The sequence below is a fragment of the Melozone crissalis genome, unplaced genomic scaffold (genome assembly GCF_028551555.1).
Source record: "Melozone crissalis strain CALT ecotype California unplaced genomic scaffold, PUWL_Pcris_2 ptg000044l_1, whole genome shotgun sequence".
NCBI lineage: Eukaryota > Metazoa > Chordata > Aves > Passeriformes > Passerellidae > Melozone > Melozone crissalis.
Window position 1 is genome coordinate 1,525,176 of NW_026535822.1, and position 71,694 is coordinate 1,596,869.

Consider the following 71,694-nt stretch of genomic DNA (forward strand, 5'->3'; position numbering starts at 1 on the left):
TTTGTGAAGGCAGAACATGAGAAGGCCCATTGGGGCCTAGATTCGCTTTACCAATATTTGCAGACCAGAATAGCAGGACCAAAATTATTTACTACTATAAAACACGTTACGTCCCAGTGTGAACGGTGTCTGAAGAACAACCCAAACACAGGAACCAAAGTACACCTAGGAGCTATAAACCGAGGTAAATTCCCAGGTGAGATATGGCAAATTGATTTTTCTGAACTCCCAAGAAAAGGGGGGTTTCGGTACCTGTTGGTATTAACTGACACATTTTCTGGGTGGCCTGAAGCATTCCCCTGTAGGACAAATAAGGAAAGAGAGGTAACTAGAGTACTATTGAATGAAATTATTCCACGGTTTGGGGTACCGAAGAGCATTTCTTCAGATAGAGGTACACATTTCTGTGCAAAAGTAGTGAAAGCAATAAGCAAAGCATTACAAATCAATTGGCAATTGCACACGCCCTACCGTCCACAGGCCAGTGGGCAAGTGGAAAAGATGAATCATCTTATCAAACAGCAAATTGCTAAAATATGCCAAGAGACTAATTTGCAGTGGTATCAAGCTTTGCCTATTGCTCTGCTGAGATTGAGAGTCAAGCCAAGATCGAAGGAAAAGTTAAGTCCTTTTGAAATTCTATATGGTAGACCTTATGCTATGCAAGCTGTAAATGGGGATGTCATAGACCAGATTGGTAATCAATACATTTACGATTATGTAATTGCGGTGGGGAAACAGTTTGATAAGAATGCTGCTGTGATGATAGAGCACCAACCTAAGCAACCGGATTACAAATTGCATCCGTTTAACCCCGGGGATTGGGTGTATGTTAAGAATCTTTCAGGAAAACCCCTACAAGAAAAGTGGGAGGGACCTTTCCAAGTGCTGCTGACTACCTTCACCGCGGTTCGGATCAAGGAACGACCTACGTGGATCCACTATTCACGGGTCAAGAGAGCTCCGGAAAACCAACAAGAGGAGATTAAACCTGCCCTAGATGTACAGACTTCTGAGTCAGCTGTCTCCGCAGGATCACGTGAGAATCCAACATAAACTAACATTGACTTTGCCAAAACCTTTATCTCTCATAGCAGAATTTAATGCCGAAGCTAGAGCTGCATTGCGTAGCACGCCAATACAGTGGATAGGGTGGGTCGAAACGTACAGTCAACAAGGACCTGACCCACAGGGCCCTATTCACGATCGGCCGTGTTTTGGATGTGGGGAAAGAAATTGTGTGGGACTAATTGGATTTCTTTGTGGAGGTTGCGATAGAAAATTTTGGAACGTACAAAGTTGTTTACTGGACCTCCAATGTTATGAGTGTAGCTGCAAAGAAGCAAGGGAAAATGACGACTATTTGGCCTTAGAAAAATTCGCCAACAGACCCATTTTAGAGGCTAAGGAATTGTTTGAAGCTCCCGAACAAATTGTATTAGGGTGGTGCCATTGGAAAGTACACCGCTGGTTACAATATTGTTTGAAACTTAGTCGTTCTAAGGTTTTATCGACCCGTTGCTATTCTTCTGTCCCACGACATCCACTAACAAGTGACCAAATTGGACCCTTTAAAAAACAAAGGGATTTAGACACTGAACTAGAAAAGGCTATTTTACGAGTAGAACAAATTCACATCAAGCAACGAGAACGCCAAAAGAAACAAAATTGACAGCCAGACATTATGACCCCGACTCCACCCCAAACCTTTACAACTCTGATCATTGGACTCTCGATAAGTATAGCTCTTCCCCAAGACTCTTCCCCAATAGACCCATGGTCTCATGCACATCAGTGTATCCACCCGGAATTAGGAATAAGCGGACCCTACTTCGAGGTTTATGCCTTACGTAACAATCAGCCATATGCAAGTAAAGTATGGCATCAGCCCTCCATGATAGCATACAAGGGAGACCAAATCCAAATTGGGTGTCGAGAGCTTGACCCAACAGGAGAAAGAGGAGGAAAAACAAGGCGGCTGGTATTAACAATTCAACCCTCGATGCCAGCCTCTAAACAAAACCTAATTACCTTTAGTCTAGTGAAAATGGGCAAACCCATTGCCTGGACTCAACAAAAGGGCCCAATTTCATGTCAGTGGAGCGACTTCAGGGAAGATCCACCTGGATCACAACCCCGAAACTCGGTGATTTATAGAGCATCTAGTGGTCCTGAGGGAGGAGAAGCACTGTGTGAGATGGTATTTAGATTGGATCAGTCAATGACGTTCACATGTGAAAGGGAGTTAAAAACACTGGGACAGGGTTTTAGCTCCCTCGGGCGTGTTTTCGGGCGTGCTGCCGAATATAGGATACAATTACCAGAAGATGTGATCCCATTGTATCCAGATCTAGACTTGCCTCAAGAAACCACCCTACCAGTGGAGTGTAAAGCAGTACACAACCTAACCTTTATAGGGCCTCAGGTGATAAGAAAATCTAACGAACTAAAATTATTGTTGGACCCCACTTATTCCCTGAAAAAGGTGCAAATGAACATTCACACCGATATTACTTATTTGCAAAAGGATTGTCGACCATTTATACAGCAAAGCCTTAAGGGATGGAATGCATGGCTAGCGACAAGGTCTCATCACAGAAAAACAAAAAGAGATCTAAGTGGGTGGATTGGCACCGGATTTGGCATAGTAAACACAATAGATCAAGAGGTATTAGTAAACAAATTAAGTACCGTCACATCGAGCTTAGGAAAGCTTAAGGTGCCTCTCAGTACATCCATGCTTACATTAGCTGAAACACAATCGCTAGTGGTGAAATTACTAGCCATGGTAGCAAACCATACTGCAGAAGATTTTGTAAAGCTCACTGACTACACAGGGGAACTCAGCAGAGACGTTGCACTCGCTATCCAATGCTCTCAGACGCAACAATGGGTACAATCAGTAGCGGCAGGAATAATGAGAGAAGGAACGTCAGGTATATTACCTCAAGAAATAAGGGAAACAATATTAAAGGACAATCACACTACACAATTTGAGAGGGACCATCAGGCTTGGTGGCAACTAGTGAACTTCACCTATGAGCCTCAACAAGAACACATTGAAGCCTATGTCCTCACCATTAGTGCGGCAGAGGAAAGAGCTATCTTTCCCATCCTCACTCTAGGGACAATACACCAAAAAGTCGTTGTTAGGCCAATAAACCATAACGTCTGGGCCAGTTATGATTACACCAAAAATAGGTGGCAATCGGTTAGCACGGAAGCATGTATCCCTAGAGGACAATTAGGCTATGTTTGCGAAAATGCTGTGGTAGAAGCCGAAGATTTATGCTTAGATGCTGAAAATAGTGTATGTACCTTAGAAATGCTTCCGCATGATAAAACACAATCACAAGTTTACTATATAGGAAATGGGTGTGCTTGCGTAAGGACAGTTTGTGACAACATCACTATAGATAATTGCCTAGAAGAGACTAACAATACTAACTTTTGTGTATGCAACTTTACCAAGATCATAGGTTGTGATTTTCATTACACTGTCCCAATAACTACCCAACAGCTAATTAACACAAATTTCGACCTATATCAAGAGATACCGAAATTACAAATAGGGATGGACGTCAAAATCCTCAAAGCAATGTTTGCACACCCTGAAGTAAAGAAATTGGTGCAAAAAGTGAATCAAACAACTAAACGAATGGTATGGCAGATAGAACACAATTCAGAAAAGATAAAGAATGTCCTGACCGAAGTAGAACAAGTAGGCCAGCATCACTGGTGGGACATCCTTACAGGATACTCCCCAACAGCTACACAGGTCTTCCATTACCTGGTGCACCCAATGCTAGTAGTAATTGTAGCTTTGTTATTACTAACTCTTACAAACATCTGTTTGTGGTGGAAATTAAGGGGCATAATGAAGAGGACCCAAATGATTTGGGCAATGGTACGAGCCTATCAGCGTCCTGTGGGACCAGAACTTGACGAAAGAATTCGTAAGTTACTAGAAAAAGGGGGGAAATGAAGCCCTAAAGCAGATAGCCTTCCAGAAGTAATGGGTTAAAACATAGAATAAGAAGCATGTAAAGAAGGGCCTGGCACTAGAACACACGGAGAAAGCACAGCACCAGGAAAACAGAGCAATAAATTAGATAAAAGGTAGAGCATCATGACAGGGGAAGAGATAAGTATAGGAGAAACTAATAAGCTGAGCAGGTTTAGAGCCAGCAATGTCAAAACGACCCTATGGGTTTTGCCAAGCCACGGGATCCAAGCCAAATACACCGGGAATTGACCAAATTAGGAAAAGAGTTCAAAAGTTTAAAGAGGAAGACTCATCAGAAAGACCCCGTCTATGATGAAGGCAACAGGAACGACCACCTGAAAATTCCCCAAAAGAGATGTCTCCACCTACGCTCCGCCCACGCTCCGCCTACACCACGCCCCATATGAATATGCATGATTATGTACCTGATCTGATGTAATCCTATACCCAAAATTGTATATAAGACTTGCTTTGCTATGAGAACTTAGAAATCCATTTTGTGATTTCTCCGACGCGTCGCTAATAAAAATACCTCCTGCTTAATTGACTTAAGCTGAGTCTGATTAGGCAGTCACCCTGCCTGTTTGGGGCAAAATTTGGCATCAGAGTTTATGCCAAGCAATACCCAACCTTCCCTACAGCAAACACAAAAGAGCCTGGGAAGTTTTCCTCTGTCACAAAGCAGCACAAATTCCCCTCATGGGCCACACCCTGTTGTTCAGGGCATCCAAGAGAAACTCCAGGAGTGCCCCAAGCACCTACAGCCTGTACCCCAACTGAGCACTCAGATGGGACACCAGCAAAGGAAACCAGACCAAGAGAATGGCCCACTGTACCGCACATGTGAGAAATTACTCACATTTTTAACATATTAAAGGTATATTGAACAATAACAAAGGAATGAATAAGGAAAAAGTGCAGCATTGAGAGTCTCCATGAATAGCAGCCATGTGCTCATCTACAAAAAGGACGCTCAGCCTTTTATACCCTTAGCCCCTCCAAAAGTTTTGTCAGTCAACTTTTTCTCTGCTGTCCTTTGGTAGAGATTACTTTGTTGCACCTTGACTGGAGGTCAGGTCTTTTTTCCCCCTGCCTGCTGGTCACAAGCCAACCCTCCCCAAATGCCGTGACTACCAAGGCAATTACAAAGGGGAGGAGAAAGAGGACTGTGGGAGGATATATTACAATATCATCACTACACATTTGAACATCCACATAACATCTACTTCTTAATTGTCAGAGCCAACCCTTGCATTACTCATCTAGAACACACAGAACCAGGAGAGAAGGCACTGTTGACATCACAACTGAAATCTTTCCTAACAAATCTCCCCACCTATTTGCCCCTTTCTGGGACATGCCCAGGGCTCTGGTGCATGTACATCTCTGCATTCCTTCCCCTTTGGAAGCAGTCGAAGTGGCAGCATCTGCCCACCAGCAGCAGCTGCTCCAAGCTGGGAACGCCGCTGGCGGTGCTGATTTCCAGAGGCTTCTGTGTGCCAGGGGAAGCCAAGGCAGGAGTGGGTTGAACGGTGCTGGCGCTGCTGCTGCTGTGTGCCAGAGAGCCCCGGCTGGGCAGGGCACGGTGCCCACTGCACTGCGGGCTCCTTCTCCTGCCAGAGCTGGGCACACCTGGCAACAAGGCTTGACAACTGGTGGGCAAGCCGAGGGGTTTCTGGGGCTGCACTGCTCTGCACACACCCAGGACACCCGCAGCACAGAATCTTAACCCTCAAACAGGTGAACCAAAAGGAAACAGCTGGAAAAGTTTTCATTTGGACCATTCTTACCTGCTCAACAGAAGTCTTCAAAATGAACGTTACCAAGCAGGGCCTGATCCCTGCTGCTCAGGGTTAGAAGAGAGGCAATACTTGATCTGAGCACTGGGTGTGTGAGGAATCACTTCCCTGATACGTGCACACCCAGCAATCTCACTTACTAGTGTGTATCCATGGATCTAAGACATTTTCAATACTTTGCTAAAACTCACAGGCTAAATATTCCCCCAAATTATTTGATTTACTGATTGATACCTTTTGACTTACTGATACTTAAAGCACTTCTCAGAATTTACTGGCATGAGTATAGGAGTGTCCTGTAGGTCCCTGCTGGCCTTTGTCACAGGTTCAGGAGAAGCCCCATGCACAAAAGAACCCAGGACAAAATGGGGCTTGCAAAGCAAAGTCATTCTAATAATTGCAATAGCAAATAGTACCCAGCAACCCCTGGATTCCTAAAAATCTGCGGAGCAGGAGGTGGAGCATGGTGCTCGGCAGCAGAGGAAGGTAGGCAGTGCACTTTCAGGACATCCCCTGGATGAAAATGGTGTGCATCTCATCCTTCTCACCCTTCCAGCTCAGAACCAGGCCCTATATCTCCTGCTCAGGAGTGGAATTTCCCAGTTACGGCATCGGCTCACACATGGTTGGCATGTGAGATGAGGCCAATGAATGAAGGATTTGAAAGAACTGGAAGAGTTAAAATTTTAGCAAGGTTTAGTTAGGGGGAAAGAGTATAGCAAGAAGAGTAGAAATAAGAAGGGATAGTTACTTTTTTGCAGGTAAGGTAGTTAAGGCTAGGGTAATATATCCCTTGCCTGTCTTTACTATGTTTAAAGAGGCAGGATGGGATGCAGATTTCTTTGTGACAAAGAAGAGGACCAGAGCCTGCACCTGGGCCCCGAAACTTCAGCTATAGGCAAGGGGTGCAAAAGCCTGCCATCAGGTCATAAGTAAAGAGGTCAAATTGAGGAAGACGTCTTGGCCTTCATCAGAGGGACACCATTCCCCACTTTAAAATCCACCAACCCATTTGAAGTGAAAGACTGCAAAAATGTGAAGGAACTTTGGACTCAATTATAATACATTTTAGTGCAGAGGGGGGTACGCAGTGTTATCTAATGAATATCTGTTTGGTTTTTGGGGAATTATATGTATGTGTACTCATTTTAGATGAGTAGAGAACCAGTGATTCTTCACACATGTCTTTAAGAGACAACTCCTCTGGTGCCTGGCGCTGTAATAAACACACCACCTTCTAACTTCAGCTGTGGTGAGTTCTATTCCACACCTCATTTGGTGACCGAGGCAGGAACGCTTCTCTGCTCCAGCGAGAACAACCGTGCTGTGGTCGTCTCTGGGTGCTGCCAGGACATTCCTTTCCTGGAGGCACCTCTTCTCTCGGCTGTTCCTCGTGGGGGACAGACAAGACTGCTGGGACTGTGGAGAAAGGGAATGTTTAACTCTGTATAAAGTAACCCGTAAGGCAAACGCAGGGGAAGGGCTGTTCCTAAGTCACACAGAGATGTCCTGCGCACAACGTACGCCTGTACAGTTTGAGTTTGGGTCTGGCTGCCGGCAGAAAGGATTTGCTGTATCAAGAAGGACCTACTAGGAATTCTGGGGGTGAATTAAGCAAATGCTGTTTTATTCCTGCAATTTTTCCTGTGTGTCGTAATTGTGGTTGTGTTTTCAGTGTGTGAATGTTTGAGGCAGATGATGTGGGTGGATGCTGTTGTGATTTATGGTGTGTGCTTGTTGAGAAAAGCGAGCACTCTGTCCCCTCATAAAGAGATACTCCTTTCCCAGTGAGCTTGTGTGTATGCACTTTGTAATTGCAGGGGTTGGTACTCCCTGTGACACCTGCTGCCTGGGTATACAGGGGGTTGAGTGGTTTTTCTCCCTCATTGTGATCATTTGGGACTGTACGGTTGTGTTTGGGGAGATTTTAGGATTCTGTTTGCAACAAGTGCAGCAATTTATGCAGAAAACTACAGTGTGGTGATTTACATATGTTGACCTATGGTAGTTCCTTTCTACCGCCCTCCCTCCCCCAGGGTTTAAAATCTCCTGCCACGAGGTGGACGCTCTCTTTCCTCTCCTGGACATCCTCTTCCCTCTCCTGGATGCTCCCTTTCTCTCCTGGAGTTGTTCTCCATTAAAGCTGTGGGACTTTGGTCCCGAGAAGAAAGAGCCCCTCTCGTCTTTTGCTTTTGTCCTTGTCAGTGTCACTGGGGTCCAGAGCTCGCCAAACTGATCCCCCACGAGCCAAAAACTGACAAATGGCCCCACATGCAGAGCTCAAAAAGTGGCGAAATTTCTGATGGACTGGAATGTTTGCCACCCTTTTGGAATTCCCTATTCCCACACAGGTCAGGCAATTGTTGAAAGGATGCACCACACTCTAAAACCCATTCTAGGTCAACAAAAGGGGGAGTGGCCCAAGCAACACCTCTGATAAGGTAGAGCAAAGCTTTAGATGTCTTTATATTTTGAATAGATCTTTTGTAGGACCTAATTCTCCAATTTTGAGGCACTTTTCAAACAGCACACAGGCAAAACTGAAAGAAAATCCTCCAGTTTTGATTAGAAACCTTGGGTTAGGACAAATTGAAAGACCATTTGCACTAATCACTTGGGGCAAAGGGTGTGCTTGTATTTATTTGCACAGGTGCCAGACCTAAGTGAGTCCCCGCGAAGGACGTGAAACCATCTCATACACAAGAGCGCACCGACAATTCCACCAGCAGGGAAATGAGCACGCAGACGTGAGCCGCACCAAGAAACTACGGTTCGTGGCAGACGTTCCCTGTTCAACCTGTGAAAGCTACAAATCTTGAGTTTGATTGTTGATCTTTAGACTGTGAAAATGGTTTGTATCATAGAGCTCTTTCAGCAAAAGCATGGTGTCCGTTTTGTTCAAAAGAATTCTAAGATATCCAAATTTGTAAAAACTGAAGGTCAGAGGGACAGTTTAGTGCCCTATAGTTAGCCAGTCCCTGAACAAGTGCTAAAAGATTTGCTTGAGAACTGAAAGAGATGGGGAAGCTTTTGCCAAAAAGCAGCTGAACAGAAACATGGAGTTTGATCAAATGATATGCTGGTGCTTGTTGGTTTTGCTTGCTTGCTTTTGCAGTGCATATATGCCTGTAGATCAACCAAAAATGAATGGTTACCTTGCTTTAGACAAGTCAGCAGGCTCAGACACCATATGTTTGACCAATTGAGCCCAGACAAACCCTTGGTGATCTGTTTGGTCGGTGTGCCAGTGCCAGCCAAGGAATGGCCAATACCCAATCGTGACAAATATTGGTGTGAGGCTGCCAACGAGACCAATCCCATAACCAGCTGGCATCATTGGGCCCCTGATCTTCTTAGAGCACCTTCTGAACCTCAAGAATTGGAATTCTTGGTTCATTTCTAATGGAATTTTGTGCTGAGTTTCAGTACCAGGGAGATCCACAGTTAAATGTTACTCCCCATCATCCTGTGGACAGATACTCAAGTTTGTGGTGCAATTGTACTACCCCAGTGTCCCCTAAGGGTGAAACTGCTGACAAGTAGATGACCTAGATGAGTCCCCCTGACAATTAGTAACAGAACATTGGCTCATTGGTGGAGGTAGAGCCTGACAGGAAATTCCTCAAAAATTAAAGGCGGCCCGTGTAGCATCAGACAACTCACTGTGATAGCACCTATTGTTAAAAAAGCCTCAAGAGAAAACACAGAGAAAAAAGATTTGCCCATCATTATAAAAAAAAGTGTAATAGCAATTTCAGACCCTAGGGCCCTGCAAAATGAGTTACATCAAATTAATATTTACGTCCACTTGCCTCGGGTGAGGCATTGAAACCATTATAGCGATTGGGGTGTTGGCTGGAGAAAGAAGATAGTGCTACTTGCATTGCAATTAGTGACATGATGACTGATGTTAGTGTTGTCAGACATGCAACCTTACAGAACAGAGCAGCAATTGATTTTCTTTTACTGGCACAAGGACGTGGTTGTGTGGAATTTGAAGGATTGTGTTGCATGAACCTGTCTGATCCCTCTGAATCCATCCAGAGAAGCATACAAAAGCTGAAAGATTTGACAGCTCCAAAAAAAGAAGATGGTGGGTCGTGGTTAGATGATTTGTTCCAAGGATGGAGCTTTGCACCTTGGCTAAGGGGAACTTTGTAGAATAGGTCTCGATGGATTGGGTGTTTTGGTAGTGGTACTAGTAGTAATACCTTGCATACATTGGTGTGTGTGACAAATGATGGACAACATGATCAAAGATGTTTTAATCACACAAGAGAGAGAGGTAGGAAATGGATTCACAGAGAATTCTCAAAATCTCACACAGATTGTGGATGAAGGTATAGACATGGAGAGGGCTGTTGAATTAAGACCTTGGAAAGGCGAGACTTTTTTGGAACAATGACTTGTAATTGCTATCAGACATGACTTTTGCCCTTTGAACTGACTGGACTTTCAAAGCATTAAACGTGCTGTGTTGGAATATAGCAAGGCTTAATGCGAGCAAAAAGGATGCTTTAAGCAAGTAATAAGCAGGTATACTATAGTAAAGCTATAAAATGCAAGGTAGGTAATAAATGACACGGATACAAAGGTTTCTGTTTAGTTGTACTGAGAGGGGGAATTGTGGGAATCCTTCAAATCAGGGGGTTTTGGGAAAGCTACAAAAGGCAGACCTCAGAGAAAGCAGAACTGCGGTTGGAGCTAAGCACAGCCATAGGATTTGTCAGCACAAGAGTTATAGAAGTAGAAAAGTAAGGAGAAGTAGAAAAATGGCCTGTGTGTTAGTGCTTGGCTAGAATAACTCGCTAACCTTCAAAAAAGTATCTCAGGCAAGATATTAGGAACTTCTCAGCTTAATAATGGAGCTCAGTGCATTGTGTTTTAAGGCTTGCAAGTAGGTATTGTATTCAAAAGAAGCAAGCACTTTTTTAACAAAAGGTAGGTGTGCTTATAGTGGTTGGATAGAACTACTGTCAGTATGCTTCTGCGTTGTGTGATTGGTCAATAAATTTTTCAAGTAAGCTGTCCCATTGAGTTCTTTGCCTGCTGCCACAGATGTCAGCTGCTGGCATCTTCCCATAGTCATACCCAAGTAATGAGACTGATGCTGGAAACCAAACAGCTCGAGGCGCGTTCCTCAGCAGTCCCGTCCCGTTCGTGATTTGTGCAGAGACCCCCGGCCGGCAATTGTATATAGATGTTAAATTACATCCACGATAAATTAATAGGTATTGTTTCATTCATTTTGATATTTTTTCATTTCACATTAGATCTATATATTTTAATTTAATAAAGATTTGATTTCTTCCTCCAGCTTGGGAGAGTGAAGAATTACAACAGTGCAAAACCTTCTGCCCACACAGCAGTCAGCCCCCAGGCGTGTGCATGCACACCCACCCACTGCGCTTGCTCTTCTCAGCATCTCGGGGCTGCTGTTTGCACAAAATTGGGATGAATTTAACTCAACAGAGCCACGACTGGTGTGTCCAGCTTGTCATGAACACTCATGTGCCAACAAACAACATAGAGCTCTCAAATCACATGATCACAGGTCATTTCATTTTCACTGGGCACTGAGGAAGTCTTAAAACCACCAAAGACACAGAAAACGCAGTGGAAAACACTGGCAACATGTTACTGCTGGTATTCTCATGGAGGAAAATCTCTTGAATTTCTTAAGGTAGCTCTTGGATTTCTTAAGATGGGGGCTTTCAAAAAACTAGGAAAATTGCTTAGCACTGGCAGCCCAATTGTGAATGGTTTTCTTGACTTGGCAAAGCTGGGATGTTAACAATGGACTCCATCCTTGGTTCAAATCACCTGCCCTCACCTGCAGACAAAAGCACCACCACCAGCAGCAGAAGCTATTTCAGTCAATTTTCTCAAAAAGCTCTGTTAGATTTGGGAGAGGAAAAGAAAACACATCAGACACTGTGGAATAATGACAAGACTCTGAGGAACAGTTCCAAAGCAAAGGGCAGCAGCTTCTCTCTGGGCCACTCCTTGTGCTCCAAGGCAGCCGGGCTGCCCTGGCTGCCCAGGACCTTGCGCTCGGCGGGCTCTGCAGAGCTGCACAGCAGGGAGGCAGCTTTGGGCACCTCAGCCCCTGGGCAGGAGTGGCTGCTTGCTCTGCAGGGCTGCCTGTGGACAAAAGCAGGGTGGTGGCCTTCTGCTCTTGGCCCTAGCCTGGCCTTGCAGGGCTAATCCTGTTCCCTGTCTCAACTGTGCTAAAGACAGATTTGTTTGTTTCCAGCTCTACACAGCATTGATGTGCACCGCAAAATACCAAAGGACTAAGGCCTGAACACCAGACCCTGACTGAAGCCTCCACAACAGGACCTGAGCCAAAGCTGCCCGCTGGATGACCTTTCCAACCCAATGTTCTATGCATCTGCTCCTTAAACTAGTATTACTGTCAAAAATATTGTTGCCTCCATTCACTGGTGAAGCATGTCTGCATCTTTCTGCATGAGGAAAATGGACAAGGCCACACCTGGCCTTGGTTCCTCCTTCAGCCCTGGGCTGGCTTGAGGAGAAAACCAAGAGGAGAATGACACCAGCTGTGTCCCCAGCAGAAGCTCTGGCACATTGCTCGTCCAGCACGATCAGAGCCGGGCTACTCTCACAGTGCACTCGGGAGCCTCGTGGCCAGCAAAGGTGGAGGCACCGCAGCATTTCCCGGTTCCCGGCCGTGGCTCTGCAGGGCTTGGCTGGGACAGCTTCCCCCAGCTGATGTGCGGCACTGGATGAAGGGAAAAGTATTGGGGTACCTGGTGATGTATCTTCCTTAATCACCAGAGGCACCCTTTTGTAATAATGCTGAGGTTCATTGCTTAGCTTATCCTTTCCTGACTCTTTTTTGCACTTTTGCATTACAGTAAATTACACTGTTCCTTCAGCTGGTGTCTGTGTCTGCATCTCTGACCCTCCCCAATATCAAAACAAACACACAGCCAGTTTAGCACGAGACCTGCCTCTCTGCCAGCCCATCTCTTAGCAAACACCCCTGGCGGCCATCTCTGCAAATGAAATTCCCACTTTGCAACTTCCTTTTCTGCAGGCAGGTGAGAAAAGGAGCCACTCCCAATTCTGGACACCTCCAAAAACCAGCTGCTTTCAGCAGTCACAGCCCTGAAATATCAACCTCCTTCCTTAAGCTGCCACAGGGAGCTCCCACCAAGAGGCCTTTTGTCCAACGATACCCGCACAAGAGCTCGAGGAGGGAGCAGTTTGAAACACAACTGCTTCAGAGTTTAAACCTGCCTTTATCAAATGAGAACACAGCAACATGTCCCCAAGGGAAAGCAGGCAGGAACGAGAAGCTCCTCTGCCACAACATGAAACTCTGTGCTTCCTTCTGTTCCAGCTGGAGAGTGGAGGCCATGGGCTGCACCTCAGTTTGGGAAGGAGCCCTGGGAATTGGCCTGATCTGGGAGGGCAGAAAAAGGAATTCTCCAAAAAGTAGGAAAAGACCCTCTGGAAGGAATAGATGATGACAATATTTCTGCAGAAAAGCGAAAAAAAGGATAATTGAAGCATTTCAAGAAGTGCCCAGACTGAAATTGGTTTGCCAATACGACAACCCCAAAGTCTCTGTGCTGTGTCAGGAAGCTCAGAAATGAACCTGCAAGGCTTGCATAAACATCATTGGTGTCCATCCCCCAGAGCACAAGCAGCTCCCCAACAAGACTTCAAGACTAAGGGACAAAGCTTCCCCCTTCAGCTCCCCACAGCACCTCTAGGGAGTCTCTCTCCATTGCAAGATCTCCTTTGTCAGTCTACAGTGACAGGAGTTGGCTGCAGGAGGCATTTGCATAGGAGCTCTCCCCAGATGAGGGGAAGAAAAGGAAAAGGTGATTCCCGAACAAAGAAAATAGTAACGCCGTTTGGGAAGACACCAGTGTCAGTTCACTACAACTCTAGGCCAGAAATGCTTTGAAGAAAGCAACATCCATCCGTGGGGCAGCACTTTGGCTTTGATATCCATGCTGACAAAATTGCTGCCCCTTCCTGCTGCTGTAGCTGACTCCAGATCACGAGAAATGGGCCAACTCTGCCAAAGAAAGGAGGACATGCTGAGATGAAACCAGCTAGTCTGCTAAAAAGGAGTCCAAATTAATGTTTTCTAAGTCCTGCTTTTCATCCTTTCCCCAGCCAAGCCAGAGCAATGTCCTTCCTCTCTGTCTCTGATGGTTACCCAGGCATGGGATGCAGTGTGGGGACAGAACCTGTCACTGCTCCCAGTGCCCTGCCCTGCCCCTCCCTGCCTGCCTTGCCCTTCCCTGTCCTGCTGGAACCTGCTGTGCTGTGCCGTGCTGAGCCGAGCCTGGCCAGCGGTCACGCATTTCAGGAATGACCCTCCCCTGTGCCGGCCGCCAGCGTAATGAACACACCACTTTCTTACTTTGACTAGTTAGAGAGTCTTTGTCCATGATTTTCAGTTTTGACAATTCAGGGAGCTTTTGTTTTCCCTGACAGAAGTACAGTTGCTGCCAAGAGAAGCACACCCAAAGACCAATAGTGACCCAGCCTTCCCTTTGCTTCCCTTTTCCTTCCCTCACTGCTACGCAGCGCTCTCAGACCAGGACCTCAGTGCTGCCTCACCTGAGCATTTAGAGCTGCCTCCACGCCATTCCAGGCGAAGTGCAGGTGCACATGATTCTGAGGTTTTCCTAGCTTCTTGGGGGAAGGTGTTTGCTTCATCTGGACTTCTTGGCGTTTCATCAGAGAAGCCAGGAACAGGCAGATTTCATCTCCACTGTGAGCTCTTCATTCTGCTTGTTCCCATGGAGCATAAATGCCAACCTGAGCTCATCGTTCCTCTGGTACCCATAGGCACCATCACAGCCCTTCCATGGCCTCTCCAGAGAGAAGCAGCTGCACATCTTCAGAGCAGCACTTGCCAGCGCGCAGCCCATCAGGGAGGGAAAGAGCTTCTACCCTTGCTTTCCAAGCAGCTCCTGGTTAATGACCCCTTCAAGTGTTTTCCTGCAGTGCTCTATCATGGGTAGATCTCAAGTGAGAAGAAGGTAGAAAGTGTCCAGTTGCCTAGGAAGGGGGACCTTGAAAACAGAAAGATTCTCTGGCTCATTTTCCTGTCCTCGCTGCAGATTTGGAGGGTGTTCTGGGCATTTTGTAGACAGACTCTCTGTAGGGGTACAAGGGCACGGTGAAAGATATTGCCTAACAAGTGGTCAGTGTTAGGTACACTCTCCTCTTTCTTTGAATGAAGCCAAACTGGGACTCTGATAGGACATTGCAGATGTTTAAGACTGTCTGCCCTGCAAATCAAGCCGTGCCATTGAAATGAGCTCTGTGCGCCCCACAACAGCTGCAGCTGAAGAATATGGCCTCACCCTCAAGGCTGTTTATAGAAGAAACTCACAGTACAAGTTTAGCATGTATGTCTACAGATCTGGGCTCTTCCTGGGTGAATCCATTTTCTGTGGGCTTTTGTGATGAGAAACCAAATGTAGCCAAATCCCAAAGCTGCTGGGAAGATGCACAAAGCTGTGATTCTAGGGTGTTTGTGTGTGTGTGTGTCTCTGTGTGTGTCCATATCAGATTTCAAGTCCATGCTTTAATCTATGTACATGACAATTCGGATAAATATTTTTAAGAGGAAGAACTCACTCCTTCAATCCCCTGGGAAGCCTGAACACATTTCTGGAACGGAGGTTGCTGTGTACTTCCTGTGATGTTTGATCCAAGGCAGCAGTATAGCTCTGCGTCCCAAAGACACATTGTGGAGCCTGACCAATGTGTTTGGATTCTTGCAGCCAGGCCAGACACTTCAGCCCCCAGCACTCCAGCTGCCAGTGCAGGTTCTGCAGCATGGACAGCCACAGCTGGCTGTGGAATACTCCTGGGAAAGAGGAATTGCCACCGCCGGATCTGGACATGGTGCTTGAGACACTGGAGGAGATGTTTTCTCCCTCTGCTTGGGCAACTTCATTGGGCAGGGGGGAAAGGGGCTGGACTGAGAGCTTGTGAATGTTGTTGCATGGCTGAGAAGGCAAAGCTTCTTGAGTTCAGCTGTGGATGGACAAGGAAGGATTTGCTTGGGAAAGCATGACTTCCTAATAAAGAGGGAATGAAAATGTCATCCATGAGTAAGGATGGAAAGGTGTGAGGCTGTGTTGGCCAAGTTTGGGTGTTCCTTTTCCTGTGAAGAACCCTTGATGCAGGAGCATTTGTGGTGAGGACGTGGAAGCTTTGTAGGTTCTAAGAGGCTTTGTTTGATGGGAAAGAAGAGAAGAGTGTTTGGAGAAGTGGCACTGAAGGCCCAGTGTCCCTGGGCAGGGAGGGGCATGCCAGAGGTGCCTCTGTTGCAGCAGCAGATGTGGGCTGTGCCTCTTTTGGGTGGGAAGGTCAAGGCAAAGCAAGGGCTGGGCTGCAGCTGCTGCTGCTGTGGGAGCCCTGCCGTGCGTGTGGGCGCTCCCAGAGCCGTGGCTGGGGCTGGGCTGCAGCTGCAGCTTTCTTGTCCTCTCAGTAAGCTGCTGCCTGCAGTCCAGTTTCCATCTGGGAAATCCTCAGCTGGGCAAACTGGCCAGTCTTGCTGTCCATGTTGCAGAGCTCTTTCCCCTTGCTCTTGGGCATCTCTGTGGGAAGAGATGTGTGTTCCCATGCTGTCCCTGCCAAGCTGCAGCCTGGATGAGACTGCTGTGCTCAGGGCTGTGGAAGAAGGAGCACATCCCTTTGCCAGGAGCTGGCAGGACTCCTGCTAAGCAGCCATTCCATGTGTTCAGTGTCACCCCCATGTTCAACACTGTCAACTCTGACAGTTTTTGGACTGTGTTTGAGAAGTCAATTTTTCTGACAGTTGAAGGGCTTTGGGTCCCAGAGTTGTTGTTAGGAAGAAGGGATGAAGTGTGTGAGCCATGGAGTTGTTGGACCAGGTGTTTTTTGTAAGTGGTGGAAGGTTTTCTGCCTGTCTGTTTCTCTTTCAAGGGCAATATTATTGTTGACCCTGAGTCTTCAGGAGGGGAGCCTGTGGGCAGAGCTGCAGCAGAGGGAGCTTTGCCTGGCACCGAGAGCCGCAGGAACAATTCCCAGGAGCCCGAGGAGCTTGGTAAGGTCAGAGCCCCCACTGGTTTAGAGAGGGGTGAGATGGCTGCTCTGAGCCTGCCTCTGGCAAGAAGGGAGATGAGAAGGGTTGAGTTCCTGTCTGCAGGCTTGGTGCTTCCTGGTGCCTTGGGTTCAAATCCTGCACGGGCACAACCTGCCTGAGCCCTGCCCTCCACGCTTCTCCAGAGGCTCTGACACTGAGTCCTCTGCTGGGGCAAGAGAGCAGGGAATAAACCTGACCTTGTGGCAGTTGTGTCACCAAGCCAGGTGTCCCAGTTTTGTGCTGATGTCCATGGATAAGTTTGCTGCAGGATGTCAGTGCTCTGGAGGCAACCCTGAGTGACTCTTGAAGCAAGAGAGGAAAAGCCCAGCAAAAGGTCAGTGTAGAAATCTGAGCTTTTTGTCTCCAAGCATTAAATCCATGTAGTGCCACTCTGCTGATAGCTGTAGTGAGACACATTAAAAATACAAGCAGCAGAAGCTCTGAGGCCAAGGAAATCATTAGTCACAAAACCAGGAGCTCAACGAAAATCTGAAATCACCCCTTAAAATTAGTGAGAACTAAAGGTGAGAGAGAGCACTTTGGGTCTGCATCCTTGAGCAAAGCTGGTGCTGCCTGCAGTCCTGTTAGGGAGCTCTTTCCTTCACAGCTGTGAGAAACAGAATTCACGCTTAGAATTATTAAAAGTTTAATAGTAATAGGTTAAAAAAAGACAATAATTGCAGCACTGTGGTGCTCAGGGCTAACACCCAAACAACACTTGTTCTAAGTGACAGTGTTAGCTTTATGGTGTTACTTTGCTGAGAGGCAAGTATATTCATGTGTTTCATGAATTTTTCCAGCATTCTTGGGAATTTTCTCATGTTTTGGGAACTCCTTATTTTGACTGCTTCGCACTCAGGTTTACTGCATGACATCCTGTGCATCATGTCAACATATTTTATTTTTGCTTGTGTCTCCTTCCTGCTGTTTCACATCCTCTGATAAGGCTTTAGTAGGTTCTCCCTAAATTTCACATGATATTCTCCAATTGTCCTCTGGTGCTCTGCCTTGTGTCAGGGTTATTTTATCACTTGGACAGGTTGGTCAGTGGACAGCCTTACACTGATTTTAGTTACACACAAGCCTTTTTTCCCGTTATGTCTGCTAGAGTCTATAACACAATACGTTCATCACACAATTGTTTCCATAAGTGATGCATAGATATTATATTCATTACACTACTGTTTCTATGAGCAAAACAGTGCAAACTTAAGCTGATAGATTCTGTTATAGTACAAGCAGCTAAAAGAGTTCTAACTGATGCTATTTCTAAATACTTATAATCACTAACAACGTCCATCAGCTTATACATAAATGCATAAGCCAATATTACCTGGTCATTTGTCAACCAGCTGTTCATCCCAGAGCTGGTGGTTGTTTTGCAGGAGCTGTGGCTCACTGCAGAGGGCAGGTTGTAGATGGCAGGGAGCAGTGCTAGTTCATAACTCAGCTGCCAGCACCTTCAGCTTCAGCCATTTCAGTGAGGACTGAGATGTCTCTGTCAGCACAGAGAAAGAACCAGGCTGGGCTTCTTTGTGGCAGCTGGGTCTGTCTGTGTTTCAAGCTCTCATGGGGGCCCTTGGCCCTGCGAAAGTATCCCAATACACTGAGGGCTTTCAGTGTATTGGGATATTTCAAAACTTCAGAAGTTTTAAACTCTTGGGAGGAGTCTGGCTCTTTGAAGCGCAGGCTACAAATTGCCAAGTGAGATTTTGCCTTTCAGCTCATCTTTTACAGACTTTGATAGAAGGACAGTTACTTCCAAAGGGACAGATAATGCAGAGAGGCCAATATTGACCCAGTGTTCCCTTTGCTTCCCAGACTTCCAGCTAATCTGCCTTGTCAGGAGGGCTGCCCTGCATGGGAAGAAGGACCAGAGCCCAGAGCCTGTGAGCATCAGATGGGTGGAATCCCTTAGTGTACACATAGATTTATGGATTTCTACAATTCTCTTTCTATATCCATATAGTTGCATTTATAGATTGACAGAGGTCTGTTTATATGTGCATATATATACATCTATATAGTTAAATTGATCTCTATTGTTCTAGATGGGATAGAAATTTTTACATTTCTAGATTTTGAGATCTACATTTATACATTAATAGAGTTACATTTAGATGCCTACATTTAGGCACCTACATTTTAATGCTTAAATTTAGATGCTTAGATATAGATCTAGAAATATGCTTAGTTATTTAGTTAGAGGTGTGTGGAAGTTTAGGTGCATAGATTGAGCTGTGTAAGCCCTGGCTGCATTTTTACCTCTTTCCCTCCTCGGCTGCCTTTTTCACCTCTTGCTTTTCCCCCGGTTCCCCCTGTGTCCCCTGTCCCTGTGCTGGGTCCGAGCTGGCGGCCGGGCCGGGCGGAGCAGCACTTCCAGCCCCGGCTGTCCCTGGAGCGGTGGGAGCTGCCGCTGGCCCAGGCCCTGTCCCCTGAGGAGCTGCTGAAGGACGGTGAGACAGAGGGGGCTGAGGGGGCTGAGGGGGCGGTGGCGCCGAAGGGACGCTGACCCTGAGCTGCTGCTGGGGCTGAGGGCTGTGGGGCAGCCGAGGGACATGGTGGCACTGAGGTGACAGGGAAGTGGCACAGGCTGACAGGCCAAAACTTCCCATGCATTTCTTCATCAATCTGCAAAAATGTTAGGTAAAGAATTTGCTATTCCCTTTACTGATGCTTCTAGTATTGCGTGATCCTGTCCTGACCTGTCAACGAGATGGCATTGGTTTAGGTATGGTGTTAGCCCTAGGGGTACTCAGCCCTCACAGTTATGACAGCTGGATGTAACTCATGTAGAAGAATTTGGTCAGGAAAAATTGGTACATGTTTGCATTGATACCTATGCTTGTGTTTTTTGGGCTACTCCCTTAACAGGTGAGACGTCATGTTGAGAAATATTTGTTCAATTTCTTTGCCATATTAGGTATCCCCTTAGGAATTAAGAATGACAATAGTGCTGCTTCGTGTTCCTTAAGATTCAAAGGTTTCTGTAATTTATGGGGTATTTGACATGACCCTGGTATTTCTCACAATCCTACTGGACAGGCAATTATTGAGCGTGCCCATCAGATGTTCAAGGACATGCTGCAAAAACAAAAAGGGGGAACTCCAGGGTTATCCCCTGAGGAAAAAACAGCTAAAGCCAATTGTGTGCCTAATTAGCTCAGAACAACAGGAGATAGGGAAGATGCACGTATTCTTGTGCATCATGCCCTCACACATAATCCAAGGGAGGAATTGCCTGACGGCATTCAGGTCATGTTCAAAAGTCCAGGAACAGGGTTGTGGCAAGGACCAGCTACAGTGAAATGAAGAGGAAGAAGGTCTATGTGCTTACTTACAGATAAAGGCATTCGTTGGATTCCAGCAACGTGGAACTTCACTTCCCTCACAAGTTGTAAATCAGAGAGAAAATGCTTGGTATCTGCATAGTTGTGCATGTAAGCCATGGCTTAAGGTTCATTGTATCCAGTGTAACTAAAAAACCTGGGGACAAATTTGTGAAGAACATAATTGCGTAGTGGTCCGAGGGAAAAAGCAATAATTTAAGCCTATCAACCTAATATGCAATAACTGCTCTTACACACTTAACACTAGTACCCCGAGAATGGCATTAGCTAAATTTTTAAGGCATAACTCAAGAAGATATCAGAGTTTTCTCTAAGATGTATCTTTGATAGAAATATAGAAGCAAAGATTGTTACTGCAATTGCAGTTTAAACTTGCTTTAATTGCTGTAGTAAATCAAATTGTGCTAGAGAGCAAGATACTAGCTACAGAATGTAGAGGAAGAATAGCAATACCACAAACACATCGCTTGAGAGATTTGGAGTGAGAACAAGCTAAAGCAGTTTGGGCAAGCGCAGGCATGATGGACCACAAGGGCGACAATGGCACCAGTCTGGCAAATATTAACAATGTTGCTTAGTGGAGTGATTAAGAAATGCAGGGGGTATACAAGATAAAGCAGCGAGCTAACATGCGGGTTCCATAGGCTAACAGAACAATGCAGGAACCTTTCTGCCTATCACTAGCTCCACCTTCAGATCCATTTGGCACCTGTTTCATTGGAATTCCTTTAGACTCAATGGAAGAAATGGGAAATTAGACCAGAGCTCAAATTTATGGCAACTTAAGTAAGGCCTGTTCAAATTGGCGCACTAATCAAAATGGGATGATCACAGAAATTTGGCGTGAAAAACAAAGCATCCCTAGAAATCCGTTAGGAATTCAGGCATTTACAATCGTTCAAGGTTTAAATACTACAAGTCAGTGACCACAGGAATTAGATATTTTAGGATCAGTGCCAGGAAATTACTGTTTGTTCTATGAGTACCACAGGGGTAAAGAGCTGATTAGGGAGAAATCAGGAAAACCCCGGTGATGATGGCACTTGGATATCTCCTGTTTCTTCCTGGTATTACAATACCACGGCAGACTGTGCCAATTGGACATGGTTGTATCCCTAAAACCAAAATCTGCAAGGATGTCACCTCCTGGAGTTTTTCTCATTTGTGGAGATTAAACTTAGGCAGAGATTCCTGAGAAAGAGACATGAGAAGGACTGTGCTATTTCGGGAAATTGACAATGTTTGCCTCTAGCATTCAACAGATGCTTGACATCAGGCACAAATTCCAATGTCCAAAACATAGTGTGCATCTATTAGGCTCAGACTGTAAGGATAATGTAGAATTGTAGAATATGCCTTTGGTTATACTGGCATCACTTTTTACACCAGGAGTAGCTTCATCACAGGCCCTTACACAATTCAAAAAATTGGCTTGTTGGACAGACAAAACAAATTAACATTACATCTTCAATACCTGAGCTTACCACTGATGTAGGTAGCATACGCCACGCTGTATTACAGGATAGGGCTGCAATAGTGTTTTTGTTGCTAGCACAGAGAGATGGGTGTGAAGATTTTGAAGGGATGGGTTGCATGAATCTCTCTGAGCACTCTGAATCTATGGACAAGAAAGTGTCATTGCTTAAGGAGAAGATGATAAAGCTGACAGTTGTTTAGAATTCTTTGGATGAGTGGCTAAAATCCTGGGAAATAAGAGGCTGGCTCAAGGACTTAGTATGCTTTGGTATTAGGTATTCTTGGCTATGTAATGAATAATTAATCTTACATATTATTGGCTTTGTATTTCATTCTTTTTTCATTTCTGCTAATAGTGCTTTGCTTACTACGCTGTGAGCAAAAAGAAATTGACCGTGCTTTTAAATCAGTCTGGCTTGTGCAAAAACAAAAGCGGGGAACTGTTGAAGATATTTTGCAGGTGGAGGAGTTTTTGCAAGACAACGGCCGTATTCAGCCGATGCACAATCCAGCCTGCTTGTAATAATGGAGAATGAACACGTTCACAAAGAATGAATTATGGACATATTCAGAAATGGGGTCGGTATATCCTTGAAGAAGACGCAAGAAGAAGAGTCATCAGGACTCAGCAAGTTTGTCAGCAAGCTTGAGAAAGTGAGCCATGGGGGGGGCCATACAACCCCAGCAAGATGCATGAAAACTTAGATAACCCAATCAGCATTCTATTTTAGAGGTGTGAACAGCTAGGATTAACCAATCATATATTAGCTAGAGAGGCATAGACAGCAGAGATTTATTATAAATAGACTCCTTTTAGGATTAATAAATTTAGCTTCACTGGATCATATTGGTTATAGTGTGATGCCCATGAACCTCCGCACCCCGCACTTAAGGGTGGGTTGGTGTTGCCCAGGAAATGTACACATTTGGGGAGTGCCCTTGGAAGAGAGGGGCTTGATTGCCAAGGAAAGTGCTTCCACAGGAGCCCCCAGTGAGACAGGTGCAAGTGTCTCCATTTGACTTCCTGTGTTTCCTTCAGTCCTCGCACTTGGCTGAGGGGCAGGGGAAGGATGTGAAGAGCAGCTTTGGCATCTGCCTGGGCCTGCAGAGACCAAGACAAGCACCTGCGGCAGGGATTGTTGCCCGCCTTTGAGCACAGGTCTGAGCCGGATCCTGTTTGTCCACCCAAGTGCCCCAAAGCTGTCTTGGGGAGCTGTGAATTCAAAGGCCTTGATGCAGACATTCATGCCACCTCCCCTATCTGGTGAGTTTTAACTCTTGGCAAGATGTGTTTGCCCCATGCTTGCTGGAAGCTGCTCTGCTCCAGAGCCAGCAGTGAGCTGGGCTGTGCTGGCCTGGCACCGTGGAGAGTCCTCCCCTGAGCACTTGGCTGGGCTTGGTGTGTCCCAGGATGTCTTAGACGCTTGGGGCAATGGATTTGTTCCAATCAGAGGCATTTGGGGCAGGGTTGGGTTAGCCCCAGAGAACTTGGCCGCGTGTCCAAGGGCCCTTGCTGACACGGCACAGCACGGTTACCATGGAACAGAATGGAACAGGGCCCTTTGTGACATGTGGTGAAGTGGCTGCTGGCAGTGACGAAGCAACGCCACAGTGCTCGGTGCACGTGAGAGGAGAGGACGTGCCAGAGCTGTGCTGTGAGGAGCCCCACACAGCCAGCTCTTTAGTCACTGACCCACCAGGTTTTCCAAGCCATTTCTCCTGCGGCTGGCCTTGTGGCCAGAGTGCGGGACTTTCTCAATCACAGCTTTTCCCGGTCATCTGGCTCAAAGGTGCCCTAGAGGCCAAAAAGCGGAATGGCAGGCAGAGTGCTCAGGCTCTTCAGGGTGCTTCGCGGCAAGAAAAAGAAAGGGCCTGTTGCCTCCCCAGCACAGCAGCCTGCAGAGCCGGAGAAGTTGCAGCCAGTGCAGGACGGTGGGTGGCAGGGCCGGGCCGCAGGACTGGTGCCTGTGGCCACCCTTGCCCCATCCCATTGCTGCCCCAATGGATGTCCCCAAAGACAGGATGAAAGAGGGGCTGGGGCTGCCCCTGCTGGCCGTGCTCTGGTCCGTTGGGTACCCGGGGGTTGTCCCTGCCTGGGCCATGCAGGGCTAGGCCGTGTTCTCCGGCTTCTCCCGCAGCCCCTCAGCTCTGGCTGCATTTGCTCTTTGCCAGATGCGGGCAAGGATGGGACACTGGAGCGGGACCCCACTCGCGGCTGCTTCCACAGACCAGCACAGGTACCTGCGGCCGTCCCCACATGGGCTGGGCCTGCTGGCACTGCTGGGCCCAGCGCCGCGCTTGGAGCAGGCCATGGAACGTTCCTCTCTTCCTGCCCTTCTTTCTGTTGCAGATACTGCGGAGGTTCCTGGGCCTTGGGCGCAGAAACACCAGCGCCGCAACAACCGAGGGCACGGCTGAGCTGCAGGCAGGGGCTGATGTCACCTCAGCCTCCCCGGAGCGTGCAGCAGACTCTGTCAGGGCAGTGGCAGAGGGCAGGCCGGAGGCTGTCACAGCCCTGCAGGGTCTGCACTTGAACAAGCATAGTGCCAGCACCCTGTCGGTTGTGTCCAGGCACCTGCTGAGCGAGTGCGGGGACAGGCTGCACCCAGAGCCCAGAGGCCACGTGGAGCTCAGCAAGGAGCCCTCACTGGTGAGAAGGGGCAGTGGCTGATATCTACTTGGAACATGAGGTGGTAGAACAGGAAGGCCATCTTGCAATGGTGCCTGCAGTATCTGAAGTGAAATAGGCACCTTTGTGGCTGGGGAGCTGCGTGGGCCAAAAGGATTATGGGCTGGCAGCCTTGAGCAGCTGAAGATGAGGCAGCGTGTGGCCAGGGGGCCAAGAAGGCCAAGGGCATGGTGGCTGTGCCAGCAGCAGTGGGGCAGCAGGAGCAGGGCAGTGAACGTGGCCCTGTGCTGGGCAGCGCTGCGGCCTCAGCCGGAGTGCTGTGTGCACTTGTGGGCCGTGGGAAGCAGAAAGTCATGGAGGGGCTGCAGCGTGTGCACAGAAGGACAGGGGAGCTGGGCAACGGGGTGCAGCACAAGGCCAGGGAGGAGGTGCTGAGGGAGCTTTAGCCTGGACAATGGGGGGGCTCATGAGGCACCTTCAGGCGGACTTCCGTAAATCGCTGCCTTAGATCCATAGATCCAAAGCTCAGCACAAGGGCTGTTTCCCTTCCAGACATCCCCTCACTGGATCCAAGTGCTTTAGACACTGGTGTGGGTACCAATTTGATATTTTGTTGATTTTTTTGTTTGATAGAAAAAGAACTCTTGTGCAATTTCTCCTTCTCCAGGGAGCAAGTGCGCTTTTTCTCAATCTTTCCTGCCCTTTTCCAGCACTGGCAGAAATTCTCCTAGAATTTTAGTTTTCAAGGACGCAGTTCTGGATAATGCAGTATTTTTGCAAAAGAACATATAGTTGGGGCAGGGATGTTGGTGCAGAATGAGCTGTTCTGGTGCCAGACCAGCCAGTAGGGCTTGCCCATCATTTTCAAGTCAACGGCTCTCGTGTCTTTTGGCAGCCCAGGGAATCAGTGTGTGTTGTGTTTGGGAATTGAGCAGGAAATCAATGCCCTTGCATTCCAGCAGGCCCTCAGAGATTAGAGGAGGTGGGAAGGGCTGGGCTGCATTTCTGATTCCAGCCACTTTAGCACCATCAGTGTGGTCAAGTGCAAGAGAAGAACTTGCCCGAGCACAGATGCACAAAGAGTGCAGTTCTTAGTGCAGTGCTCTGAGTCTGATTGCATTCCATAAAGACCCACATGCTCCAGATTCCCCAAGAGTGTGGGTTACTGAAGCAACAGGAGAGCAAGTTCAGGATGGCTTCTGACTGGGGCACTGCAACCGATTGTTGATATTTGTAGAGACAGAAAGGACACTATTGATTCAGGGTGACCCCCACGTGGCGAAAAATGTGCTTTGACTGTGTGATTTAGAAGTTTAAACAAATGCTTTATTAAGCTATGTTATATTACACTAGTACTATGTTAAAACTATAGTAAAGAAATACTATACTAAAAAGATACTAAAGAAAAACTAGTGACTGTCTCCACACAGTCTTTTATCTAATTAGCTAATCAATCAAAGCAACTATCCCTAAAATGCAATTAACAAATCACTTTCAGTAAACAATCAGTATACACATTCTACATGTACTAAAATTAAAGAACAGCAAAAAGAGGTAACATTGTTTTCCCTTCTTCTCTAAGTTTCTCACTACCTTTCCTTAAAAAAAACCTAGGAGAGAGAATTATATCTCTCTCCGTTCAAACAATGTAAATCCCACAGTACAGTAAAGAGAGATTATAAAAGTGAGATCTGTCTATCTATCTATCTATTTGAATCTTCCTGGCTCTGCTCCAAAGCAGTGGAAGATGCAATGCTCACCTAAACACATCCCTGCAGGAGAGACAAACAGGACATGGCACAAGCAGAGGGAGGCCCTCACCAGACCCTTGAGAAATGCCACACCTTCCCTGTCAGCTGCCTGAGAGGCTCCTGCAGCTTCAGACCCAGATGGCCCCTGAATGTAGGGCCAGGGTCACTTTGGAATCTGTGCCTCCCCTCAAACAGAGAATGACCCAGCAGAGCAGCAGCACAGTGCTTTGGGAACGTGTGAGCCCAGCAGTCTTGGAGTCTTGGCCCACAAAAGTCATATGGGAAGCTGAAACCCATCTTCTCTTGCTTTCTGTGCAGGTGCTTCTAGAGAGAGAGCAGGAGCAGAGTGCTTCATCAGAGATGCCATGCCAGACTCAGGGAGAGCTGTTCCCAGCTCGAGAGCAGGAAGAGCAGCTCGGGCAGCAGGTGGAAGTGCCACAGGAGAAAGGCCAGGTAAGCCTGACAGGCCAGGGCACAGAGGGAAGGGCAGGAAGACGGGCATAAACAACAGCTCTTGGGACTGAGGAGGCCAGGAATCCCACAGGCACTGGAAGCACAGAGCCTTGGAATCTGCAGAGATCAGCCCTGGGACAGGAGGGTTACATTGGGAGCAGATGTGGGTAGGGAAGCAGAAAGATGGGGCTGAATCAATGTGATTTTGAGGCTAAAAGAGGGAAAAGCTGAGTCTGATGGCAGCTCCCAGTCGCTTGCTCTGCATTTGTGTGCACAGAACATCCAGGTAGAACCACAAGCAGAGCTGCCCAAAGCTCAGAGTGACATGGCAGTGAAGAGGGGGAATGAAGACATCCAAGAGGAGAAGAATCTCCCATTGCAGAGGGACAGTCAACAAAAACAGGTGAATGAAAGAATGGCAGCCACTCTACTCATGAAAGAGAGTCCTTTCCGTTGTTGTTTACAGAACATGGACAAACAGGTGCCGGCACAGCTGCAGGAAACTGAGGTTAGGATCAAGGAAAGGAAGAAGAGGCCAGATGAAAAAATCAAAATCATCAAAGAGAAAATTAGTTGCCTCCTTCAGGAGCAAAAGGCTCTAGAAAAGCGAGTGAAATATCAATAGGCACTGCAGTCACCCAAGGGGGTAGCCTCTGACTGCTTTGTTCTGTTTGACTTCAGGTGGAAGGTTCACCATCCTACCTGGCAGCCTGCAGCGAGTTCCAGCAAATGACGGGCAACCAAGAGCCCCGAAGCTGGCATGAGGCCCAGGAACTGTACCATCCAGAGATGCTGCAGGATAAGCACGTCCCAAGGAAGGTGCAGAAAAAGAGAATTTCATGGCAGGAGGTAGAACATTAGAATGAGGAGCTGCAAATGTATCTGCAGACCTAGGAGGGGGAAAGGAGTCTTTGGGAGGAATTGGAGCGGTCGTTGCTGCAGTCATCCTTTAGAACAAGAAAGTGGCTATGAACTTGAGTAAAACCAGCCTTTGGTTTTGACCATTTGGTTTCACAAGTGGACATCCAAAGCAATCCAGTTGAAGAGCTCTGCATGTGGCTGACAGCAGCTTCCTAAGGGCTTGCATTTCAAATGGCAAACTCTCTTGCATTTCAGGGCAATCTCTGCCACACCTTCCTGACATCAACTCATTTCTTCTCTCAGATATACATCAACTCTGACAGTGAAGCTGCTGCAGCAGAGCCGTCCCAAGGAGCCTTTGCTCCCCAGCCAAAGACGTGGAGCCTGAGCACTTGGTTCACCTCCCGTGCTGACCCAGCTGCTGCTCAGCAAGTGGAGATGGCGGGTGACTCCCTGGAGCAACACAGTACGTCTGCTATCTTTCTTATCTGAGGGACAGTGTATTGTGTGCACATGTCAGCAGAGCTGTACCAAAGGGTTCTCCTCACTTCAGTGTCACAGAAGTGCTGGCATTGCTCCAAGGCGGCAAGAGAGAGCTCTGGGTGTTCCTGCTGCCTCTGAGGGCAGCTTAGACTGGCTGGAGTTTGCCTGGGCTTCCCTCTCTGCCGAAGGCAGAAGCAGGAATTGTTCCTGCATCAGCAGAAGGCTGTGACTGCTTGAGTTCTAGCCAGTGGTAGAAGCCCTGCTGAGATCAGTCTCTAGGAGAACAAAACAAGCCCTTTGTGATTCTGTAGCACAACCCAATGAATCTGCTTCTTGCCCATATCAGCTGCTGGTGCTGTGCTCTCAGATAAGACCTGGTAGAGTTGAGAAGAGAGCCCAGTGGATTCTGTGTCTACCATCACCTGTTGGGACAAAAAGGGCACTGATCCACACCTCGGTGGGGCTGATCTCAAAGCCCATCCTGTTGTGTCCTGAATGGGGGCAAAAGCTTGTACGGGGCTCAGGCTGGCTGTGGCTTCTTCCCATCAGTGGCTGTCAGTGCTCATGCTTGGGCTTTGCCAGCCTTGTTGTGGTCGCTGCCCTGCCCCTGGGGGCTGGAGGGACTGCAGAGGCTGGAGCCTCCCTTAGCTGGGAGGGTCCCACTGCTGCCTGGCTGCTGCAGCGTGGAGCTGCCTGAGGCCGCAGCCCCTTCTCTGGGCCGGCTTCTGCCTCGCACGGCCTGGACTCACAAGAGGGTCAGAATCTGCTCTGGGCAGCTCTCTGTGTCACAGGGGATGCCTGAGGAGCACTGCTGTCCTCTGTGCCCGTGCCCCCCATGCCGAGTTGGGAAGATGGGGACGTGTGCGGTGCCGAGAGGGCGAGTGCAATGGGAGCGACTGATCCGCGCTGTCAGGGTGAAGAGAAGCGGCGTGGTTCTTCACGCGGGGTTGGGGCAAGGGCGTCTTTGAGCTCAGCCTGCTCATAACGGGTGAGGGTCCTGATGCTGAAAGCCCCGTCGCAATTGGTTCTGACATGAGCTGCTCTGGTTTACAAACGCCGAGGCATTCTTCTGGCAAAGTGCTGCAAGGTGGAAAAGATGGGAACACTTGGCAATATTCCTCCTGTTCTGAACTTGACATCTGTTCAGAGCAATTGATTCTGGATGTCCAGGTGCATTTAATCTTAGCAAGTCGGAAGCCTTTTTTAAATCTCGCAGACTTTATTCCCAAGAAAACAAAGGCACTGTTAGTTCCAGCTCTCCTCAATGTTTCTAGATGACAAACTTACTTGCCTTGGTAGGTATTCTCTTCTGGTCTCAGTCTCCTCTGAGAGGAGACTCCTCTGCTGTCAAGAGGTCTCTCACTTCAAAGGATGCAAGAAATCAGTCTCTGTGCCAGCCAGACTTGCACTGTGGACGTGCTGTTCTTTTCTTGTTGTTCCAGTACCTGTCCCTGTTGTTGTTAGCCAGCTCAGAGCTGGCTAACCAAGGGAGGGCTCAGAGCCCCCGACAGTGGGGCTGCCTTTTGTATCTCCGAGAAGGTGGGATCTCTGCTTTAAAGTGAACATCTTGCATTTTGTTTCCCTCAGGGAGAATGGTGAAGATGGAAAATCCCATCATCAAATACATTGAACTGGAAAATATTGGCAGTGGGTGAGTCCAAGCAATGCTAATTTTACATAACTATGCATCAAGTGTTTTGCTGGTGGAATAGGTATCAGCCGTTAGGTCAGACAAGCTGCAAATGTGTTCAGGCACTGGGCTTAGATTGTCAGTGCTGATCAGAATTTCTAAGTGTGCTCAGAAGGCATTGTCAAGGACATCTCCATGCTTCCAGTGTCCTGCAGGTTTTAGGCATTTACAGCACAGATCTCCTGTGTGTGCTGGCTTTCAGTGCAAGATCTAAATGGCTTCTCATTTCTCTGCTTCTCTTTTGTTTCTAGGAGTTTTGGAGAGGTTTTTAAAGCACTCGACACTGCCTCAGGAGGAGAGGTAAATATCAACAGCCCCTGCAGACTCTGCTGCTCTTGAGGGGCTTTCCCCTCTGGTGTGAGCTGGGGCTGGAGCTTTGGCTAGAGCTGAAAAGGCACAAGAAGCACAGACTGGTGCCAGCCTGCAAAATACATTTGGCACTTTGTCCTCCTCAGCTGCCGGAAGGCAGGCACGCAGGGCAGCGCTTCCTTTCAGACAAGGACGCGCTCACTCGCTCTCCATTGCTAAAACAAAGGTGGTGCCTTAGAGCACCTCCCTGCTCTTTGGGGCTACAGCTTCAGAGTTCTGAATTCTCAATTCTGGCTGCCAGCAAATCCATCGGAAAGTTACTGGTAGTTCCTTAGCCACCTGCAGTGCCGCACTTGGCAATTGCACATAAGGAGAGATCTGCAAGGTGCCCTAAAAGCCCTAAGCCCTGCCCATAGCCCAAGATATATCCACAGAATATTAAGGCATGGATTAATGTCAGGGTCCGTCCTAGGAGACAGATGACCTGATGGTTCGTAGGAATGATCTCAGAGTGCAAAACACCAACACGGTACAAGGGGGTTTGCAGTGATAATCAGATCAAATGCAGTTTTATTGGAATAACTACAGCAAAAATGCGATAGAGGGATTAAGGGAAAGAAAAAGATAGAGAGAGAGAGATAGAGAGAGAGAGAGAGAGAGGAGAGAGAGGGGATATAGCTACCAACGCAGAGACGAAGTCCTTTGGTGCAGTCCAGCCGAGGTTCCGCCTGCTACGCTGGGGAGATCTCAAAGGCTCTAGCTAACTCAGAGGTTTTTATTACTGAAAATTGTGACGGGGGGAAACAGACACAATAGGGAACAGAAGTATTGAAATAACTACAGGTAGTCCATGTTCTCAGCAGTAAATGAGCTTGATAGATGTAACAGGTAGTCTACGTTCTTAGCAGTAAGCGAGAGCCATTGTTTTCTGGCTCCAGTGGTCACAATCTGCAGGCAAACATCTCGCTTCAGTCAGCTTGCCTCCCCCACACACCTCCCCTGGGCTGGGGGTTTCAGTCCCAGTCCTTGATGGAGAATCTTCTTACATCTCAGTCTGTCTGTCACGGTGGTTGTAAAACAGGTGAGGGTGTTCTGTGGGAGACCACCTGAAACTCAGGAGAAGTCCAGCCAGGCCGAGAGGTGGGACAGCTTCCAGAGCTGCTATTGTTGCAAATGGGGCATGATGCCCTCTTCTTAGCATACAGCAAACACACTTGTGAACACAATAGCTTAACACTGAGCTTTCAGGTCTCAGGGCCCGTGGCGTGTGACTTTTCTCCTTCAGAGCCAGATATAGACGGGGGGGGTCTTCTCTTCAGTGGTCTCCCAAGGATGATCATGAGGCAGATGAGGGAAAATTATGACATACTCTCACAATTACTTCTTCTGAATCCTAGAAAGAGCAGCAGAGATTGTGGTCAGAGGTTTGTGGGTGATAGTTGAGACACAACTGTTACCAAGTGGACAAGGCATAATGTCAGTGGCCCCACGTATCCTGTGCCCCCAAGGCAGCAGAGAAATGGGCTGTTGGAATGTCAGTTCCTAATTACTGCAGTGCCTAATCACCAGGCAGTTTGGCACAGCTCAGCTGTGTCATTGCAAAATCACTTGCTCCAGGTGTGTTGTTGTCTCTTGCCACCAACTGCTCAAGTTACTGATTTTCAATGTCATTTTAGGTGGCCATAAAGAAAATAGATATTCAAGGACCGAGGAGGATGGAACGAAGCGTTAATGAAATCCAAATAATGAAGAGGTACAGGAGTCCCAATGTTGTGAATTATTTAGACAGGTGAGTGGTTATGGTCTTATCCCATGTGTGCATTTACATACAGCAAACATGAGAGGTTAAAAACCCACTTTGGTCAGTGGCAGAAAGTAGAGCTGTTAATTTTTATTTATTCCTATCTCTCTACTCATCTCCAATGGATGAGAAGAGAGTGCATCCTGTCTGCATGAGTCTTCCCTGGCACACCTAGTTTGAAAATTATTCCAAAATTATTCAAAACCTGGATCAGCTGTATCTTCCTTAGTCATCAGCCTCGAAGTTTACTGCCTCCACATTTATTTGGGATTGATTTTTTCAAGTTTCTGAAGTGCTGATGAACCATCCTAAAATGGATTTCCCTTGGATTGTTGCCACTCTTTGCCATTGCTGGGCATGCCAGGAAGACTAGGTGCTTCTTTCCAGAAACACCATGCCTGACAGGTTTTTTATCTGGGCTGTTTCTAAACTGCATTTTTCACTTGTTAGCCATCTAAGACATCTCCTTTTTCACAGCTGTGCCTGTCTCCTTGAGACTGCACAGATTGCAAACAATGCACAGCCAAGAGGGAATGTCTATTGCTATGATTCTGTCCTTGTCACAAAGGCATCTGGAAATAAGAAACCTGGAAGCAGAAATCAACGTAGCCATGCATGCTCATCTCCACGGCCTTGTTTCCTTCTTTCAGCTACCTTGTGGGTGAGGAACTCTGGCTGGTGCTGGAGTACATGGACGGAGGCACCCTGAACGATATCCTCAGCACGACCTCCCTGTATGAAGATGAGGCAGCAGCCATCAGTCGGGAGGTCAGCAATCCCATCTGTGTTTCCAAGGGCTTGGGCAGGATTGTCTGGGAAACAGGGGCTCAGACCTGCAGTGATTTCCTGTGCCAAGCTTTGGTTCTGTGTTGCTGCTATGCTATGGGCAAGTAAAAGCATCTCAAGTGAAAGGCCTGCCAGTGCCCCTGCACTCCCTGTACTCAGTGCCAGTACTCTTCTCTCCTGCTGTTGTATTCTCGCTCTGGCTCATGTCTTTTTACTTGCTGTTCTCCACCTTGCCTCTCTAAATGTTTGCCTGGAGTCTGTCTTCACTGCATTCCTTGCCTGTGACAGCAAAGGTGCTGGTGGCTTGATTTGAAATGATCAGCAAAGAAAAAAGAGAGAGACTCGTTTCTCTCAGGCCTCAGCATACAAGGACAGGAGTGCAGCCAAAAGGCTCTTTGCTTCTGAGCACATGCACTGCAGCAGCAGTCATCCTGGCTGGTTTGCAGGGGACAGTCTACAGCAGCAGGTGCTGTTGCTCTTTCAGAAGCTGACATGCCTTTCCTCAGAAAGGTCCTGCTCTGCAAGTGTTGGAGCAGCAAGCACTTCCTCTCAGTGGCACTGTGTTCTGCCATTACTGCCCATTCCCCTGGAGAGGGAATCTTTTGGATTCTTTGTTGCCTTTCTTGTGGGATGAAATCACATCACTCATTTTTGCCCTCCTCTTTCTGTTTTCTCTCTCAGTGCCTGCAAGGACTGTGTTTTCTTCACACAAACCATGTGATCCATAGAGATGTGAAGAGTGATAACATCCTTCTCAAAACCGATGGTTCTGTCAAGCTGGGTCAGTGTATTCTTGGTCAGGAGCAGCATTCCAGGGATGTGGGTGTGGGGCTGCTTTGAGTGACAGCCAGCTCCCCAAAAATGGTGCTGGTGGCAGCGCAGGGACACCCGCTGTGAGCTGAGGGCACAGTTGCAACGTGCACAGGGATAGGAGAAGGAACAAGCAGTCAGGAGTGGCCTTGCTCTGTGTGTGTCCCTTCCCGAGGGAGGGAGTTACAAGTCTAAAGCTTCCAAAGAACAAAAGACACTGCTGGAGACAGTGTAAAAAATGGGGGGAGTTTAAAAGTCGCCAATGCCAGGAGATTCAACAGCACATTTTCAAACACTTCTACTGGGGAATTCTTTGGCTTGCTTTCCTAATTGCACAGAATTCAAATAGAAACAGTGTTTTGCTTTCTCCTCAGGTGATTTTGGCCTCTCTACTCAGCTCAGCCCTCAGCAGAGCAGACGGTGCTCGGTAGTCGGGACTCCTTGGTGGCTGGCACCCGAAGTGCTGACAGGTCAACCATATGGTCCCAAAGTGGACATATGGTCTTTTGGAATTGTGGGGATTGAAATGATAGAGCAAGAACCTCCCTACTGGAACCAAAGTCCCATCACGGTAAGGAGCAAATACTCACTGATCCCACTCTCTTTCTCACCTGTCCCTTGTCCTGCGTGCCATTGGACAAAAGCCCATTGCCATCTGCCTGAACTGCTTCCACCAAGGACCCCTCCTAAAAATGTGCCTGCAACACATCAGCATCTGCTGTAGTTGTGGTTGCAGCAGTGGGGGAACTCAAGCCTTACCACATGCAAACAAACTCCAAACAAACTCTATTCTCAGGCAACACTTTCCTTTGGCTTTTAAGTGCTTCCAGTCCTTTGGCTGTGGAGATGGCCTTAATAGCAGAAAAGAAGCATCTGACAACTGCTGTTATCTTTCCAGAAATGAAGGAAGGCAACACAAACCCAACAAAGTTTCTAAAACTGTGGTCTTTAGAGATGAGCCTAACTTCCTGTACAGTTTCTTCTCACTGGGAAACATGCCTGAAACCTGGGCATGAGAGTGTAAAGGCCACTGAGTCTCTTCTGCTTCTTGTACAGTGCTGCTGAAACACTCAGTCACCGTGTTTCTCTCCTAGCCAAAGGCACATTCTCTGTGTCACCAAGCCAGAGCCTGGTGATGCGGACAGGCTGCCAAAGCCTCCCCTTTGTTTCCTGGCTCTTTCTGGCATGGGCCTACCATTAATGCATTGACTTGAGCAGCCAAGTGAGCAGAGGGTGGCCATAGGGATGGCACCTCTCCTTCTTCTGACCATGACAATTTTTCTTTTGCTGCAAAATGGGAACCTGCAATTTTCAGACTGCTGAGAGACAGAGCTGCAGGTGGCTCCTTTGTGCCCAAGAAGGAATTTTTATCCCAATACATTTGTGCAGGCATCTAAATGTGTCTCTGTTGAGATGAGATTGCAAATGTTGATTTTCTTACCTGGGGATTAATTGATGGATTCCCTTTCTTTCCTTCCAATGACCATTGTTTTCAAGAAAAGCACAAAAAGTATGATGAGTTTTGTTCTAGGGCATGTGCGCTTAAGGACCAACAAGCACTGCAGACATGCCTTTCATGTACTAAGCCTTGAAATTAGTTTGTATGGCACAGTCCCTCTTCCAAAAAGCCTCTCAAGCTGGTGTGAATCCTCAGAGAAGCAAATGTGCTTATGCTGATGTAGTTCCCACTAACTAGGTCAGCCAATGAAATCAGCTGCCAAGGCAAGATCTGCGGGATGGTGGAAAAGCTGTGGCTGCATCAGGGTTTGGGTGTTTGGTTGGTAAAGGAAAATGATCTCTGGGTCTCTGCCAGGGCAGAAACTGCCACTGAAGAACAGAGGTTAAACTAAGGGAGGTGGGAGAGCACTTAGAGATGTGAAAGCAGCAAGTGGAGCCTGGTGTCTCCTTTTTCTCCAGGCTACACAACTGATAGCCACAGTAGGGACCCCACGGCTGCAGCAGCCCAACCGATTCTCGCCTTGCCTGCGTGACTTCCTGAGCTGCTGCCTGCAGAGAGACGAGGAGCAGCGCTGGTCTGCCAGGGAGCTCCTGCAGGTAAAATGTGAAGGGGCTGCAGGTGAAACAGGCTCTGAGGGATGGGCTCCTCCTCCACTCAAGTCCAAGGCATCACATGAGCCCCCTTCCTCCTCACCTCCACTCTTGGTGCTCTTCAAATGAAAATGGTGAGGAATCCTAGACTGGGCTGGGCTGGCAGGGCCCTGTAAAGGTCCTCTGGTGCAAGTGTCCTGCAATGAGCAGGGACATCTTTAAAGAGATCAGGTTGCTCAGAGCCCTTTCCCACTGGAACCGGAATGCTTGCAGGGATGGGGCACCTACAACCTCTTGGGGCAACCTGTGCCAGGGTTGCACCATGCTCTGAGTAAACAAGTTCTGATTAGATCCTATTTGTGTTTAAAAATATTTACCCACATCTTATTGTAAGTGGCCCTGTTAAAAAAGATGTCACTCACTTTCTTCAAAGCCACTCTGAAGTCTTGGAAAGTGGCAATAAAGTCTCCCTGGGGCCTGTTCTTCACAAAACTGAGTAACTCCATCTCTCTCTGCATTTCCTGAGTCAGGGAGCTCCTCTGGCTGGTTTGGTCGCCCTCTTTTGTCATTTGGTGAGGTGTTCAATTTTATCTAATGGCAAAAGAATTGAAGTAGAGCAATGCAGGGTACAGAGACATGAAATGGTGGTGCAGGAACCCAAGGAAGCCAGTCCCAGCCTAGGGGTCAGAGATTTGGCCGTGGGCAGGAGGGGCTGTGGGGGGCTCACTGTGAGCCTCTGAGGGGCCCTGGTTTGCGCCCCCCAGCCCACCCTTAGAGGTTTCTGCCACGCAAACAGGCACAGCTGGGAGAGACTTGTCCCAGCCCCATCTGCTGCCTGGCACGCTCAAGCAGACGGGAACTGTGCCAGGGTTACTACCGGGTTGTGTGGCAAAGAGGGAACTGCAGGGCCCAGTGCCACTGAGCTGGCCCTGCTGGGAAGGAAGGAGCCATCCAGCACACGAGTGGCAGGGCATGGAAAGGTAGATGCTGCTCTGTCTCCCTGTTGGAATCAGCACAGTGCCTGTCTTTCAAAGAGAGGGACCAGTGTGAGGCTTTAGAGATTCCTGAAAAGAAGAAACTCCAAGGACAGAAAGCACCGTTTCTAAGGCACTGGCAGGGCAAAAATCCTAGCAAGATGAAGACACCTGGATAAATAGATGAGTGGGATTCTGGGCCACATTTCCCGGAGATGGCAATGTCCGGCACATAAAGATGGAGGTGTAGATGGTCCCATTGGTCCTCTTCCTGCATCCTTCTATAGGCCAGAGGAATCCTGTGAAGCACTGAGCTTGGAAAGTCATGGTCCATTATTTTTTGTTGATTTGGTTTTTTTCCCTTTTTGGCAGCATCCATTTGTAACATTTGCTGAGCCTGCGTCCAGCCTGGTGCCACTGATTGTTTCAGTGAAGAAGAGGAGAGAGACAACAATGTGACAATCACATCAAGACCATTTATTCGTCAACCAGTTTACAGCAGGATTGTAGATTAGGATTAGGATTAGGATTAGGATTAATATTAGGATTAGGATTGGGATTGGGATTAGGATTAAGGTTAAGGTTAGGGTTAGAGTAGGATTGTCTAATAGGACTGCAGAGTAGGATTGGAAATGAATACAGTTTCTGAAACCACAACTCACCTTGAAGACTCCCTTCCTTCTCACTGTGCGAATACGCTCAAGAATTGCTTCTGAATTGTCTGTTGTTTCTTAAAGGTGGAAAGTGACACGGTGTCTTTGGCATAGTGTGAAAGTGGGGAAAAAGGATGTTCTTCATTCATCCTCTCCAGAGCACACTGACTTTGGAATCTGGTCCACTGGTCTGTTTTTGGACAGCTTTGGTATTTCTATTTGAGGCAGAAAGGGCAATGGCATTTGAAGGCAACACCAAAAGAAGAATGAGGCAGCCCAACACTCTGAGCAGATGCAGGCCTTCAGCTGTGACTGGAGAACATTGGGGCTCCTACCACTTGGATTTGTATCCCGAAATGCAATAATCTCTTTGGCTGGAGGAGAGCCTTGCTCAAGTGAGAAAGCAGAAAGATCAGAGAGGGTGCTCGGGAAGGTTTCCTGTGGTGCAGAGCTGTCAGCGCCTGGGAGGTGAGAGTGGGCCCGGCCTTGGCTGGGGTGGAGCCCCAGCAGAGCCCCGGCAGAGGCCGGAGCAGGCTGAGCCCTGGCAGAGGCAGGCTGGAAGGAGGCCCTTGGAGCTGCAAGAGGCAGCAGCCGGGCCCTGGGTGCCTGTTCCCGGCAGCGGGTTAATCCTCCACTCCCAGAGCCCAGGTGGCAGCTGGCTGCTGCTGAGGGGAAGCGCAGCCGTGCTGGGCACAGCCCAGCCTGGAGGCATTGGCCCTCTGGAGTGTGCCCAGCAGCAGAGAAAGGCCAAGGGCAGCCGAGGGCCGCTGAGGTGCCTGAGGATTCCTCCTCTTCTGCCGGCTGCCCTGCAACTCTTGGCAAAGGTCAGCAGTGTGTGCAGCACTCTGGGCACCGGGGCAGGGAGCCGGGCTGCTCAGCAGGCTAGAGCACAGGGCAGCCTCCTTCAGGCCCGGCTCTTGTGCCAGGGGAAGCGAGGCCAGCGTGAGGCAGGGACAGCTTGGCAGGGCACATCTGCAGGAGCCAGAGCCTCACGCAGCTCTGGGAGGAAGCGCCTGCAATCCTGCATTTCTGCACTGAGCCCGAGCAAAGGTGTGAGATGCAGAGTGTTTGGCAGAAATATTCAGGCCCACCAGGCCAGCCTGCTTGTGCTCTCTGGCCCACAGCAAGCGCTGTGCAATGCAGCTCACACCTCTATTGCAGGGCTGTTCTTCTTCTCAGTAATCATCGCTCAGCTGTCTCTCACTGACATATTGCTAGCTGAAGACCTGTCTCTTCCATATCCCCTATAAAAAGACCTTACCTTAGATTCTCAAATTTAGCATGCATGCATGTGTGAAAAAAAACCCCCACATATCTTTAGGAACATCAACACATTAAAGCAGATTTCATTTATGAAACCCACAGCAACTGCATTAAAATGTGGGTGTATGAGCCTTTCTTCAAAATTTTCTTAAGAATATCTCTAGAGTTATTTTTTAAACATAAGTATGCTGCCCCTAACAAGTCCAGATTACTTGGCAAAGGGTAATCAGTCATCCATTAAGCATTCCAGCAGTTGCCTAGCATTTTCTTCTGATAACTGATCCCTGGATATTGCAACCAGCTGCTGATTTGTGTCTGCCCACTTCTTTTACATGTTCTGAGCCAAAAGCAATAGTACCATTGTGAGTGCATCTGAACACATTGGACACTGACACCCCATCCTATTGCCTAGGTTCTCCCATGGAAGATTCCTTGCTCTTTTTTCTCTGCCACCAATGGGGATCTGCAGTCCCTGCCGGGCACTGCTCGCTCTGGGTTGTAAAGGCAGAGGCGATGCTCTGGTGCACCTGGCGCAGGTGAGCCTCGGGCCCGGGCAGGGAGCGATGCTCCGAGCTGCCGCGGATCCGGCGGCGAAGCCGAGCGGTGCCGTGGCCGGGCTGGGAAGCCGAGCGGCGCCCGTGGCGCTGCCTCCCCGGGCAGGGCTGTGCTCTCAGCGCCGCCGGGGCTGCCGAGCAGCGCTTTCCACGCGCCTCCGCCTCCGGAGCCAGCCCCGCAGCCACGCTCTCCCGAACCGCACTGACCCGCGCCCGTTCTCGGCCCGGCTGCAGGACTCCGTGATTCCGGGCTCCCCGGGTTCCCAGTCCGCCTGCAGGAGCCTCCGCTCCTGGACTCCCCTCACTGGGCTCTCTTCTATCATGTCTTTCCCCTCTTTCCCAGGCCCTCTCCACTCTACTCCGGATCTCCCCCCGTTCACAGGTTGTCCCCTGTCTCCTGGGTTCTGCCTCCTCTCTCGGCTTTTCCCCATTCCCGAGCTACCCTTTGTCCCAAGCTCCCTCCTTTCCTGGGCTGTAGCCAGTGCTTTTATTCGTCTCCCTGGATCTGCCCTTCTCCCGATTACTCCTCCCTCTTCCAGGATCTCCCCCCTCTCCCAGGGCTCTTTCCTGTTTCCCCGCCTCTACCCTCTTGGAAGGCTACCCACCCTTTGCCACGGATCTCACTCCCGCCCCCGTCCCGTGATCTCCCCTACTCCCGGGCTCGTCCCGCTCTCCTGGGATTTTCCCCCTCCTCCCAGCATCTCTCCCCTCTCCCGCTCACTCCTCCCTCTGCCACGTCTCTCTCCCCTCTGCCGGGATGTCCGCCGGTTCCCGGAGCGCCCCATGCCCCCGGCCCCTCGCCGCCCGTCCCTCGCCGCCTCGGCCGGGCCGCTCCGGGGCCGCGCTCGGAGCGCAGCGGGGCCGGGCCGGGGCCGCCGGGGCCGCCTCAGCTCCGCCCCGCGGGAGGAGCCGCCACAGCGCCCCGGCAGCGGCCCCGCGCAGGCGGAGCGGCCCCGGCTGCGCCCGGAGCTGGGCCTGGGAGGGGCTGCGGCCTGGGAGAGCTGCTCCGGGCGCGCTCCGGACACGAGCAGCTCCGACCTGTGCTCGCTTTGTACCCTCAAGGCTGCCGGATGCCTTGCAGTGAAGCTGCAGTGCCCGGGCTATTCCGGTCTCTTCTGGTCCTCAGCTGAGTATTGCTGGCCGCGGGTCTCTGTACGAATCACGAAACGGACGGGACTGCTGAGGAACGCGCCTCGAGCTGTTTGTTTTCCAGCATCAGTCTCATGACATGGTTGTTACAGTGGGAAGATGCCAGCAGCTCACATCCCTGGCAGGAGGCAATGAACTTAATGGTACAACTGACTTGAAAAGTTTTTTGACCACTCACACAAAGCAAAAGCATATTGACAGTAGTTCTGTGCAACCACTATAAGCACACGTAGCTTTTGTTAAAACACTGCTTGCTTCTTTCAAACACTATACCTGCTTGTAAGCCTTAAAACACAATGCGCAGAGCTCCATTATTGTGATAAATAGGTATCATTCGTGCTGATAAAATTTGAAACAGTAATTGATATTGATAGAGTAATTAATATTTGAGAATAATAAATAGTTAAAAAGTTGTAATGCCAAAGAAGAGAGGGAGAGGAGGGGCTCCATCTCCCTTCCCACCAGCTGTTCTCAAGGACCACAGGAAAGAAGCTGAAGGTACAGTTGCTAAAAATGAGCAAGAACCTGGTTCGGTCCCAACAAATGCTAATTCTAAGGGATTTATTGCCTTGATATGTAGATGGAGTGATACGTTAGTCTTGGCTTACATTGGCTGTACTGGCTACGTACTGGCTTGATGCGCATGTGTAACCCAAAGGTGAATTAAGGACAACGAAGAAGACTCTAGGGCCTTCATCAGTGACACCCCCCAAAGATTTGTGCAACCACCAAACCGAGTGGTGGCGCATGCGCGGTAAAGGTGGTGAGGAAGGCGGAGACAGAAAAGTGACGAACCGAAAATAGGAGGAGATGGTATTGACATATGGCGTATAAGGGATGATTTTCACTTGGCAAGCTTGTACGTGAAGTGGAAAGGGTCAAGAACTCTGCCCTCCGTACCCCGCGGTATCTTTTGCTTATGTGCTGGGAAGAACCCCTGATGCAGGAGCATTTGTGGTGAGGAAGTGGAAGCTTTGTAAGTTCTAAGAGGCTTTGTTTGATGGGAAAGAAGAGAAGAGTGTTTGGAGAAGTGGCACTGAAGGCCCAGTGTCCCGGGCAGGGAGGGGCATGCCAGAGGTGCCTCTGTTGCAGCAGCAGATGTGGGCTGTGCCTCTTTTGGGTGGGAAAGCCAAGGCAAAGCAAGGGCTGGGCTGCAGCTGCTGCTGCTGTGTGAGCCCTGCCGTGCGTGTGGGCGCTCCCAGAGCCGTGGCTGGGGCTGGGCTGCAGCTGCAGCTTTCTTGTCCTCTCAGTAAGCTGCTGCCTGCAGTCCAGTTTCCATCTGGGAAATCCTCAGCTGGGCAAACTGGCCAGTCTTGCTGTCCATGTTGCAGAGCTCTTTCCCCTTGCTCTTGGGCATCTCTGTGGGAAGAGATGTGTGTTCCCATGCTGTCCCTGCCAAGCTGCAGCCTGGATGAGACTGCTGTGCTCAGGGCTGTGGAAGAAGGAGCACATCCCTTTGCCAGGAGCTGGCAGGACTCCTGCTTAGCAGCCATTCCATGTGTTCAGTGTCACCCCCATGTTCAACACTGTCAGCTCTGACAGCTTTTGGACTGTGATTGAGAAGTCAATTTTTCTGACAGTTGAAGGGCTTTGGGTCCCAGAGTTGTTGTTAGGAAGAAGGGATGAAGTGTGTGAGCCATGGAGTTGTTGGACCAGGTGTTTTTTGTAAGTGGTGGAAGGTTTTCTGCCTGTCTGTTTCTCTTTCAAGGGCAATATTATTGTTGACCCTGAGTCTTCAGGAGGGGAGCCTGTGGGCAGAGCTGCAGCAGAGGGAGCTTTGCCTGGCACCGAGAGCCGCAGGAACAATTCCCAGGACCGCGAGGAGCTTGGTAAGGACAGAGCCCCCACTGGTTTAGAGAGGGGTGAGATGGCTGCTCTGAGCCTGCCTCTGGCAAGAAGGGAGATGAGAAGGGTTGAGTTCCTGTCTGCAGGCTTGGTGCTTCCTGGTGCCTTGAGTTCAAATCCTGCACGGGCACAACCTGCCTGAGCCCTGCCCTCCACGCTTCTCCAGAGGCTCTGACACTGAGTGCTCTGCTGGGGCAAGAGAGCAGGGAATAAACCTGACCTTGTGGCAGTTGTGTCACCAAGCCAGGTGTCCCAATTTTGTGCTGATGTCCGTGGATAAGTTTGCTGCAGGATGTCAGTGCTCTGGAGGCAACCCTGAGTGACTCTTGAAGCAAGAGAGGAAAAGCCCAGCAAAAGGTCAGTGTAGAGATGTGAGCTTTTTGTCTCCAAGCATTAAATCCATGTAGTGGCACTCTGCTGATAGCTGTAGTGAGATACATTAAAAATACAAGCAGCAGAAGCTCTGAGGCCAAGGAAATCATTAGTCACAAAACCAGGAGCTCAACGAAAATCTGAAATCACCCCTTAAAATTAGTGAGAGCTAAAGGTGAGAGAGAGCACTTTGGGTCTGCATCCTTGAGCAAAGCTGGTGCTGCCTGCAGTCCTGTTAGGGAGCTCTTTCCTTCACAGCTGTGAGAAACAGAATTCACGCTTAGAATTATTAAATTTTAATACTGATAGGATAAAAAAAGACAATATTTGCAGCACTGTGGTGCTCGGGGCTAACACCCAAACAACACCTGGTGCTAAGTGTCAGTGTTAGCTTTATGGTGTTACTTTGCTGAGAGGCAAGTATATTCATGTGTTTCATGAATTTTTCAAGCATTCTTCGGAATTTTCTGATCTTTTGGGAACTCCTTAATTTGACTGCTTCGCACTCAGGTTTACTGCATGACATCCTGTGCATCAGGTCAACATATTTTATTTCTGCTTGTGTCTCCTGCTGTTTCACATCCTCTGATAAGGCTTTAGTAGGTTCTCATTAAATTTCACATGATATTCTCTAATTGTCCTCTGGTGCTCTGGTTTGTGTCAGGGTTATTTTATCACTTGGACAGGTTGGTCAGTGGACAGCCTTACACTGATTTTAGTTACACACAAGCCTTTTTTCCCGTTATGTTTTGCTAGGGTCTATAACACAATATGTTCATCACACAATTGTTTCCATAAGTGATGCATAGATATTATATTCATTACGCTACTGTTTCTATGAGCAACGCAGTGCAAACTTAAGCTGATAGATTCTATTATATTACAAGCAGCTAAAAGAGTTCTAACTGATGCTATTTCTAAATACTTATAATCACTAACAACGTCCATAAGCTAATACATAAATGCCTCAGCGAATATTACCTGGTCATTTGTCACCCAGCTGTTCATCGCTGAGGTGTCTCTGTCAGCACAGAGAAAGAACCAGGCTGGGCTTCTTTGTGGCAGCTGGGTCTGTCTGTGTTTCAAGCTCTCATGGGGGCCCTTGGCCCTGCGAAAGTATCCCAATACACTGAGGGCTTTCAGTGTATTGGGATACTTCAAAACTTCAGAAGTTATAAACTTCTGGAAGGAGTCTGGCTCTTTGAAGAGCAGGCTACAAATTGCCAAGTGAGATTTTGCCTTTCGGCCCATCTTTTACAGACTTTGATAGAAGGGCAGTTAATTCCAAAAGGGCAAATAATGCAGAGAGGCCAATATTGACCATGTGTTCCCTTTGCTTCCCAGACTTCCAGCTGATCTGCCTTGTCAGGAGGGCTGCCCTGCATGGGAAGAAGGACCAGAGGGAGAGCCTGTGAGCATCAGACGGGTGGAATCCCTTAGTGTACACATAGAATTATCGATTTCTACAATTCTCTTTCTATATCCATATAGTTACATTTATAGATTTACAGAGGTGTGTTTATATGTGCATATATATACATTTATATAGTTAAATTGATCTCTATTGTTCTAGATGGGATAGAATTAGTTACATTTCTAGATTTTGAGATCTACATTTATGCATTAATAGAGTTACATTTAGATGCCTACATTTAGATGCCTACATTTAGATGCTTAAATTTAGATGCTTAGATAAAGATCTAGAAATATGCTTAGTTATTTAGTAAGAGGTATGTGGAAGTTTAGGTGCATAGATTGAGCTGTGTAAGCCCAGGCTGCATTTTTACCTCTTTCCCTCCTCGGCTGCCTTTTTCACCTCTTGCTTTTCCCCCGGTTCCCCCTGTGTCCCCTGTCCCTGTGCTGGGTCCGAGCTGGCGGCCGGGCCGGGCGGAGCAGCACTTCCAGCCCCGGCTGTCCCTGGAGCGGTGGGAGCTGCCGCTGGCCCAGGCCCTGTCCCCTGAGGAGCTGCTGAAGGACGGTGAGACAGAGGGTGCTGAGGGGGCTGAGGGGGCGGTGGCGCCGAAGGGACGCTGACCCTGAGCTGCTGCTGGGGCTGAGGGCTGTGGGGCAGCCGAGGGCCATGGTGGCACTGAGGTGACAGGGAAGTGGCACAGGCTGACAGGCCAAAACCTCCCATGTATTTCTTCATCAATCTGCAAAAATGTTAGATAAAAAATTTGCTATTCCCTTTGCTGATGCTTCTAGTATTGCGTGATCCTGTCCTGACCGGTCAACGAGATGGCATTGGTTTAGGCATAGTGTTAGCCCTAGGGGTACTCAGGTCTTGCGGTTATGGCAAATGGATATAACTCATGTAGAAGAATTTGGTCAGGAAAAATTTGTACATGTTTGCATTGATACCTATGCTTGTGTTTTACAGGGTACTCCCTTAACAGGTGAGACGTCGTGTTGAGAAATATTTGTTCAATTTCTTCGCCGCATTAGGTGTCCCCTTAGCAATTAAGACTGACAATAGTCCTGCTTGATGTTCCTTAAGATTCAAAGGTTTCTGTAATTTATGGGGTATTTGACATGACCCTGGTATTTCTCACAATCCTACTGGACAGGCAATTATTGAGCGTGCCCATCAGATGTTCAAGGACATGCTGCAAAAACAAAAAGGGGGAACTCCAGGGTTATCCCCTGAGAAAAAAACAGCTAAAGCCAATTTTGTGCCAAATTAGCTCAGAACAATAGGAGATAGGGAAGATGCAGGTATTCTTGTGCATCATGCCCTCACACGTAATCCAAGGGAGGAATTGCCTGACGGCATTCAGGTCATGTTCAAAAGTCCAGCAGCAGGGTTGTGGCAAGGACCAGCTACAGTGAAATGAAGAGGAAGAAGGTCTATGTGCTTACTTACAGATAAAGGCATTCGTTGGATTCCAGCAACGTCGACCTTCACTTCCCTCACAAGTTGTAAGTCAGAGAGAAAATGCTTGGTATCTGCATAGTTGTGCATGTAAGCCATGGCTTAAGGTTCATTGTATCAAGTGTTACTAAAAAACTTGGCGACAAGTTTGTCAAGAACATAATTGATTAGTGGTCCGAGGGAAAAGCAATAATTTAAGCCTGTCAACATAATATGCAATAACTGCTCTTACACACTTAACACTAGTACCCCGAGAATGGCATTAGCTAAATTTTTAAGGCATAACTCAAGAAGATATCAGAGTTTTCTCTAAGATGTATCTTTGATAGAAATATAGAAGCAAAGATTGTTACTGCAATTGCAGTTTAAACTTGCTTTAATTGCTGTAGTAAATCAAATTGTGCTAGAGAGCAAGATACTAGCTACAGAATGTAGAGGAAGAATAGCAATACCACAAACACATCGCTTGAGAGATTTGGAGTGAGAACAAGCTAAAGCAGTTTGGGCAAAGCGCAGGCATGATGGACCACAAGGGCGACAATGGCACCAGTCTGGCAAATATTAACAATGTTGCTTAGTGGAGTGATTAAGAAATGCAGGGGGTATACAAGATAAAGCAGCGAGCTAACATGAGTGTGGAGGATTTTATTGAGTTGGTTAGCTGAGAAAGGCCATACTGACTTAATGCCGCTGGTTAAGCTTGAAAGGGAGGTCAGCAGTCTCTGATTCAGTGACTGCTGACAGGCAAGAATGCCGGATGGCCTTGCTGCAACATGAGGAAAGGGAGGTGAGATTAGTCCTGAATATCTGCAGAATGTAACAGAAGAATAAGCACAAGAATGTAAAAGTAGGTGTAGTTGCTGATATGTAACTAACCAATCCTGAGCTCAACTTTTGCAATATGTATGAAGCTTATTAAGAACTATATTTAACCCCCCGTATTCGATCAATAAATCGGACTTGGATGAACCAATTGGTGTCTGGGTCCCCTTTCCTCCGACAAATGGTGGAGAATGCGGGCAAAGGCAGCATTCTGAACGTTCGCTCTCTTGGATTATAAATTCGCCACGGTCGGGGAAGTTGGGTGAGAGTCCTTGCAGCCGGGACGGTGCCGGATTTTAAAAGCACCCTTGAGGATTACAAAAGGTATCTCAAGTCTCTACGTGTCGCCGGGAGCCTGGAAGAGCTGCAACAGCGCGCGCTGATATATAGGTATGGATAGGCAAGCGACATACGATTCCTTCTCCTCATATTTAGAAAGGCGAGGAGTAAAAGGGATAGATTTAAAAAAGGAATTACCAGGGTTATTAGCTTATGGTTATTCTAAAAGAATTTTTGCTAACCTACATACAGTTCATGAGATAGTAGAGTGGAAAAAGTTTGGGGATATCCTGTGGGATACGGTGTTAGATGATGATAAGTCAGCAAAGAAATTTGGCAAGTTATGGCGGGTGGTGTATAATACGTTACTTCAGCAGGTCTCTGAGAGAAAGGCAGCAGAAAGGGCAACAGAAGCTCATAAGAGGAATATAGGGTATGGTCGTGAGGATGATCCTTTAGCACCTTCTGTAACTCAGATACTTATGCCTAAGGGTCCCCAGCAAAATGGTGTGGAAAATTTTCCCTTAGATACAGTGGAACCATCTGCACCCTTCCTGTCAGAGGGGGAGGGCGAGTTGGATGGTGGAGGTAAGAGCAAGCCAGCTTCGCCTCCGCCGCCAGCTTCAGACGAGTTGGATGGTGGAGGTAAGAGCAAGCCAGCTTTGCCTCCGCCGCCAGCTTCAGGCGGGTCGGATGGTGGGGGTGGGAGCAAGCCAGCTTCGCCTCCGCCGCCGCCTTTGCCTCCGCCGCTTCCCCCGAGCGGGCCGGCTCCCGGGGGGTCACTTCCCCCGCGCGAGTCGTCTCCGGTTTCACTGTCAGCTCCAGCAGCGGGGGGGGCCGCCTCCCCCGCGCCAGCCGGCTCCTGCTCCACCGCCTTCCCCGTGCGAGAACTCGGTCTCGGTACCGAAGTGCCAGCAGCATACCACCCTTAAAAAGTCAGATCCCATCCCGGGGGCACACAGTGACCTATGGGGGGAGATGGCTAAACAGAAGGGGGAAGCTTGGGCTGCTGTGGCAAAAGAAGTAATGCAGATGGGGGATGGCGAGGCGGTGGAAGTAGCTTCTAATCTTGCATGTCCGGTTACATACACACCACAGTATGATGCACAGGGGAACCTTGCACATAATATAGCAGAATATACTCCCTTAGATTGGAAGATGTTAGCTCAATTACGTTCTATGGTTAGTTTGGAGTAAAAAGTGAACCTGTTAAGCAAATGCAAGAGTGTTAGCTACTTTAGGGGCAAATTGGACTATTGAGGAAGCTTTAGAGCGAATGGCATTAATGCCAACAGCTTCACAGGCATTTATAGTAGAAACTTTAAAGGAATTAGGATTAGGGTTACAAAGGCAAGCAGAGTCTACTCAAAATCAGGTGTTAGCTGCTCAGAATCAGGTGTTAGCTGCTCTTGCTCCTCTCCGAAGCGGCTCACTGGCGGACACGCAGAGCTCGAGACCATTCATCAAGTGTTACTGATGCGGCAATGAGGGACATACGCGCCCAGACACAAGTAGCCGCCGTGACATCGGAGACATCAGCTGCTGCCGTGACATCACTGTCACCTCCTGTCTGCAACAGCAACAGCAGAGAGCCTCGGTTTGGATTTATCAGCAGCAGTAGACGTCACACTAATGACGAACCGGCCTGAGAGGATACAAACTGGAGTAAAGGGTCCTCTTATATTAAATGGATAAAGATGTGGAGCATTGTTATTAGGACGTTCTTCAATAACTATGCTGGGATTATTTGTATTGCCTGGTGTTATCGATGTGGATTATACAGGGGAAATACAAATCATGGTTTACACCCTTTATCCTCCTATTAAAATAACAAAAGGACAACGCATTGCACAATTAATACCACTATCACAAATGACATCTGGTATACCATCATTTACTGGGCAAATACGGAATGAGAAGGGTTTTGGCTCTACTGATGTTACACTTTTAACTGTGGATTTACAAAATAGACCAAAACAAAAAGTGGAAATTACCCATGGGCATCAAAGCATAACCCTTTATGGATTATTGGATACAGGAGCTATTACAGCTTTTACAGATGCAGGAAAGAAATCAAGGCGTGCTGCTGTCACCTGGCAAGAAAAAGGACAATGGAAGCATCAACTTCTCACAGCAGACCCTGCAGATAGCTTACAAACTTTGGAATTGTTAGCAGTAGTATGGGCAATGTCTAACTTACAGGAGCCTTAAATGTGGTCACAGACTCTATGTATGTTGCTGGAGTAGCCAGACGAATAGAGGAAGCAGCAATTAAGGAAGTGAATAATAAACGATTGTATGAGTTATTGATACAATTAAGGAAAGCTTTACGAGAGAGAAATGCAGTGTATTCTGTGATTCATATTGGGAGTCATAAATGGTCTGAAGGTTTAGGAGAAGGGAATGAACGTGCAGACAAATTGGTTACTTTACCCATTGATAACTCTTGTCCTATTGACAAGCATACATTGGCCAGAGAAGCACATAGCAGATATCATCAAAATGCAAGAGGGCTTGCAAAACATTTTGAGCTGAGTTTATCAGAAGCTAAAGCCATTGTTAGAGCATGTCCAATATGTAGTTATCATAATGAGGGAATAGGTTTAGGCATGGGAGTTAATCCTCGAGGTTTGGAAATAAATGAAAAATGGCAAATGGATGTTACACAGGTACCTAGATTTGGTAAAGTTAAGTACGTGCATGTCACTGTAGATACATATAGTCACTACATATGGGCTACGGCTCAGGCAGGACAAAAAGCTACACATGTTATTAGACACCTGTTAAGTTGCTTTGCTGTTATGGGAGTTCCAAGAAGCATCAAAACAGATAATGGTCGAGCTTATGTGAGTGCTAGGGTCCAGAAATTCTTGAATCAGTGGTCTGTTAGGCATGTGACAGGTATTCCACACTCTCCTACTGGATAGGCAATAGTGGAAAGAGCAAATGGTACCCTTAAGCAGTATATTGAGAAGCATCAAGATTTAACAGACCCACAATCATGCTTAGCTAAGGTTCTGTATGTGATCAATCATTTATGTATTTTTGGGGAAGACGATATCCCTCCTGCAATTAAACATCATCCGAGGTCAGGTCAGGAAATTAAAACTCGACTACAGGATTATGGGAAAAACCTGCAAAAGTATTATACTGGGATCGGGGATATCTTTGTGTTTCCTCACCTACAGGACCTCTGTGGGTGCCTGCTAAGTGGACTAAACCTGTTTTTGATGCAGCCTCTGGTGGACTGTCTCACGGAGGAGGACAAGGAGCTACTGGGGAAGAAACTGTTTCTAGTCCTACGACCACTACTGTTACAGTTGAAGGGACACTCGAAAGTGTTGGACAAAGCACTGACACGTCACTATCGGACGGCCCAGGAGCCGATTGGTTTTATTGACTCATTATCAACTTTTCGTTTAACAAATCCAGCAAAGGAACATTGCCTTGACTGTTATGATCCACATTGTGCTGCCTGGATTGCTCTACGTTGTGGGGGTTGTGATAATACTTTTTGGATAGAACAATCATTATTATGGGATTTGTGGTGCCACATTTGTAAGCACGAGCACACGTGGGGTAAAAGCTGGCAAGATGAATTAAGGAGACAAACAGGGCTAAATGCATATGTAGCTTTAAATCTTTATGAGTCTCCTGAACAAAAAATTCTTGCTTATTATCAATGGGAAGTACAATGTGTTGTAAATAGAATTGAGGTTCAAAGTAAAGTCACGTATAGTCTCTGTAAGGTGTAGAAAATTAGTACCTTTAACACAACGTTCGATTGTAGGGTCCTTCAGAGGGAATCCTGAAAGAGCACTAGACTGCTGCATTGAAAAGTTGCAAAAATTAAGTTTGCAAGTAACAGTACCAGTAAAGTTAGGAGCAGCAAAACTGAAAGCAGATAAGAAAAAGAAGGTAAGATGGGGAACAACCTCATCTAAATAAGGCTATCAGTGATTGCTAATTAGCTTTCTATGATTAGGGCAATTTCACATCTATGGGACTCTGCCTTGTGGGATGATGTAGCTCCATGGGACCCTGCTTCGTGGCATGCTATAGGTGTTGAAGAACAAGAACAGCGATTATGAGATAAGATACATTTTGTATTAAAGAAGGAGCTTGAATTGGTAGCTGTATATAGTAAGAAAGCTGAAGAGGCTTTGCAATCACCACCATTGAACTGGTTGGATTGGATCACACAGACAAACTTTAATACTGATCCTTTCCTATATACACTTCCTTGTTATGTTTGCAAAAAGGATAATAATAAGTGCTATGCTTGGGTAGCTTTGCATTGTGCTGATTGCAATAAGGTTTACTGGTATTCACAGAGGACAGTAGGAATTTTATGGTGTCACCCTTGTTTCGGGAAGTGGATTCAAGATTTTGTCTGGGTTAGATCTCTTGAACAAAGTACTGGCCTGCCCGGAAGGGCAGGATTGGAGCTTTTTGAGAGTGCAGAACAAGTGGTTATAGCATATATTAGATGGAAATTACAGCAAGTACTTAGAGAGCTTGAAATTACTACATCCTCACGCATCATAGCAGCTCGCTGTAAAGCTGATTTGCTTTTAAACCTACCTGATGCTATGCAGTTTAATAAGTAATCGAACTTTATGCATGCGTAACATGTCTAACATCACATTGCCAGCACAGCAAGGATATACTGCAGGTCAGAGTGATGGCTATTGCCAATGCTTACTAATCCAATCACTTAACACCTCTTTGCATTCTCCTCCTGAGGAATTGGATCTTTTTGGAAGTGCAAATGCCAGTATGCCTAACACTACAGCTGGAGGATAGTTTAGTTTCAAACCCTTGGATGTTCAAAATTTAAATCAACCTAAAGACACATGGGCCACCTTGGATTCATCCCTGAATTTGAGTGAATTCTCTCCACAGCATTACAGTCAATGTAACGGCACAAACATCACGGCACCAAGAAATTACCTACAGGAATATTTTTAATTTGTGGAGACAGGGCGTGGAATGGTATACCAGCTAAGCCACAGGGTGGACCCTGTTATTTGGGAAAATTGTCCTTGTTTCACCCTAATGTATCCTTGCTAATGCAGCTCAGTCAAACATCAAACAGGAAAAGGCGTAGTATACATGACTTGGACTGCAGCCAGATAGGAGATCCACAGTTTTGGGGTACATTCAAACGAGTAGTAGTTTCAACTATTTTACCAGGAGGATCTGCCAATAAGGCTATAAATTTAGCAAAACAATTAGGGTGCTGGACAAGAAATGAGCTGAACCAGACATCCCAAATTCTGGACATGATGACTGCAGATGTGCAGAGTGTTAACCATGCTGTTTTACAAAATAGAGCTGCTGTAGACTTTTTGCTCTTAGCACAAGGGCATGGATGTGAAGAATTTGAGGGAATGTGTTGCATGAATCTGTCTGATCATTCGGTGTCCATTCACACTAAGATAAAAGAATTGCAACAAGGACTTCACAATCTCAAGGAAGAAGAAGGTTTAGGAATTGACAAATGGCTTAAAAACTTAGGACTTGGGCCATGGCTAAGGAACCTTGTGATCTATGCTATAGGACTACTGGGTGTAGTTTTACTGTTTTTGCTTATTTTGCCTTGTGTCTTTAATTGTATTCAAAACATGGTCAGTCGTATGATAGCAAAAATGCAAACTAATCTCCTTGCTTAAGAAGAAAACGGGGGAAATGTGGAGGATTTTATTGAGTTGGTTAGCTGAGAAAGGCCATACTGACTTAATGCCGCTGGTTAAGCTTGAAAGGGAGGTCAGCAGTCTCTGATTCAGTGACTGCTGACAGGCAAGAATGCCGGATGGCCTTGCTGCAACATGAGGAAAGGGAGGTGAGATTAGTCCTGAATATCTGCAGAATGTAACAGAAGAATAAGCACAAGAATGTAAAAGTAGGTGTAGTTGCTGATATGTAACTAACCAATCCTGAGCTCAACTTTTGCAATATGTATGAAGCTTATTAAGAACTATATTTAACCCCCCGTATTCGATCAATAAATCGGACTTGGATGAACCAATTGGTGTCTGGGTCCCCTTTCCTCCGACACATGAGGATTCCATAGGCTAACAGAACAAGGCAGGAATCTTTCTGCCTATCACTAGCTCCACCTTCAGATCCATTTGGCACCTGTTTCATTGGAATTCCTTTAGACTCAATGGAAGAATTGAGAAATTAGACCAGAGCTCAAATTTATGGCAACTTAAGTAAGGCCTGTTCAAATTGGCGCACTAATCAAAATGGGATGATCACAGAAATTTGGCGTGAAAAACAAAGCATCCCTAGAAATCCGTTAGGAATTCAGGCATTTACAATCGTTCAAGGTTTAAATACTACAAGTCAGTGACCACAGGAATTAGATATTTTAGGATCAGTGCCAGGAAATTACTGTTTGTTCTATGAGTACCACAGGGGTAAAGAGCTGATTAGGGAGAAATCAGGAAAACCCGGTGATGATGGCACTTGGATATCTCCTGTTTCTTCCTGGTATTACAATACCACGGCAGACTGTGCCAATTGGTTGTATCCCTAAAACCAAAATCTGCAAGGATGTCACCTCCTGGAGTTTTTCTCATTTGTGGAGATAAAGCTTAGCCTGAGATTCCTGAGAAAGCATGAGGAGGACTGTGCTATTTTGGGAAATTGACACTGTTTGCCCCTAGCATTCAACAGATGCTTGACATCAGGCACAAATTCCAATGTCCAAAACGTAGTGTGCATCTATTAGGCTCAGACTGTAAGGATAATGTAGAATTGTAGAATATGCCTTTGGTTATACTGGCATCACTTTTTACACCAGGAGTAGCTTCATCACAGGCCCTTACACAATTCAAAAAATTGGCTTGTTGGACAGACAAACAAATTAACATTACATCTGCAATACTGAATGAGCTTACCACTGATGTAGGTAGCATACGCCACGCTGTATTACAGGATAGGGCTGCAATAGTGTTTTTGTTGCTAGCACAGAGAGATGGGTGTGAAGATTTTGAAGGGATGGGTTGCATGAATCTCTCTGAGCACTCTGAATCTATGGACAAGAAAGTGTCATTGCTTAAGGAGAAGATGATAAATCTGACAGTTGTTTTGAATTCTTTGGATGAGTGGCTAAAATCCTGGGAAATAAGAGGCTGGCTCAAGGACTTAGTATGCTTTGGTATTAGGTATTCTTGGCTATGTAATGAATAAATAATCTTACATATTATTGGCTTTGTATTTCATTCTTTTTTCATTTCTGCTAATAGTGCTTTGCTTACTACGCTGTGAGCAAAAAGAAATTGACCGTGCTTTTAAATCAGTCTGGCTTGTGCAAAAACAAAAGCGGGGAACTGTTGAACATATTTTGCAGGTGGAGGAGTTTTTGCAAGACAATGGCCGTATTCAGCCGATGCACAATCCAGCCTGCTTGCAATAATGGACACGTTCACAAAGAATGAATTATGGACATATTCAGAAATGGGGTCGGTATATCCTTGAAGAAGACGCAAGAAGAAGAGTCATCGGGACTTAGCATGTTTGTCAGCAAGCTTGGGAAAGTGAGCCATGGGGGTCCATACAACCCCAGCAAGACACATGAAAACTTAGATAATCCAATCAGCATTCTATTTTAGAAGTGTGAACAACTAGGATTAACCAATCATATATTAGCTAGAGAGGCATAGACAGTAGAGATTTATTATAAATAGACTCCTTTTAGGAATAATAAATTTAGCTTCACTGGATCATATTGGTTATAGTGTGATGCCCATGAACCTCCGCACCCCGCACTTAAGGGTGGGTTGGTGTTGCCCAGGAAATGTACACATTTGGGGAGTGCCCTTGGAAGAGAGGGGCTTGATTGCCAAGGAAACTGCTTCCCCAGGAGCCCCCAGTGAGACAGGTGCAAGTGTCTCCATTTGACTTCCTGTGTTTCCTTCAGTCCTCGCACTTGGCTGAGGGGCAGGGGAAGGATGTGAAGAGCAGCTTTGGCATCTGCCTGGGCCTGCAGAGACCAAGCCAAGCACCTGCGGCAGGGTTTGTTGCCCGCCTTTGAGCACAGGTCTGAGCCGGATCCTGTTTGTCCAGCCAAGTGCCCCAAAGCTGTCTTGGGGAGCTGTGAATTCAAAGGCCTTGATGCACACATTCATGTCACCTCCCCTGTCTGGTGAGTTTTAACTCTTGGCAAGATGTGTTTGCCCCGTGCTTGCTGGAAGCTGCTCTGCTCCAGAGCCAGCAGTGAGCTGGGCTGTGCTGGCCTGGCACCGTGGAGAGTCCTCCCCTGAGCACTTGGCTGGGCTTGGTGTGTCCCAGGATGTCTTAGACGCTTGGGGCAATGGATTTGTTCCAATCAGAGGCATTTGGGGCAGGGTTGGGGTAGCCCCAGAGCACTTGGCCGCGTGTCCAAGGGCCCTTGCTGGCACGGCACAGCACGGTTACCATGGAACGGAATGGAACAGGGCCCTTTGTGACACGTGGTGAAGTGGCCGCTGGCAGTGACGGAGCAACGCCACAGTGCTCGGTGCACGTGACAGGAGAGGACGTGGCAGAGCTGTGCTGTGAGGAGCCCCACACAGCCAGCTCTTTGGTCACTGACCCACAGCGTTTCCAAGCCATTTCTCCTGAGGCTGGCCTTGCGGCCAGACTGCGCGACTTCCTAAATCACAGCTTTTCCCAGGCATCTGGCTCAAAGGTCTCCTAGAGGCCAAAAAGCGGAATGGCAGGCAGAGTGCTCAGGCTCTTCAGGGTGCTTCGGGGCAAGAAAAAGGAAGGGCCTGCAGCCTCCCCAGCGCAGCAGCCTGCAGAGCCGGAGAAGCTGCAGCCAGTGCAGGACGGTGAGTGGCAGAGCCAGGCCGCAGGACTGGTGCCTGTGGCCACCCTTGCCCCATCCCATCCCTGCCCCTATGGATGTCCCCACAGATAGGACGTAAGAGGGGCTGGGGCTGCCCCTGCTGGCCGTGCTCTGTTCCCTTGGCACCCGGGGGTTGTCCCTGCCTGGGCCATGCAGGGCTAGGCCGTGTTCTCCGGCCTCTCCCGCAGCCCCTCAGCTCTGGCTGCATTTGCTCTTTGCCAGATGCGGGCAAGGATGGGACACTGGAGCGGGACCCCACTCGCGGCTGCTTCCACAGACCAGCGCAGGTACCTGTGGCCGTCCCCACCTGGGCTGGGCCTTCTGGCACTGCTTGGCCCAGTGCCGCGCTTGGAGCAGACCATGGAACGTTCCCCTCTTCCTGCCCTTCTTTCTGTTGCAGATACTGCGGAGGTTCCTGGGCCTTGGGCGCAGAAACACCAGCGCCGCAACAACCGAGGGCACGGCTGAGCTGCAGGCAGGGGCTGATGTCACCTCAGCCTCCCCGGAGCGTGCAGCGGACTCTGTCAGAGCAGTGGCAGAGGGCAGGCCGGAGGCTGTCACGGCCCTGCAGGGTCTGCACTTGAACAAGCATAGTGCCAGCGCCCTGTCGGTTGTGTCCAGGGACCTGCTGAGCGAGTGCGAGGACAGGCTGCATCTGGAGCTCAGAGACCACGTAGAGCTCAGCAAGGAGCCCTCGCTGGTGAGAAGGGCCAGTGGCTGATATATACTTGGAACATGAGGTGTTAGAACAGGAAGGCCATCTTGCAATGGTGCCTGCTGTATCTGAAGTCAAATAGGCACCTTTGTGGCTGGGGAGCTGTGTGGGCCAAAAGGATTATGGGCTGGCGGCCTTGAGCAGCTGAAGATTAGGCAGCGTGTGGCCAGGGGGCCAAGAAGGCCAAGGGCATGGTGGCTGTGCCAGCAGCAGTGGGGCAGCAGGAGCAGGGCAGTGAGCGTGGCCCTGTGCTGGGCAGCGCTGCGGCCACAGCTGGAGTGCTGTGTGCGCTTGTGGGCCGTGGGAAGCAGAAAGTCATGGAGGGGCTGCAGCGTGTGCACAGAAGGACAGGGGAGCTGGGCAACGGGGTGCAGCACAAGGCCAGGGAGGAGGTGCTGAGGGAGCTTTAGCCTGGACAATGGGGGGGCTCATGAGGCACCTTCAGGCGGACTTCCATAAATCGCTGCCTTAGATCCATAGATCCAAAGCTCAGCGCAAGGCCTGTTTCCCTTCCAGACATCCCCTCACTGCATCCAAGTGCTTTAGACACTGGTGTGAGTAACACTTTCGTATTTTGTTTATTTGTTTGTTTGATAGAAAGAAAACCCTGGTGCAATTTCTCCTTCTCCAGGGAGCAAGGGAGCTTTGTCTCAGTCTTTCCTGCACTTTTACAGCACTGGCAGAAATTCTCCTAGAATTTTAGTTTTCAAGGAGGCAGTTCTGGATAATGCAGTATTTTTACACAAGAACACATAGTTTGGGGCAGGGATGTTGGTGCAGAATGAGCTGTTCTGGTGCCAGACCAGCCAGTAGGGCTTGCCCATCATTTTCCAGTCAACGGCTCCCATGTCTTTTGGCAGCCCAGGGAATCAGTGTGTGCTGTGGTTGGGCCTTGAGCAGGAAATCAATGCCCTTGCATTCCAGCTGGCCCTCAGAGATTAGAGGAGGTGGGAAGGGCTGGGCTGCATTTCTGATTCCAGCCACTTTAGCACCATCAGTGTGGTCAATTGCAAGAGAAGAACTTGCCCGAGCAGAGATGCACAAAGAGTGCAGTTCTTAGTGCAGTGCTCTGAGTCTGATTGCATTCCATAAAGACCCACATGCTCCAGAATCCCCAAGAGTGTGGGTTACTGAAGCAACAGGAGAGCAAGTTCAGGATGGCTTCTGACTGGGGCACTGCTACCGACTGTTGATGTGTGTAGCGACAGAAAGGACATTATTGATTCAGGGTGACCCCCACGTGGCAAAAAATGTGCTTTGACTCTGTGATTTAGAAGTTTAAACAAATGCTTCATTAAGCTACGTTATAATACACTAGTACTATGTTAAAACTATAGTAAAGAAATACTATACTAAAAAGATACTAAAGAAAAACTAGTGACTGTCTCCATACAGTCTTTTATCTAATTACCTAATCAATCTAAACAACTATCCCTAAAATGCAATTAACAAATCACTTTCAGTAAACAATCACTATACACATTCTTCATGTACTAAACAACAAGAACAGCAAGTAGAGATAATAATTGTTTTCTCTTCTTCTCTAAGTTTCTCACTACCTTCTCTTAAAAAAAACCTAACAGAGAAAATTATATCTCTCTCCATTCAAAGGATGTAAATCCCACAGAATAGTAAAGAGAGATTATAAAAGTGAGATCTGTCTATTTATCTATCTATTTGAATCTTCCTGGCTCTGCTCCAAAGCAGTGGAAGATGCAATGCTCACCTAAACGCATCCCTTCAGGAGAGACAAACAGGACATGGCACAAGCAGAGGGAGGCCCTCACCAGACCCTTGAGAAATGCCACACCTTCCCTGTCAGCTGCCTGAGAGGCTCTTGCAGCTTCAGACCCAGATGGCCCCTGAATGTAGGGCCAGGGTCACTTTGGAATCTGTGCCTCGCCTCAAACAGAGAATGACCCAGCAGAGCAGCAGCCCAGTGCTTTGGGAACGTTTGAACCCAGCAGTCTTTGAGTCTTGGCCCACAAAGGTCATATGGGAAGCTGAAACCCATCTTCTCTTGCTTTCTGTGCAGGTGCTTCTAGAGAGAGAGCAGGAGCAGAGTGCTTCATCAGAGATGCCATGCCAGACTCAGGGAGAGCTGTTCCCAGCTCGAGAGCAGGAAGAGCAGCTCGGGCAGCAGGTGGAAGTGCCACAGGAGAAAGGCCAGGTAAGCCTGACTGGCCAGGGCACAGAGGGAAGGGCAGGAAGAAGGGCATAAACCACAGCTCTTGGGACTGAGGAGGCCAGGAATCCCACAGGCACTGGAAGCACAGAGCCTTGGAATCTGAAGAGATCAGCCCTGGGACAGGAGGGTTACATTGGGAGCAGATGTGGGTAGGGAAGCAGAAAGAAGTGGCTGAATCAATGTGATTTTGAGGCTAAAAGAGGGAAAAGCTGAGTCTGATGGCAGCTCCCAGTCGCTTGCTCTGCATTTGTGTGCACAGAACATCCAGGTAGAACCACAAGCAGAGCTGCCCGAAGCTCAGAGTGACATGGCAGTGAAGAGGGGGAATGAATACATCCAAGAGGAGAAGAATCTCCCATTGCAGAGGGACAGTCAACAAAAACAGGTGAATGAAAGAATGCCAGCCACTCCACTCATGAAAGAGAGTCCTTTCCGTTGTTGTTTACAGAACAAGGACAAACAGGTGCCGGCACAGCTGCAGGAAACTGAGGCTAGGATCAAGGCAAGGAAGAAGAGGCCAGATGAAAAAATTAAAATCATCAAAGAGAAAATTAATTGCCTCCTTCAGGAGCAAAAGGCTCTAGAAAAGCGAGTGAAATATCAATAGGCACTGCAGTCACCCAAGGGGTGGTTTCTGCCCTCCTTGCCTTTGCAGTGCAGAGCAGCAGGGGGTGGGGTGTTGCCTCTGAGTGCCATCCTGATGAGGCCTCTGTCAGAGCTGCTCTCAAGGACAATTCCTGCTCTGCTGAATCTCAGCTGATGATCTAGACAGTGGCATTACTCCCTTGGCCATTTAGCCAGCAGTCATTCCAATGAACTCCTGCTGGCTTCTTCCAGGTGACCTTGTTTCTTGAGGTGTTTTTGCAGGTGAACATGGTCATTCACATAGATTTGGAATACGAGCTACAAGCTGTCTGTATCCCTTGTGAATCTGCTCCCGTCCTTTACTTTCTTCCCAGTCAATGACTCCTGGCTGACAGGGACAAGCTATAGTCTCTGACTGCTTTGTTCTGTTTGACTTCAGGTGGAAGTGTCGCCATCCTACCTGGCAGCCTGCAGAGAGTTCCAGCAAATGACGGGCAACCAAGAGCCCCGAAGCTGGCATGAGGCCCAGGAACTGTACCATCCAGAGATGCTGCAGGATAAGCACGTCCCAAGGAAGGTGCAGAAAAAGAGAATTTCATGGCAGGAGGTAGAACATTAGAATGAGGAGCTGCAAATGTATCTGCAGACCTAGGAGGGGGAAAGGAGTCTTTGGGAGGAAGTGGAGCAGTTGTTGCTGCAGTCATCCTTTAGAACAAGAAAGTGGCTATGAACTTGAGTAAAACCAGCCTTTGGTTTTGACCATTTGGTTTCACAAGTGGACATCCAAAGCAATCCAGTTGAAGAGCTCTGCATGTGGCTGACAGCAGCTTCCTAAGGGCTTGCATTTCAAATGGCAATCTCTCTTGCATTTCAGGGCAATCTCTGCCACACCTTCCTGACATCAACTCATTTCTTCTCTCAGATCTACACCAACTCTGACACTGAAGCTGCTGCAGTGGAGCCGTCCCAAGGAGCCTTTGCTCCCCAGCCAAAGACGTGGAGCCTGAGCACTTGGTTCACCTCCCGTGCTGACCCAGCTGCTGCTCAGCAACTGGAGATGGCGGGTGACTCCCTGGAGCAACACAGTACGTCTGCTATCTTTCTTACCTGAGGGACAGTGTATTGTGTGCACATGTCAGCAGAGCTGTACCAAAGGGTTCTCCTCACTTCAGTGTCACAGAAGTGCTGGCATTGCTCCAAGGCAGCAAGAGAGAGCTCTGGGTGTTCCTGCTGCCTCTGAGGGCAGCTTAGACTGGCTGGAGATTGCCTGGGCTTCCCTCTCTGCCGAAGGCAGAAGCAGGAATTGTTCCTGCATCAGCAGAAGGCTGTGACTGCTTGGGTTCTAGGCACTGGTAGAAGCCCTGCTGAGATCAGTCTCTAGGAGAACAAAACAAGCCCTTTGTGATTCTGTAGCACAACCCAATGAATCTGCTTCTTGCCTGTAACAGCTGCCAGTGCTGTGCTCTCAGATAAGACCTGGTAGAGTTGAGAAGAGAGCCCAGTGGATTCTGTGTCTACCATCACCTGTTGGGACAAAAAGGGCACTGATCCACACCTCGGTGGGGCTGATCTCAAAGCCCATCCTGTTGTGTCCTGAATGGGGGCCAAAGCTTGTACGGGGCTCAGGCTGGCTCTGGCTTCTTCCCATCAGTGCCTGTCAGTGCTCATGCTTGGGCTTTGCCAGCCTTGTTGTGGTCGCTGCCCTGCCCCTGGGGGCTGGAGGGACTGCAGAGGCTGGAGCCTCCCTTAGCTGGGAGGGTCCCGCTGCTGCCCGGCTGCTGCAGTGCGGAGCTGCCTGAGGCTGCAGCCCCTTCTCTGGGCCGGCTTCTGCCTCGCACGGCCTGGACTCACAAGAGGGTCAGCATCTCCTCTGAGGAGCTCTCTGTGTCACAGGGGTGCCTGAGGAGCACTGCTGTCCTCTGTGCCCGTGCCCGCCGTGCCGAGTAGGGAAGATGGGGACGTGTGCGGTGCCGAGAGGGCGAGTGCAATGGGAGCGACTGATCCGCGCTGTCAGGGTGAAGAGAAGCGGCGTGGTTCTTCACGCAGGGCACGGGCAAGGGCGTCTTTGAGCTCAGCCTGCTCATAAAGGGTGAGGGTCCTGATGCTGAAAGCCCCGTCGCAATTGGTTCTGGCATGAGCTGCTCTGGTTTACAAACGCCGAGGCATTCTTCTGGCAAACTGCTGCAAGGTGGAAAAGATGGGAACACTTGGCAATATTCCTCCTGTTCTGAACTTGACATCTGTTCAGAGCAATTGATTCTGGATTTCCAGGTGCATTTAATCTTAGCAAGTAGGAAGCCTTTTCTAAATCTTGCAGTCTTTATTCCCAAGAAAACAAAGGCGCTGTTAGTTCCAGCTCTCCTCAATATTTCTAGATGACAAACTTACTTGCCTTGGTAGGTATTCTCTTCTGGTCTCAGTCTCCTCTTAGAGGAGACTCCTCTGCTGTCAAGAGGTCTCTAACTTCAAAGGATGCAAGAAATCAGTCTCTGTGCCAGCGAGACTTGCACTGTGGATGTGCTGTTCTTTTCTTGTGTTTCCAGTTCCTGTTCCTGTTGTTGTTAGCCACCTCAGAGCTGGCTAACCAAGGGAGGGCTCAGAGCCCCCGACAGTGGGGCTGCCTTATGTATCTCCGAGAAGGTGGGATCTCTGCTTTAAAGTGAACATCTTGCATTTTGTTTCCCTCAGGGAGAATGGTGAAGATGGAAAATCCCATCATCAAATACATTGAACTGGAAAATATTGGCAGTGGGTGAGTCCAAGCAATGCTAATTTTACATAACTATGCATCAAGTGTTTTGCTGGTGGAATAGGTATCAGGCGTGAAGTCAGACAAGCTGCAAATGTGTTCAGGCACTGGGCTTAGATTGTCAGTGCTGATCAGAATTTCTAAGTGTGCTCAGAAGGCATTGTCAAGGACATCTCCATGCTTCCAGTGTCCTGCAGGTTTTAGGCATTTACAGCACAGATCTCCTGTGTGTGCTGGCTTTCAGTGCAAGATCTAAATGGCTTCTCATTTCTCTGCTTCTCTTTTGTTTCTAGGAGTTTTGGAGAGGTTTTTAAAGCACTCGACACTGCCTCAGGAGGAGAGGTAAATATCAACAGCCCCTGCAGACTCTGCTGCTCTTGAGGGGCTTTCCCCTCTGGTGTGAGCTGGGGCTGGAACTTTGGCTAGAGCTGAAAAGGCACAAGAAGCACAGACTGGTGCCAGCCTGCAAAATACATTTGGCACTTTGTCCTCCTCAGCTGCCGGAAGGCAGGCACGCAGGGCAGCGCTTCCTTTCAGACAAGGACGCGCTCACTCGCTCTCCATTGCTAAAACAAAAGTGGTGCCTTAGAGCACCTCCCTGCTCTTTGGGGCTACAGCTTCAGAGTCCTGAATTCTCAATTCTGGCTGCCAGCAAATCCATCGGAAAGTTACTGGTAGTTCCTTAGCCACCTGCAGTGCCTCACTTGGCAATTGCACATAGGGAGAGATCTGCAAGGTGCCTTAAAAGCCCTAAGCCCTGCCCATAGCCCAAGATATATCCACAGAATATTAAGGCATGGATTAATGTCAGGGTCCGTCCTAGGGGACAGATGACCTTATGGTTCGTAGGAATGATCTCAGAGTGCAAAACACCAACACGGTACAAGGGGGTTTGCAGTGATAATCAGATCAAATGCAGTTTTATTGGAATAACTACAGCAAAAATGCGATAGAGGGATTAAGGGAAAGAAAAAGATAGAGAGAGAGAGAGAGAGAGGAGAGAGAGGGGATATAGCTACCAACGCAGAGACGAAGTCCTTTGGTGCAGTCCAGCCGAGGTTCCGCCTGCTACGCTGGGGAGATCTCAAAGGCTCTAGCTAACTCAGAGGTTTTTATTACTGAAAATTGTGACGGGGGGAAACAGACACAATAGGGAACAGAAGTATTGAAATAACTACAGGTAGTCCATGTTCTCAGCAGTAAATGAGCTTGATAGATGTAACAGGTAGTCTACGTTCTTAGCAGTAAGCGAGAGCCATTGTTTTCTGGCTCCAGTGGTCACAATCTGCAGGCAAACATCTCGCTTCAGTCAGCTTGCCTCCCCCACACACCTCCCCTGGGCTGGGGGTTTCAGTCCCAGTCCTTGATGGAGAATCTTCTTACATCTCAGTCTGTCTGTCACGGTGGTTGTAAAACAGGTGAGGGTGTTCTGTGGGAGACCACCTGAAACTCAGGAGAAGTCCAGCCAGGCCGAGAGGTGGGACAGCTTCCAGAGCTGCTATTGTTGCAAATGGGGCATGATGCCCTCTTCTTAGCATACAGCAAACACACTTGTGAACACAATAGCTTAACACTGAGCTTTCAGGTCTCAGGGCCCGTGGCGTGTGACTTTTCTCCTTCAGAGCCAGATATAGACGGGGGGGGGTCTTCTCTTCAGTGGTCTCCCAAGGATGATCGTGAGGCAGATGAGGGAAAATTATGACATACTCTCACAATTACTTCTTCTGAATCCTAGAAAGAGCAGCAGAGATTGTGGTCAGAGGTTTGTGGGTGATAGTTGAGACACAACTGTTACCAAGTGGACAAGGCATAATATCAGTGGCCCCACGTATCCTGTGCCCCCAAGGCAGCAGAGAAATGGGCTGTTGGAATGTCAGTTCCTAATTACTGCAGTGCCTAATCACCAGGCAGTTTGGCACAGCTCAGCTGTGTCATTGCAAAATCACTTGCTCCAGGTGTGTTGTTGTCTCCTACCACCAACTGCTCAAGTTACTGATTTTCAATGTCATTTTAGGTGGCCATAAAGAAAATAGATATTCAAGGACCGAGGAGGATGGAACGAAGCGTTAATGAAATCCAAATAATGAAGAGGTACAGGAGTCCCAATGTTGTGAATTATTTAGACAGGTGAGTGGTTATGGTCTTATCCCATGTGTGCATTTACATACAGCAAACATGAGAGGTTAAAAACCCACTTTGGTCAGTGGCAGAAAGTAGAGCTGTTAATTTTTATTTATTCCTATCTCTCTACTCATCTCCAATGGATGAGAAGAGAGTGCATCCTGTCTGCATGAGTCTTCCCTGGCACACCTAGTTTGAAAATTATTCCAAAATTATTCAAAACCTGGATCAGCTGTATCTTCCTTAGTCATCAGCCTCGAAGTTTACTACCTCCACATTTATTTAGGATTGATTTTTTCATGTTTCTGAAGTGCTGATGAACCGTCCTAAAATGGATTTCCCTTGGATTGTTGCCCCTCTTTGCCATTGAAGGGCATGCCAGGAAGACTAGGTGCTTCTTTCCAGAAACACCATGCCTGACAGGTTTTTTATCTGGGCTGTTTCTAAACTGCATTTTTCACTTGTTAGCCATCTAAGACATCTCCTTTTTCACAGCGGTGCCTGTCTCCTTGAGACTGCACAGATTGCAAACAATGCACAGCCAAGAGGGAATGTCTATTGCTATGATTCTGTCCTTGTCACAAAGGCATCTGGAAATAAGAAACCTGGAAGCAGAAATCAACGTAGCCATGCATGCTCATCTCCACGGCCTTGTTTCCTTCTTTCAGCTACCTTGTGGGTGAGGAACTCTGGCTGGTGCTGGAGTACATGGACGGAGGCACCCTGAACGATATCCTCAGCACGACCTCCCTGTATGAAGATGAGGCAGCAGCCATCAGTCGGGAGGTCAGCAATCCCATCTGTGTTTCCAAGGGCTTGGGCAGGATTGTCTGGGAAACAGGGGCTCAGACCTGCAGTGATTTCCTGTGCCAAGCTTTGGTTCTGTGTTGCTGCTATGCTATGGGCAAGTAAAAGCATCTCAAGTGAAAGGCCTGCCAGTGCCCCTGCACTCCCTGTACTCAGTGCCAGTACTCTTCTCTCCTGCTGTTGTATTCTCGCTCTGGCTCATGTCTTTTTACTTGCTGTTCTCCACCTTGCCTCTCTAAATGTTTGCCTGGAGTCTGTCTTCACTGCATTCCTTGCCTGTGACAGCAAAGGTGCTGGTGGCTTGATTTGAAATGATCAGCAAAGAAAAAAGAGAGAGACTCGTTTCTCTCAGGCCTCAGCATACAAGGACAGGAGTGCAGCCAAAAGGCTCTTTGCTTCTGAGCACATGCACTGCAGCAGCAGTCATCCTGGCTGGTTTGCAGGGGACAGTCTACAACAGCAGGTGCTGTTGCTCTTTCAGAAGCTGACATGCCTTTCCTCAGAAAGGTCCTGCTCTGCAAGTGTTGGAGCAGCAAGCACTTCCTCTCAGTGGCACTGTGTTCTGCCATTACTGCCCATTCCCCTGGAGAGGGAATCTTTTGTATTCTTTGTTGCCTTTCTTGTGGGATGAAATCACATCACTCATTTTTGCCCTCCTCTTTCTGTTTTCTCTCTCAGTGCCTGCAAGGACTGCATTTTCTTCACACAAACCATGTGATCCATAGAGATGTGAAGAGTGATAACATCCTTCTCAAAACCGATGGTTCTGTCAAGCTGGGTCAGTGTATTCTTGGTCAGGAGCAGCATTCCAGGGATGTGGGTGTGGGGCTGCTTTGAGTGACAGCCAGCTCCCCAAAATGGTGCTGGTGGCAGCACAGGGACACCCGCTGTGAGCTGAGGGCACAGTTGCAACGTGCACAGAGGAAGGAGAAGGAACAAGCAGTCAAGAGTGGCCTTGCTCTGTGTGCGTCCCTTCCCGAGGGAGGGAGTTATTACAAGTCTAAAGCTTCCAAAGAACAAAAGATACTACTGGAGACAGTGTAAAAAATGGGGGGAGTTTAAAAGTCGCCAATGCCAGGAGATTCAACAGCACATTTTCAAACACTTCTACTGGGGAATTCTTTGGCTTGCTTTCCTAATTGCACAGAATTCAAATAGAAACAGTGTTTTGCTTTCTCCTCAGGTGATTTTGGCCTCTCTACTCAGCTCAGCCCTCAGCAGAGCAGACGGTGCTCGGTAGTCGGGACTCCTTGGTGGCTGGCACCCGAAGTGCTGACAGGTCAACCATATGGTCCCAAAGTGGACATATGGTCTTTTGGAATTGTGGGGATTGAAATGATAGAGCAAGAACCTCCCTACTGGAACCAAAGTCCCATCACGGTAAGGAGCAAATACTCACTGATCCCACTCTCTTTCTCACCTGTCCCTTGTCCTGCGTGCCATTGGACAAAAGCCCATTGCCATCTGCCTGAACTGCTTCCACCAAGGACCCCTCCTAAAAATGTGCCTGCAACACATCAGCATCTGCTGTAGTTGTGGTTGCAGCAGTGGGGGAACTCAAGCCTTACCACATGCAAACAAACTCCAAACAAACTCTATTCTCAGGCAACACTTTCCTTTGGCTTTTAAGTGCTTCCAGTCCTTTGGCTGTGGAGATGGCCTTAATAGCAGAAAAGAAGCATCTGACAACTGCTGTTATCTTTCCAGAAATGAAGGAAGGCAACACAAACCCAACAAAGTTTCTAAACTGTGGTCTTTAGAGATGAGCCTATCTCTCTGTACTGTTTCTTCTCACTGGGAAACATGCCTGAAACCTGGGCATGAGAGTGTAAAGGCCACTGAGTCTCTTCTGCTTCTTGTACAGTGCTGCTGAAACACTCAGTCACCGTGTTTCTCTCCTAGCCAAAGGCACATTCTCTGTGTCACCAAGCCAGAGCCTGGTGATGCGGACAGGCTGCCAAAGCCTCCCCTTTGTTTCCTGGCTCTTTCTGGCATGGGCCTACCATTAATGCATTGACTTGAGTAGCCAAATGAGCAGAGGGTGGCCATAGGGATGGCACCTCTCCTTCTTCTGACCATGACAATTTTTCTTTTGCTGCAAAATGGGAACCTGCAATTTTCAGACTGCTGAGAGACAGAGCTGCAGGTGGCTCCTTTGTGCCCAAGCAGGAATTTTCATCCCAATACATTTGTGCAGGCATCTAAATGTGTCTCTGTTGAAGATGAGATTGCAAATGTTGATTTCCTTTCCTGGGATTTAATTGATGGATTCCCTTTCTTTCCTTCCAATGACCATTGTTTTCAAGAAAAGCACAAAAAGTATGATGAGTTTAGTTCTTGGGCACGTGCGCTTAAAGGACCAACAAGCACTGCAGACATGCCTTTCATGTACTAAGCCTTGAAATTAGTTTGTATGGCACAGTCCCTCTTCCAAAAAGCCTCTCAAGCTGGTGTGAATCCTCAGAGAAGCAAATGTGCTTTTGCTGATGTAGTTCCCACTAACTAGGTCAGCCAATGAAATCAGCTGCCAAGGCAAGATCTGCGGGATGGTGGAAAAGCTGTGGCTGCATCAGGGTTTGGGTGTTTGGTTGGTAAAGGAAAATGATCTCTGGGTCTCTGCCAGGGCAGAAACTGCCACTGAAGAACAGAGGTTAAACTAAGGGAGGTGGGAGAGCACTTAGAGATGCGAAAGCAGCAAGTGGAGCCTGGTGTCTCCTTTTTCTCCAGGCTACCCAACTGATAGCCACAGTAGGGACCCCACGGCTGCAGCAGCCCAACCGATTCTCGCCTTGCCTGCGTGACTTCCTGCGCTGCTGCCTGCAGAGAGACGAGGAGCAGCGCTGGTCTGCCAGGGAGCTCCTGCAGGTAAAATGTGAAGGGGCTGCAGGTGAAACAGGCTCTGAGGGATGGGCTCCTCCTCCACTCAAGTCCAAGGCATCACATGAGCCCCCTTCCTCCTCACCTCCACTCTTGGTGCTCTTCAAATGAAAATGGTGAGGAATCCTAGACTGGGCTGGGCTGGCAGGGCCCTGTAAAGGTCCTCTGGTGCAAGTGTCCTGCAATGAGCAGGGACATCTTCAAAGAGATCAGGTTGCTCAGAGCCCTTTCCCACTGGAACCGGAATGCTTGCAGGGATGGGGCACCTACAACCTCTTGGGGCAACCTGTGCCAGGGTTGCACCATGCTCTGAGTAAACAAGTTCTGATTAGATCCTATTTGTGTTTAAAAATATTCACCCACATCCTATTGTAACTGGCCCTGTTATAAAAGATGTCACTCACTTTCTTCAAAGCCACTCTGAAGTCTTGGAAATTGGCAATAAAGTCTCCCTGGGGCCTGTTCTTCACAAAACTGAGTAACTCCACCTCTCTCTGCATTTCCTGAGCCGGAGAGCTCCTCTGGCTGTTTCAGTCTCCCTCTTTTGTCATTTGGTGGGGTGTTCAATTTTATCTAATGGCAAAAGAATTGAAGTAGAGCAATGCAGGGTACAGAGACATGAAATGGTGGTGCAGGAACCCAAGGAAGCCACTCCCAGCCTCGGGGTCAGAGATTTGGCCGTGGGCAGGAGGGGTCTGGGGGGGCTCACTGTGAGCCTGTGAGGGGCCCTGGTTTGCGCCCCCCAGCCCACCCTTAGAGGTTTCTGCCACGCAAACAGGCACAGCTGGGAGGGACTTGTCCCAGCCCCATCTGCTGCCTGGCACGCTCAAGCAGACGGGAACTGTGCCAGGGTTACTGCTGGGTTGTGTGGCAGAGAGGGAACTGCAGGGCCCAGTGCCACTGAGCTGGCCCTGCTGGGAAGGAAGGAGCCATCCAGCACACGAGTGGCAGGGCATGGAAAGGTAGACGCTGCTCTGTCTCCCTGTTGGAATCAGCACAGTGCCTGTCTTTCAAAGAGAGGGACCAGTGTGAGGCTTTAGAGATTCCTGAAAAGAAGAAACTCCAAGGACAGAAAGCACCGTTTCTAAAGCACTGGCAGGGCAAAAATCCTAGCAAGATGAAGACACCTGGATAAATGGATGAGTAGGATTCTGGGCCACATTTGCCTGTGATGGCAAAGTCCTGCACATAAAGATGGAGGTGTAGATGGTCCCATTGGTCCTCTTCCTGCATCCTTCTATAAGCCAGAGGAATCCTGTGCAGCACTGAGCTTGGAAAGTCATGGTCCATTATTTTTTGTTGATTTGTTTTTTTTCCCTTTTTGGCAGCATCCATTTGTAACATTTGCTGAGCCTGCGTCCAGCCTGGTGCCACTGATTGTTTCAGTGAAGAAGAGGAGGAAGACAACAACGTGACAACCACATCAGGACCATTTATTCATCCACCAGTTTAGAGTAGGATTGTAGGTTAGGATTAGGATTAGGATTAGGATTTGGATTAGGATTAGGGTTAAGGTTAGGGTAATAGTAGGATTGTCTAATAGGACTGCAGAGTAAGATTGAAAATGAATACAATTTCTGAAACCACAACTCACCTTGAAGATTTCCTTCCTTCTCACTCAGCGAATACGCTCAAGAATTTCTTCTGAATTATCTGTTGTTTCTTAAAGGTGGAAAGTGACACGGTGTCTTTGGAATGGTGTGAAAGTGGGGAAGAAGGATGTTCTTCGTTCATCCTCCACAGACCACACTGCCTTTAGAATCTGGTCCACTGGTCTGTTTTTGGACAGCTTTGGTATTTCTATTTAAAGGGAGAAAGGGCAATGGCATTTGAAGGCAAAACCAAAAGAAGAATGAGGCAGCCCAAACACCCTGTGCAGATGCAGGCCTTCAGCTGTGACTGGAGAGCACTGGGGCTCCTGCCACTTGGATTTGTATCCCGAAATGCAATAATCTCTTTGGCTGGAGGAGAGCCTTGCTCAAGTGAGAAAGCAGAAAGATCAGAGAGGGTGCTCAGGAAGGTCTCCTGTGGTGCAGAGCTGTCAGCGCCTGGGAGGTGAGAGCGGGCCCGGCCTTGGCCGGGGTGGAGCCCCAGCAGAGCCCCGGCAGAGGCCGGAGCAGGCTGAGCCCTGGCAGAGGCAGGCTGGAAGGAGGCCCTTGGAGCTGCAAGAGGCAGCAGCCGGGCCCTGGGTGCCTGTTCCTGACAGCCGGAAAATCCTCCGCTCTCAGAGCCCAGGTGGCAGCTGGCAGCTGCTGAGGGGAAGCGCAGCCGTGCTGGGCACAGCCCAGCCTGGAGGCATTGGCCCACTGGAGTGTGCCCAGCAGCAGAGAAAGGCCAAGGGCAGCCGAGGGCTGCTGGGCTGCCTGAGGATTCCTCCTCTTCTGCCGGCTGCCCTGCAACTCCTGGCAAAGGTCAGCAGTGTGTGCAGCACTCTGGGCACCGGGGCAGGGAGCCGGGCTGCTCAGCAGGCTGGAGCACAGGGCAGCCTCCTTCAGGCCCGGCTCTTGTGCCAGGGGAAGCGAGGCCAGTGTGAGGCAGGGACAGCTTGGCAGGGCACATCTGCAGGAGCCAGCGCCTCACGCAGCTCTGGGAGGAAGCGCCTGCAATCCTGCATTTCTGCACTGAGCCCGAGCAAAGGTGTGAGATGCAGAGTGTTTGGCAGAAATATTCAGGCCCACCAGGCCAGCCTGCTTTGTGCTCTCTGGCCCACAGCAAGCGCTGTGCAATGCAGCTCACACCTCTATTGCAGGGCTGTTCTTCTTCTCAGTAATCATCGCTCAGCTGTCTCTCACTGACATATTGCTGGCTGAAGACCTGTCTCTTCCATATCCCCTATAAAAAGACCTTACCTTAGATTCTCAAACTTAGCATGCATGGATGTGAAAAAAAAACCCCCACAAATCTTTAGGAAAATCAAGACATTAAAGCAGATTTCATTTATCAAACCCACAGCAACTGCATTAAAATGTGGGTGTATGAGCCTTTCTTCAAAATTTTCTTAAGAATATCTCTAGAGTAACTTTTGAGACATAAGTATGCTGCCCCTAACAAGTCCAGATTACTTGGCAAAGGGTAATCAGTCATCCATTAAGCATTCCAGCAGTTGCTTAGCATTTTCTTCTGATAAGTGATCCCTGGATATTGCAACCAGCTTCTGATTTGTGTCTGCCCACTTCTATTCCATGTTCTGAGCCAAGAGCAATAGTACCATTGTGAGTGCATCTGAACACATTGGACACTGACACCCCATCCTATTGCCTAGGTTCTCCCATGGAAGATTCCTTGCTCTTTTTTCTCTGCCACCAAAGGGGATCTGCAGTCCCTGCCGGGCACTGCTCGCTCTGGGTTGTCAAGGCAGAGGCGATGCGCTGGTGCACCTGGCGCAGGTGAGCCTCGGGCCCGGGCAGGGAGCGATGCTCCGAGCTGCCGCGGATCCGGCGGCGAAGCCGAGCGGTGCCGTGGCCGGGCTGGGAAGCCGAGCGGCGCCCGTGGCGCTGCCTCCCCGGGCAGGGCTGTGCTCTCAGCGCCGCCGGGGCTGCCGAGCAGCGCTTTCCACGCGCCTCCGCCTCCGGAGCCAGCCCCGCAGCCGCGCTCTCCCGAACCGCACTGACCCGCGCCCGTTCTCGGCCCGGCTGCAGGACTCCGTGATTCCGGGCTCTCCGGGCTCCCAGTCCGCCTGCAGGAGTCTCCGCTCCTGGACTCCCCCCACTGGGCTCTCTTCTCTCATCTCTTTCCCCTCTTTCCCAGGCCCTCTCCACTCTACTCCGGATCTCCTCCCTGTTCTCAGGTTGTCCCCTGTCTCCTGGGTTCTCCCTCCTCTCTCGGCTTTTCCCCAGTCCTAAGCTACCCCTTGTCCCAAGCTCCCTCCTTTCCCGGGCTGTATGTAGCCAGTGCCTTTATTCGTCTCCCTGGATCTGCCCTTCTCCCGATTACTCCTCCCTCTTCCAGGATCTCTCCCCTCTCCCAGGGCTCTTTCCTGTTTCCCCGCCTCTACCCTCTTGGAAGGCTACCCACCCTTTGCCACGGATCTCACTCCCGCCCCCGTCCCGTGATCTCCCCTACTCCCGGGCTCGTCCCGCTCTCCTGGGATTTTCCCCCTCCTCCCAGCATCTCTCCCCTCTCCCGCTCACTCCTCCCTCTGCCACGTCTCTCTCCCCTCTGCCGGGATGTCCGCCGGTTCCCGGAGCGCCCCATGCCCCCGGCCCCTCGCCGCCCGTCCCTCGCCGCCTCGGCCGGGCCGCTCCGGGGCCGCGCTCGGAGCGCAGCGGGGCCGGGCCGGGGCCGCCGGGGCCGCCTCAGCTCCGCCCCGCGGGAGGAGCCGCCACAGCGCCCCGGCAGCGGCCCCGCGCAGGCGGAGCGGCCCCGGCTGCGCCCGGAGCTGGGCCTGGGAGGGGCTGCGGCCTGGGAGAGCTGCTCCGGGCGCGCTCCGGACACGAGCAGCTCCGACCTGTGCTCGCTTTGTACCCTCAAGGCTGCCGGATGCCTTGCAGTGAAGCTGCAGTGCCCGGGCTATTCCGGTCTCTTCTGGTCCTCAGCTGAGTATTGCTGGCCGCGGGTCTCTGTACGAATCACGAAACGGACGGGACTGCTGAGGAACGCGCCTCGAGCTGTTTGTTTTCCAGCATCAGTCTCATGACATGGTTGTTACAGTGGGAAGATGCCAG